At 41.1% G+C, this 62,886-nt stretch overlaps 10 protein-coding genes across 10 annotated transcripts; 7 read left to right on the top strand and 3 right to left on the bottom strand.

The window, feature by feature from the left end:
- Window positions 1–47: 47 nt before the first annotated feature.
- MELLADRAFT_94825 (uncharacterized protein) lies at window positions 48–1,313 on the top strand (the record flags this gene model as incomplete). Its single annotated transcript, XM_007417461.1, has 1 exon — window positions 48–1,313. The coding sequence occupies one exon, from the start codon at window positions 48–50 to the stop codon at window positions 1,311–1,313; it is 1,266 nt and encodes a 421-aa protein (XP_007417523.1).
- A 387-nt stretch (window positions 1,314–1,700) lies between these two features.
- Window positions 1,701–4,983, top strand: MELLADRAFT_112903 (uncharacterized protein; the record flags this gene model as incomplete). Its single annotated transcript, XM_007417480.1, has 7 exons — window positions 1,701–1,810; window positions 2,102–2,212; window positions 2,843–3,396; window positions 3,478–3,549; window positions 3,614–4,211; window positions 4,598–4,832; window positions 4,882–4,983. 7 exons carry the CDS (start codon window positions 1,701–1,703, stop codon window positions 4,981–4,983), a joined length of 1,782 nt encoding a protein of 593 aa, XP_007417542.1.
- Window positions 4,984–5,760: 777 nt separating this feature from the next.
- On the top strand, window positions 5,761–8,100 carry MELLADRAFT_94823 (uncharacterized protein; the record flags this gene model as incomplete). The annotated part of the gene is made up of 5 exons (XM_007417460.1): window positions 5,761–5,993; window positions 6,119–6,690; window positions 6,772–6,843; window positions 6,901–7,563; window positions 7,637–8,100. The coding sequence occupies 5 exons, from the start codon at window positions 5,761–5,763 to the stop codon at window positions 8,098–8,100; spliced, it is 2,004 nt and encodes a 667-aa protein (XP_007417522.1).
- Window positions 8,101–9,141: 1,041 nt separating this feature from the next.
- Window positions 9,142–11,318, bottom strand: MELLADRAFT_50748 (uncharacterized protein; the record flags this gene model as incomplete). Its single annotated transcript, XM_007417428.1, has 4 exons — window positions 9,142–9,964; window positions 10,044–10,769; window positions 10,908–10,956; window positions 11,033–11,318. The coding sequence occupies 4 exons, from the start codon at window positions 11,316–11,318 to the stop codon at window positions 9,277–9,279; spliced, it is 1,749 nt and encodes a 582-aa protein (XP_007417490.1).
- Window positions 11,319–11,569: 251 nt separating this feature from the next.
- On the top strand, window positions 11,570–14,140 carry MELLADRAFT_40368 (uncharacterized protein; the record flags this gene model as incomplete). Its single annotated transcript, XM_007417417.1, has 10 exons — window positions 11,570–11,668; window positions 11,748–11,824; window positions 11,936–12,178; window positions 12,269–12,511; window positions 12,624–12,804; window positions 12,903–13,092; window positions 13,159–13,536; window positions 13,611–13,683; window positions 13,790–13,868; window positions 13,949–14,140. The coding sequence occupies 10 exons, from the start codon at window positions 11,570–11,572 to the stop codon at window positions 14,138–14,140; spliced, it is 1,755 nt and encodes a 584-aa protein (XP_007417479.1).
- A 4,141-nt stretch (window positions 14,141–18,281) lies between these two features.
- Window positions 18,282–20,418, top strand: MELLADRAFT_112899 (uncharacterized protein; the record flags this gene model as incomplete). The annotated part of the gene is made up of 4 exons (XM_007417481.1): window positions 18,282–18,388; window positions 18,493–19,474; window positions 19,592–19,928; window positions 20,060–20,418. 4 exons carry the CDS (start codon window positions 18,282–18,284, stop codon window positions 20,416–20,418), a joined length of 1,785 nt encoding a protein of 594 aa, XP_007417543.1.
- A 3,460-nt stretch (window positions 20,419–23,878) lies between these two features.
- On the bottom strand, window positions 23,879–26,299 carry MELLADRAFT_112898 (uncharacterized protein; the record flags this gene model as incomplete). Its single annotated transcript, XM_007417472.1, has 4 exons — window positions 23,879–23,977; window positions 24,950–25,329; window positions 25,402–25,531; window positions 26,264–26,299. 4 exons carry the CDS (start codon window positions 26,297–26,299, stop codon window positions 23,879–23,881), a joined length of 645 nt encoding a protein of 214 aa, XP_007417534.1.
- Window positions 26,300–38,910: 12,611 nt separating this feature from the next.
- Window positions 38,911–42,092, top strand: MELLADRAFT_112896 (uncharacterized protein; the record flags this gene model as incomplete). The annotated part of the gene is made up of 3 exons (XM_007417482.1): window positions 38,911–39,202; window positions 39,281–39,740; window positions 40,241–42,092. The coding sequence occupies 3 exons, from the start codon at window positions 38,911–38,913 to the stop codon at window positions 42,090–42,092; spliced, it is 2,604 nt and encodes an 867-aa protein (XP_007417544.1).
- Window positions 42,093–44,063: 1,971 nt separating this feature from the next.
- Window positions 44,064–49,482, top strand: MELLADRAFT_68748 (uncharacterized protein; the record flags this gene model as incomplete). Its single annotated transcript, XM_007417441.1, has 8 exons — window positions 44,064–44,294; window positions 44,337–44,453; window positions 45,187–45,246; window positions 45,319–45,380; window positions 46,540–46,698; window positions 46,762–46,874; window positions 47,027–47,108; window positions 47,190–49,482. The coding sequence occupies 8 exons, from the start codon at window positions 44,064–44,066 to the stop codon at window positions 49,480–49,482; spliced, it is 3,117 nt and encodes a 1,038-aa protein (XP_007417503.1).
- A 3,782-nt stretch (window positions 49,483–53,264) lies between these two features.
- On the bottom strand, window positions 53,265–53,910 carry MELLADRAFT_68747 (uncharacterized protein; the record flags this gene model as incomplete). The annotated part of the gene is made up of 4 exons (XM_007417440.1): window positions 53,265–53,426; window positions 53,495–53,520; window positions 53,547–53,649; window positions 53,740–53,910. 4 exons carry the CDS (start codon window positions 53,908–53,910, stop codon window positions 53,265–53,267), a joined length of 462 nt encoding a protein of 153 aa, XP_007417502.1.
- Between the last annotated feature and the right edge of the window lie 8,976 nt (window positions 53,911–62,886).

Here is a 62,886-nt window from a genome sequence, read left to right as displayed (position 1 = left end):
CCAAGCCGGCGTATCTCCGCAGCACAAAGAATCCACAGGCTCCGGTGATGAATCCACCTCCGATCAGATCAGATGTTCACCCCAACCATGTCCCACCTCTGGGAAATCCGGCAAATCCACCACCTCCAATGTCTTTCCTTCCCAGAGCTTCCACGCACTCAGTACCGCCATCACTTCCGCTATCCAACCAGCCTGGTCTTCAAGTGCATAATACATATCCACATCAACCTCCTGGAATGATGCCCACACAAGGCCCATCACTACACTTGACTCAGGGAGTGGGTGGGCCGTCACTACCGTATCGAGATCAACCAAATCAATATGGACAGCAGATGAATACGAATATGCTACCCGTTAATGGATATAAGATGCCACATCAAAATCCTAGGTCTGGTAATATGGTACCACCCCCATCATCAGCGCATGATCATTACCATCAACCTCGGAATTCCCGGAATCAACCACCTTCACGACCACAGCCGTTTCATCAATTACCTGGACAGCCTAACCTAGCACTTCCACCTCGACCTATGTTGTCATATGTTGAAACAAGTGTAAATGAACCGATACCCCATAAAGCTTCAACATTTCATAACAATCTTCATCAACCCAATATGCCACCTAATGCGCTGTACGGACCTCATGGAGTCCTCAATGGTGCATCAGCCCCAGCACCGATGCTACCTCAATCTTCTATTGCTTCGATTAACCATAACCATCGAGAATTTGATCGACCGCCACGAGACACATATATTCCGGGAGGTGGTCAAGATGGATACTCGAACAACATGCGTAATGGGAATGGTAATGGTTCTCGAAATCAAAATGATCGAAGATATAATCGAAATAACAATAACAATAACAATAATTATAACAGCAATCACGGCCATAATAATAATAATAATAACAATAATGTTAATGGACGTGATCGATGGACGCCATCAACTTCAAATCAAGCTCCTTTAAACCGACAACGTGGCGGAGACCATCGAAACCGACAAAATGATGGACGACGTGGAGGAAGTGTTGGTGGAGGGAATCGACAATCATGGCCCATGAATTCTTTTAACAATGGTAATGGAGGGGGAAATGGAGATTATATGCAAGGAGGTTCACAAAGATCAGATGGAGATTGGAATAATTCATCAGGACCACCACCACCACCACCTCATCCTCATCCTCATCCACATCCTCATCATCAACCTTATCATCCATCTCATTCTCATTCAAGTAGTAATGGAATTGAACCTTCTGTTCCTTTGATTAGATATGCTGGAAGACCTCAGGATGATGGACCTCATTTAGAGTATTAATTTCTGGGTTGTTTTTTTGTCCTTCGTATATATATATATATTATATATGATATTTGTTGATCGAATGAATGGGGTAGATTGATGTTTTTTTTCTATGAGATTATGGAAAAGGAGATTTAAATATTTGAAATTGTGAAAAAAAAGAAATTTATAGTTGAATAAAAAAAATGAAAATCTAAATATAATATATATATATAGGGATATTTGAAAAAAGAAATTAATTGGTTTTGATTCATACGTAATGAAAAAGAAATCTTGATTTGATTCGAAATGATTTTGAGAATGATTAAAATGAAAGAAAATTGATTTAGATTCCAAAAGAAATGTGTAAAGAGGTTTTGGTAAAGTTTCATAGGTTTTACTTAGATATCATACTTATGAATGATGATGAGACTCAGTGAAATTGATGTGAAAGTCATTCTTTCAGCAGGAGGATTGAGGTATTGGATTTTATTTTTGAACTTTGGGTTCCTTGGAGATCGACATCCTCATTTTAAGTGAGCTAGCTAAGACTAACCAAGATATGTGTGTTGATAGTTTTATTCACCAGATGAAATGATCATCATGTAAAGAGTTTGATTGAAAAACTGTTTCTTCATCTGAGTTTATTGCCATCAGTTTCAGAGATAGTAAGTTCGTCGTAAGCCCCTCTTCGAGGTCGCGGACGCGGCCGCGGGAGGGGCTTTAGTTGGGAGCTTTACCACCGGTGAGCTCTATCCAACCATTCAACATATTCTACCTGACGAGGCAAAAGTCGAATACTGATGATGATTCATCAATCCCACGAGCTGGGGAAGGTCAAGTGTAGCAGACGGTTCTGGTAATCAAGATCTCAACACCAGCAACAGCGCATTTGGAGGTCATAAAGATGAGATGAAACATGAAATAAAGACGCGCGAGTAAGCAAGTAGTTCAAGTCATATCCATTCAATAATTGTAGCAGACACTTGTCAGATCGATACGGATCCCTGAAAAAGTGCTAACTTGACTAAGTGCAGGGGTTCTCTATGGCAAGCGGCTTAGAAAAGTGTTGCAGGTATCAGCATGTCTTCTCAATCGGAATGGTAGCCACAAATAGCACTAGCTTAACACCAGGCCGTTGGGCTCGGAGGGGCTCGGAGGGGCTCGGAGGAATTGTGTGTTCAAATCCAATCTACTCGGCCGTTCAAGATATTCCACACTTGAATCCATCCTCAACTGCCCGAAAACTATCAGCTTTGCTTTATATACTACATCTATTGAGCGGAGTTTCATCAACATTCACTGTTAGCTCGTGCCTAGCAAGATTGTCTTGAGCTTTAAGAAATATTGAGCGTCTGTCTCGTCTAGCTAACATACCTCTTTGTATCAGACCATGAAATACGAGAGTCTTAAGGCTCCAGACGCTGCAGTTTGTCCCCAAGTCGTATTCTGAATTAATCCACCTGACCGCAATCTTCCAGAACCCGTATAATGGCGCGCAATCATTTCCTCTCACTCTACCTGATTTTGATAATACTCCCTGCATTTGACACTCTTCCTTGGGTCAGACCGCTATATGAACCACTTTTGAATACGCCTTACAAGAGATTACCTCAGGCAGACCCTAACGATCCCGAAACTTTTCTTCTAGAAGAGTCTTTCACAGATTTCCAATTGGCAAAACAGAAGGCCAACACCCAAAATGGCAAATCTATCGTCAAGACCGGCTTCACTCCGATTTTTAGCACCCAAACTCAAACTCCTGACAGTAGACATGGGACCGGCTGGGAAGTATGGTATGAAATATCTCAAAAAGCTAAATCCTCCGCTTCCCCCGAAGTAAAAGAGATGGCCGAAGCTATCGCGGCATACGGCACTCAATTCGACATTCATGGAATCCTTCCTCAAGATCAAACAAAACATATAACGTCTACAATCAATCTTTTCTATATGTTCCTTCAGAGTGATTCTCTGAATACAGCAGAGAGGATTTGGTCTGTTGGGGTACTATCACACCTAAAATCTCAAATACCAGAGCTTAGAGAATTTGCGATTCCCCGCTCCTGGACGGCTAAAGATTTGGGTAGGCTTCGGGGTCAATATCTTGAATATTTTCTGCAAGGTCAGCTAAAATAACTTTCAATCGAATGGCCTATAAATAACTGAGATCGCGATTGTTTTGTATTTCGACGAAATTGATCAGACAAAGACTTAGAAACAGTAGCTCAGAAGATGTGGTCAGAATCCCCTCCCAAACTAGAGACAACCAATCCAGGTGAGTAGCAAGTCACAACTAGGCTGTTTATGTGTGAAATCTCATTATCTTCTATCGATCTTAGTCATTCAGGAGGCAATTCGAAGGGAATCGATAGTGCATCTTATCAAAGAACAGATGGCCAAGGCCCCCCTTAAACCATCACCAGAGTTTGGAGCACTTTATTTGGCGTTTATCAACTTGGAAACACCAATGGATTCTAAAAAAGCCTCATCATTGATGAAATTGCTTTTCGATCATCTGGAAAAAACAACAGGGCCATGGAATCTGTTTGATGAAGAGGACAACACGACTAGAATGATATTACATCTCGAGGAATATAACGTCGAGAGCTATCTACAGTTTAAAGAATTGGCTAGAACAAATCGTTTCCGCGAAAAGATACTTGAGGGTGACACAAGTTTTCAACTCGCAGAAGAAGGACTATCTCCAAGCTTCAGATTTCTTTTGGAAGATTTTCGAAAGACAAAGACTGCCAATGAACATCAAATCCCAAAGATCTTTGATATCTTGAAAGATGAACATATGTCGGTTTCTCGACTAGGAAGGTTCTTTAGAGTACTCAACTTAGTATTCATGGGCAACGGGGGAATGTATAACGCCTTTAAACTCCAATTGGAGAGGTACTCGAACCCTGAGGTGATTTCAGAAGTGTCCCGGACGTTAGTGAAGTATCGTTTCGGTCAGATGAACCAAAAGTCGTTTACATGGGAAATGTTAGAGACTTACGTCTTGGTTAGAAGTACGCCAATCTAGATATACTTCAATATGTGATACTAATCATTCATGACCTTCTCTTTTTGGATCGATTGAAGACGCACAACTGTCAGCAAAGAAGTATAGAAATGATCTTGCGAATGTTTTGATTGAAAAAGGCGTGATTTCAGAGAGCGAGACCGAAAGACACTATTCGCCTAAGCTTAACTAAGCCCCTCTCGCGCGGGGGCGCGGACGCAGCCGCGCGAGAGGGGCTTAGTTAAGCTTACTATTCGCCTGGAGAGCTCCAGGTGCGCGTGGTTAATCACATCTTGGACGGGATTTCCCGTAGGTTGAGCCTCCAAGCGGAATCACTCAAGCACAACCCGGACACAGATGGCATACTGGTAGATTATATCATTCATCTTTTATCTTCCAGGTACGACGATGGGAAAATGTTTCGCAAGCTTCATAATCTTCATGGCGCAAGAGGGTCTTTGGAAAGTGAAGAAGCTAGGCGACTAGTAAAGGCATTTGTTCACGGTGGGACTTGGGACAAACAAGGACACTGGATGAGCTCTGGACAGGTCTTGGAAAGCCTGAAGCATACCTATTTTTTGGGGAGATGATTATCAGTTGAGAAAACCACTACATCTACTATGTGGTCGAGAAGAAGTGACAACAGAGGGAAAGGGTGAAGTGAGGAAAAGACTTTGGAATCATCGGATGAGGATGTAAATCACGAAGATTACTAGTTTGTGCAAGACGTGACAGCTCTTCAAACATCTTCAACACTTCTCTTCCTCACTACCCGCTGCTCGGGTCACTAGTATTATCCAGTCAAATGAGTTCTTTATATCATCAAGCTTATAGTCTGACAATCCCCCTTGTCCGACATTTACAACCTTCTATCTTAACGAGTCGAGCTTTGTCTTCTTTCTTATTTTTCTCAGCTAAAATATCTGACTATCATCATATTACTTATCATTAATTCCTCTCAGGATTTCTTTCTAAATTTTTCTCATACATTTCAGATTCTGAAGAGGTGGCTGTACATGGATTGTTCCCAGTATTCTTGTCATTTGCGCTGCTCTGGCTTTAATTTTGATCTACTTGAGGTTACATTTTCATCTTCAACCACCTCCTGATCTCCAAATAGGACTTGACTTTTGCCACGTCTTATAGCAGACCTTGAATGATGACGTAGGATGAGTTTGAACAGATTGTTGTATTCCTGACTATTGAGATGATCTCCATCTGTACACGTTTTCACTTTGTTGCTGAAGATCCTTCATAAAAAATCATTCTCTTAAGGTGAGATCACCCTGTGATGTGTTTGGATGTGTTTGACAGCGAGATAGAAACTATTCAAATCAGAATATAGAGACTTCATGAGCAATTACTATTTCTTCTATTCTATGAAACGCGGAATACCAAGGGTCGCAGGAGGCGGTTCTCTAGTTCGGATCTCACCCACCAGCAACGACACATTTGAAGCTACTTGAAGGGGATAAAATGAAACAAAACATGAAATTAGGATACGCGAAAGAGGAAGTAGCTCAAGTCCAACTGCACTTCTCACATCCATTTGAGCAGCGTTTCATCAAAAGTCATCAGCAGCTCGTGTCTAGCGAGGTTATGCTGATGTTTGAGAAAGGTTTGACCTTACTGTTTGGTCTAGCTAACATACCTCTCAGATCAGACGATAAAATACAAGATTTTCAAGGCGCCAGGCACTGGTCGATCGAGTTTGTCTCTAGCCATATTCTTGATTACTTCACTTGACCTCAATATTCTGGAGTCTGATAATGGCGCGCAAGCATCTCCTCTCATTTTACCTGATTTTGATAATCCTCTCTGCGCTTCCTTCGAGCAAACCTCTCCTTGGATCACGTCTGGGTCGATCCTACGAAAAAATACCTGAAATAAACCATGGGGATCCCGAGACTCTTTTCTTAAAAGATCCTTCAACGAATCTCCAATTGGGAAAAAAGAAGACCAATGTTGGAAATGGCAAATCTTTCTTCAAGGTCGCAAAAGGAACCTACAAAAAGGTTTTCACCGGCAAAACTACACTTGAAAATAAAGTTTTGGCCAGATGGGAGATCTGTTATGATATTGCTCAAAAGGCTGATCAATCTTCCCGGTCCCCTGAAGTAAGAAAAATGGCCAAAGCTGTCCTGGCATATGGCCCTCTCTTCGATCTTCCTCCACAGATTACTCAATTTCATGGTGAAACAAAACATATAGAATCTACAATCAATCTATTTTATATGTCTCTTCAGAGCGATTCTCTGAATTCAGCGGAGAGGATTTGGTCTGTTGGGGTACTGTCATACCTCAAATCTCAAATTCCAGAGACGAGAGACTTTACAATTCCCCGCTCCTGGACAGCCAACGACTTGGGTAGGCCCCGGGGTCATTTTCTTGAATATTTTCTGCAAGGTGAGCTCTTTAATCTTTCAGTAGAATCATCTGTCGATAGCTGAGACCGTGATTGTTTTGAACATGGATGTCATTCCGCAGGTGAAGACTTAGGAAGGGTGGCTCAAAGGATGTGGTTGCACTCCCCTCCCACACTAGATCCATCCATACCAGGTGAGTCATGATTAGCAAGTGTATGTGTGGGATCTAATCATCTTCTATTCATGCCAGTTATTCATGAGGCGATTCGAAGGGAATCGGTAGTGCATATTATCAATGAACAGATTGCCAAGACATCGACAGAGTTTCGAACACTTTTTCTCGCGTTCATCAACTTGAAGGATCCTACGGATTCTGAAAAAACCTCATCATTGATGAAATTGCTTGTAGAACATCTGCAAGACCCAGAAACACTAACGTTGCGTCAACGGAATGAAGAGCACAACACCATTAGAATGATATTACATCTCGAGGAATATAATCACGAGAGTTATCTACAATTCAAGCAATTAACTGAAACAAAAGAAATACGCGAAGTAATACTTGAGGCTGACATGAGTTTTCAGCTTGCAGAAAACAAACTATCTCCTAAGTCCATCAGTCTTTTAGAAATTATTAAGAACACAAAAACCATCAATGAACGTCAAATCCTCGAGGTCTTGGATATCTTGAACCAAGAAGAACTGTCGATTCCTCAAGTAGGGAGGTTCTTTAGAGCACTTCACTTGTTATTCAAGAGCAACCGCGAGATGTATGGGCCCTTCGAGCTCCGACTGGATAGATACCCACAGATGATCTTGAAAATCTCTCCGATGTTGAAAAAGTATCGGCTTGATCAAATGAAACGGATTTGGGTTGAAGGAGAGGTTTTAGAGCCTATCTTCTTTCTTAAAAGTAAGTCCATCTAAATATGCTGCCGTATTTGATACCAATCACTCATGAGCTTGTCTTTTCAAATTGATTCAAGACGAAAAACTATTAGCAAAGAGACATAGAGAGTATCTTGCAAATATTTTGATCGAAAAAGGCGTGCTTTCAGAGATTGAGACTGAAAGACACTATTTCTCTGGAGAGTCTAAAGAACTTAGAGAAGTCGTAGTTCATCATATCTTATTCGATATTTTTAAGAAGGCATCAAAACTTCAAGCGGGACCTAGCCTTCACAGCTGGGCAACAGATGACACCCTGATAGAATATATCCTTCACCTGATCTCTTTCAAAAACGACGACATGACGCTATACCGTCTTCTTCGCCGTCATGGACCGAGCCCACGCGTGGATTCGGAAAGCGGTATCTGGAGTTTTCACACAATAGTTCACAAATTAGTTCACGACGGGTCTTGGAATGATAATAGCCAAATAGACGAGTTCAGAAAAGCTCTTAAGGAGCTTGAAGCCGCCGTCTATCTTAAGGCCACGCGTCTTATATGAGACAATCACATCCAGCATGGATTGAGAAAGAAGTCTTGACAGGGGCGAAAGGCGAAATGAGGACAAGACTTATCGGATGAGGATGCAACCGACTTTAGTGCCTCCTGTCACGTTCAACACCTTTTGTATCAACATTATTTTTCCATTTTAGAAGCTCATCACATGATCATCAAGCTCATAATGCAGCATTCTCCCTTGTCTTGAGCTTTATCTTTCTCTTTCAGCTATATCATCCGATTCATTAGTATTTCACCTGACACAATTTCTTCCTTTCTTTCCGTACTTCCATCCGTTGTTTCAACTTATTTTTCAAGAAGTGTCTGTGTGTGGATTGTTCTTAGTATTTTTATATGTTGCGCTGTTTTAGCTCTAATTTTAATTTACTTAAGGATTGTGTTAAAGTTATGCTTAGAATCACATCGTGATCTCCGATGTTTTCATGAGATTTCGATGTTTTTCAAGTGAAGAGTTTTATTACCATTTGTGTCATCAACATGACTGTACTCGGTGTAAGATATGCCAATCAAATAAGATATGATGTAAGTTATGATTGCGCAAGGAGCCCATTTTACCTTTACCTTTCAACATGAACCGGGGTGAGTTTCAGATTGCCCTCTTCATTCATCTAGTGTTGATGGATCACATCTTTTGAGGATTTCATAAAGTTTCAGTCATGTTGGTAGCTCCATAGGATCTTGAGTTATGGCAAGCGGAAGGCCACGCAGTCATTTGCCACTGACTTAAGTGGGGAATATTTGCAACACCTGTTAGTGATGTCGGTATAAGAGATAGTGACAACTCAACCCAATAGATACATGGTCATGTGACTGGGATGATACAAATGCATGTCAAATACAATCTGAGCCGCTCAAATATGGTCGAGGATCGAGTTGATTAACAAAAGGCTCAGGTACCCCTTCATTCTGATTCCTAAAATTTTCAAATCATAACCAATCAAAACTATCTTTCAGATCTTGATTGACTTTTTTCTCTCGAATATCAAGATTTATCATTCACTGAAATCTAAAATCCAATCATATACATCTGTAACAGTATATGCTTTTCATCAATTTGCACCTTCAGAAATCAATTACACAAAGAAAAAAAAACAAAATTCAAGAAATCCAAGAATAAAACCCAAACTGCAAACTAAAATAAGAAAAAAATCATAAATCATCATCTTTTTCCAGATGTCTTAGACACTTGTCTTTTCTTTACAGATTTAGGTATTTTTTCTTTTCTTTTGATCCTTTGTGCTTCTTTAACTAAAGCTTTTCTTTCTTTTTTCGTTTCTTTATCTTCAAATTTAAATCCTTTAGGTCCTTTACTTTCAAATCCATTCTCATCTTCATCATTTTCGTCGTCGTCTTCCTCATCTTCTTCTTCAATCACTTGTTCATTTAATTCAATTTCTTCTTCTTCTTCTTTTTCAATCTCTTTAATATTCAAACCAGTTAGATTCTTATAAATCAAATCTTCACTTTTCCCTTTCAAAATCAATTCTACATCTCTTTCAGCATCATAAACTTCATTAAGTGTACGAGGTATATAAGCTTGTCTAAAGATTTCTTCATGATTACTTTGATTAACTTCATCATGATGATCCTCTTGTTCTTCAATCTGATCATTTGAATCTATCAACTCTTTAATCAATTCGATTAATTCTTCTTCAGTTTCGACGGAATTGGATCTTTTCTCAGTTGTAAATTCAAATGATTTCTTTAGGCCAAGGGTTTTGACACCTAGTTTTGAAAAAAATTGATCTACGTTTGTTAAATCTGATCGTAGGAAATCAAAAGATGATGGATGATCGTGTTCGACTGATTGAGAGACATCAATGATATAAAGATGACCCCGATGATATCTGGGAAATGCAAATCAAAAAGTAAGTTTTCAATCCTAGGATTTGCTTACGAAAAAGATTAGATACGAAGATGACTCACAGAATGTTATATTCACTAAGATCGGCATGTACCAATTTACATTGTTGATACATGATCCTAACCATAGCCATCAACTCCCAATACAATTCTTCTAATCCTTGACCAAGGTTAGGTAATCGAGCATCCTTAAGTCTAGGACTAGGTTTCCAACTACCTTCCATACAGTCATCTTCTTCATCATTTTCTAAAGCCAAGAATTCCATCACTAAAACATTAGATCTAACTTCCAATACTCTAGGACACCTAATTTTCTTTTCAGCTAATCTTTTCAAATTCCGTAACTCTTTTTCGGCCCATAACCTGACCATCTTTCTTGGATTCTTTTTCGCATAACCTGATCTAAATCTAAATTCACCAGTCACATATCGATCTCGATCTTTAAAAACCAAAATCGAAGTTTTATAAATCTTTAATGCTAAACTGATGGGTTTTGATTGACCTGAGAAATGATCTATAAGAGAGATGGCATGATATACATTGGCTTCTTTTCCTGTTGAGATACAACCTTCGATTCGATCTAATAAAGCTCTACCTAACATTTTAAATAAGACTAAACGAGTACGAGGATCTAAGACTTGTTCGTTGGTAGCTCGATCTGATCGATCTGTATGATTTAATCTTTCGAATCCTCCTTTACGAGTCGAAGTCGAATTCAAATCACCTAAACTGATCTTACTAGAATACTTTGATGAAAGTGAAATCAATTGATCAGTAACTTTATCTGATCTAATAGTTTTAATGTTAGATGAAGTCGTATTGAGTTGAGTAGGTTTGCATTGATTGGTTGCTGGTAAGATTCTTGATCGATCTGTTGGATTGGGTTTAGGGTTTAATAAATTCGTTTGAGGTGTAGGTCGATGAGACTGAGTGGCTACAACAGTTTGGCGTAATCGATTGTATCGTTTGGTTAAATCTATGATCAAAACAAATTGGATGAGATTCAAGTTGAGAGTGTGTGTCTTTTTGAGAGAATGAAAGAGTTGGTTTACCTCCTGCTAAGGTTTCCCAATCTTGACCATCCACTGCATCGAAATCTTCTTCTATAAATCCTTCTTCTTCTTCTTCTTCTGCTTCATCTTCTTCTTCTTCGTCTTCGAATATCAATTCTTCATCAGATGTACTGATTTCTTCTTCTAGTTTTTCTTTGGTGATTAGATTTGAAATCGGTTGAATTGGATTTGGTTTGGTTAGAATTGATAATCTTGATAAATCGATATCTTGTTCTACTTCATCTTCCTCTAATGCATCCTCGAATTGATTTGGATGTTCGATCATAGTTCTCTTGAAATGTATGTTGTAGTAATTGTGAGGTATGGATTCGAATTCGATTGAAGAAACTGAATGAAAATTTCAAGTTCACACCAATTAGGTTTCAACTTTTTTTTAATTTTTTTTCACAAATTCTTCAGATTCCCATTGGAATTGTTGGCTCAGCAAAATTCATTCTCATTTCAAACACTCTCAATTCAAAACATTCATTCATCATGAGACCAACATTATCTTCAATCTCATCAAACACTCCAAGGATGTTCAATACAAGCTTTTCATCAACTTCTACTTCTAAATCAACTCTCAATAAGTATTCTAGGATGATCACTCAACCCAAAGATCAAGGTGCAAGTCAAGTAAGTTTTACAAACCATATTCTAAACAATCAAATCAAAAAACACTAACTTTTGTCTTTTGTCTTTTTTTCTTGGAAAGGCCATGTTGTATGCTACAGAAGGTGTAGATTCTCAAGCTGATTTACAAAAACCTATGATCGGTGTAGCAAGTGTTTGGTAGGTAAGTTTTAATTCTTTCTTTCTCGATTCTTTTCTAACCTTTCCTCATCAATCTAATCTCCATCGAATTTCTTCTACAATCACCATCACCATCACCATCATGCATAGGTATGAAGGTAATCCATGTAATGGTCATTTATTAGGATTAGGTCAAAGGATCAAACAATCTATTGCCAAAGCTGGTCTCATCGGTTATCAATACGGTACTGTGGGTGTTAGTGATGGGATCAGTATGGGAACAGATGGAATGAGATATAGTTTACCTAGTCGAGATTTGATTGCTGATAGTGTAGAAAGTGCTGCTGGTGGTCATTGGCATGATGGGATGGTAGTCGTACCAGGTTGTGATAAGTCAGTGATCTCACACCATCCCTCTCTCAAACACCCTCAAACTGATTTTTTTCCCTTCTCATGCTCTCTTTGTTTTGTGATTTTTTTTAGGAATATGCCAGGTACTCTCATGGCTCTTGGTAGACTTAATAGACCAGGCTTGATGGTTTATGGTGGGACTATCAAACCGGGTTATTGTGCTTCTGTCGGTCAATTAGATATCGTTAGCGCTTTTCAATCTTATGGAAAATTCGTTTCAGATGGTCAAACTTCTCAAGCCGAATCTATAAGATTAGATACCATTCGTAATGCTTGTCCTGGTCCTGGTGCTTGTGGTGGAATGTATACTGCAAAGTAAACCCATCTTCTTTTCCACCAAACCAAAACCTCACACCGAAATCAATCGTATTTAATTTTTAAACTGATGTCTTTCTTCTTTTATTTTTTTTCTTGCTTTTTCGATTAGTACAATGGCATCAGCTTCTGAAGCTTTAGGTATGACTTTACCAGGTTCATCAAGTTTTCCAGCAGAATATCCAGAGAAATTAGAAGAATGTGATTCGATTGGAGAAGTGATGAAAAACTTATTAGAATTAGATTTAAAACCACGTGATATAATGACACGAGCTGCATTTGAAAATGCAATGGTAAGTTAACTCTCTTCATACATCAATCCCTCAAAAGAAATTCGTCTTTTTTTTGGGGGTTAGTTGATTGATTGATTGATTCTATTTTTTTCAAATAGGTTTTGATCATGGTTTTGGGTGGTTCTACCAATGCTGTTTTACATCTTATTGCTATCGCTCATTCAGTTGGAATTAAATTAACGATTGATGATTTCCAATCAGTTTCTGATCGAACCCCATTCTTAGCTGATTTGAAACCATCAGGAAAATATGTGATGGAAGACGTTTATAAGATCGGTGGTATTCCAGGTAAGAACCAGACACTTGATCTTGCAATTCCTAAAGTTTCATAATCACTTACGATCTCTTTAATAGCTATTCTTAAATACCTTTTAGAAAACAAGATGATAGATGGTGATCAAATGACAGTAACAGGCAAAACTTTAGCTGAAAACCTATCTAAAGTGAAATCTTTAAAAGATGATCAAGATGTGATTCATCCTATCAATTCTCCTATCAAACCTACAGGTCATATTCGAATCTTAAAAGGTAATTTAGCACCTGGTGGTGCGGTGGCTAAGATTACGGGAAAAGAAGGTCTTAGGTTTAGAGGTCTAGCTAGAGTTTTCGAAACTGAAGCTGGTTTGATTGAAGCTATTGAAAATGGTACGATTGTTAAAGGTGTTAAGACGGTGGTCGTTTTGAGGGGTTTAGGACCAGTAGGTGGACCTGGAATGCCTGAGATGTTAAAACGTGCGTGAGGGTTTTGAGTTTTTTTCTGGAGTGAGATTGGTTGTATGGAACTCACTCACCTTCAACTGTTATAGCTACGAGTATGATCATGGGGGCTGGATTAGGTTATGACGTTGCATGTGTGACAGATGGTCGATTCAGTGGAGGGTGAGTTGATTTGCGTTGCTTCCCCTTGTCAGCTATCAGTCTCTTCGGTTTGATGTGTGTGATATTGATCAAATTAATCATCTATTTCAATCTATCTGATTATCAGAACTCACGGCTTCTGTATTGGACATGTCGTACCTGAAGCAGTCAAAGGTGGAGCGATTGGATTAGTGAAAGATGGAGATGTGAGTAGAAAAGCCAAAAGTGAAACATAACTATTGAACCAAACTGATGGAAGATGATCTGTGGTTTTTTTTCTGCATAGATGATTTGTATTGATGCTGAAGCCAATACGATTGAAGTGGAAGTAAGTGATGAAGAATTATCGAAACGTAGGATCGGATGGAAACCTACACCGCTGAAAGTGACGAGTGGTACATTATATAAATATCAACGTTTAGTGGCTGATGCATCTCATGGAGCAGTAACTGATTTAAGAGATATTGAAGACCTTTAAGTTTGAATGAAAGTTTTTTTTAGTGTTGTTTTCTTGAAGACATGCAAAAAATCAAAAGGTTCTGTCATATATCAGAATACTTGAAATATTAGCTTTACACTTTTTAGCTTGATGATCATATCATATGAAACTAATTTGAAAATCATCAAGAAAACCATATGTTCAATTCGAGATGAAAAGTTTGTGAAGTATTAAAATAAGGAAATCTATCAATGTTTGACCAACACAATGGTTGAAATCCTATTGAAAGAGTTTCAAGAGTGGGTTTTACATGGAAAGACAAAGGGTATCAATCCATCCCATCATGATGTATGTATACTCTTGATGAAAGTTAGGGGTTGAAGGATTGGAACTTGAAGAGAATATTTTAGATGGTGGAAAGGACTTGAAGTCTGAGGGTTTTATGTTTTCTACAAGCAAGTGTTTATGAGAAAGAAAGATGTATAGAATTTGCCTTATTGGTTTTAAGATCACCATCTAAATGTGATTCAAGACCAATCATGATAAGCCTGTGGAGTACTCTGCAACTGGCAGTGGTGATGAGCCCCAGTCAATCACAGTTCTATACTACCACATACAATACTTTTTTGAGGTCGACGCCTGCCCGGGAATCACACCTTCTCTGTTCTTTCACGGCAATTGGATTCCTTGTTCCGCTTCACATGTTGTTCTGATGTTAGCATCGCATGTCAAAGTTTGTCTTCCTTCTTCTCAAAGTTTCTTTCACGATACGGGTCGAATTTTCTCAAAATACATAAACCTTTTATCGACATACGTTGATCCTTACGCTCGTCACGCTTGGTTGATTTTCTGTTTAAACTAAAATTTCCATCTTTGCTCAAAAGGATAGCAAGAAGGTAGAAGTGTCCGTTTGATGAATTGTCTGGCTGGTTTTCTATTCCTCCAAACTCCCTTGACTAACAAAAGAGAGTCAGTAAAAGATGAAAGGAGTCAAATCGAAAGTTCTCTTTATCTTCAGTTCTAGATGAGGATCTTGATCGACCATTTACCCCAATGTATATATGATTAATTGATCTTCCATCTTGAGTTAAATAGCATATATTTTAGGAAATTCATGTTTAAATCGAAAGAATTCGGGAAACTAGAATTTTAAATTGGGAATTAGGAAATTCATCTTTTGATCTGATTGTGTAGCTCCAAAGCTTTCTTGTACTGACATTTTCGAAAAGAGGTAATCAAGTCATCTTTTGATAAGAATGTCGATATGCTTTAAAGGTTCTTGGGTACCCGAGTACTATTATCCGAAAGCCTTGAGTGGTCCTATTCCCGTATGTATGCGTACCGACAGCTGAGCGATGGTTGTGATATTTGATTTGTGAAGAAGATTATGAATTTACCGATTTACGAATTTACCAATTTAAAGAACCCCAACCGACGAAATCGATTACGAAGAACAAATCAAATCACTAACCCCAATCTCATCTGATCATTTCATTATAAAACCCAACCAATCCACCATGACTAACATCCAAGCTAACCAATCCACCACTTTCCATCAAAATTCAATCTTTTCACCATCTGAATCAAAATCAATTCAAGGGTTCTTAACTGAATTTGATGAAGATCCAATCATAAAGAATTTATCAGATCATACTTCAACTTTATCACCTCATTCTCATTCAAAAATGATCAATTTCAATAATCCTAATTCGAGCTTTCAACCTTCAAATATCAATTATCAATCAAATTGGAATTCACCTTTAAAATCTCATTCTCATCTTCAATTCAATCGATCAAATCCTTCAAATCCACTTCAAATCGAATTCGAACCTAATCAACTTTATTCAACTTTATCTCAATCTCAACCTAAATATCAATCTCAATCACATTCTCAAAATCAATCACATTCTCAGAATCAATCTCATCAATCTCAAAATCAAATCAATCCATCAAATCCCAATCAATTCTCAACTTTAGAACAATCATCATACAAGCCTTCACAAAAGTCTAATGAATCCTATCATCACCATCAATCTGATTTACCAGCTTTTTCTTTAATCTCAACCACAAACCAGAACCCTTCAAGTTCGTTTGATCAACTCAAAACCCATCAATCAGTTTCATCAACTCCATGGATCGATAAACCTATCAATTATCATCCCACCAAATTCAATCCGACCAGCTTCAATCCCAATGAAAAACTAAACTCACAACAACTATTACAAAAACATCGACACCATCAATCATTAGATTCATCAATCTATCCGACCCTTAAACCCAAACAAACCAGAACCAGTTCGAATCATTTGATTCATCAACCTAATCCATCAATCCTCTATCCAGATCGAATTCCTTCTTCTTCTTCTTCTTCATCTAATTCTTCTTCTAATCATTCGAATCATACTAATCAATCTTTTCAACAACCACAACATCCACCATCTAATCTGAATACTCATCATTCACATCATCATCAAGCTTTTAATCATCATCAATCTCTCGAACGGAATATGATCTTGGCAGTTCCAGCTTCTGTTTTAAAGAAAGATAAACCAGGTTTACTAAGTCAAGAACAAAAACGAGCGAATCATATAGCAAGTGAACAAAAAGTAAGAGATCTTCAACCCATCTTTCAACTGAAAAAATTGACTTTTTTGGTTTTCTCTTTTTTTATATAGAGGAGAGCAGCTATTAGACAAGGATATGATAAGTTATGTTCAGTTGTACCTAGTTTAAGTTATTCTAATACAGATTGGAAAGAAGAAGAAGAAAGATTAAGTGGAAAAAAGAAACGAAAGAAATCGAATGGATCTTTAAACTCTGGACCCACTCATCTGGCAAATTCACTTGAAGAAGATAATCCGAAATCTGGATCTAAATCAGAAGCCATCGTTTTAGCTAAAAGTTTGTCTTTTCATTCCAAAAACTTTCTATAACCCCCCGCCCCCAAAAAAAATGTTGCATGAAATTCTGATTGGGTTTTGGTTGAATTTAAAAGCTGTAGAGTATTTAAAAGAATTAGAAATCGAAAGAGAAAGTTTATTAAACCGATATAAAACATTGGAAAAAGTTATGAGTAGTAGTAGTCTTGATGGTCAAGAGATTTCAAATCATAAACTTTGGGAAGAGAAATGGAATGTAATTGTAGAATTAAAGTTAAATCATCAAATTTAATTAAGGTACTTTGAAAATCCAAAAAGAAATTATTTCATCATGGTTTTATTTCATCATGATTTTATTTTATCATGATTTTATTTCATCATGATTTTATTTCATCATGGTTTTATTTTATCATGATTTTATTTTATCATGATTTTATTTCATCATGATTTTTTGATTGTTTTCTTATATACTATGTAAATTAAAGAAGTTAAAGAAAGTGTTTTTTTACTTGATTGTAATGATGTTTTAATTTTTTTTTTTTGGGTAGAGATGGTTTCGGTCTCAAAGGGTGTTTTTTTGTTTTTTTTTTTCATTATCATCAAGAGAATTTTTTTATTTTGTTTTAGTATATAATCATCATCATACCAATGTTTTTTTTTTCATAATCATATTACTACTTATCTTTCTTATGTAAAATGTGTGTTTTGTGTTTTTTTTTGTTTGTTTGTATCTTTAAAATGAAGTTTTTGAAAATTTGCATGAGGTAATCAAAAAATGTATAAAGTTTTAATATTCTTAGATCTTGATTTACGATTCTGAATTGTTGGGTGATGTTATATAATACCATGGCAGAAGATTTTATGAAGTTTGGAATGAATATAGTTGGATGGAGTGTGGTATGTAGGATGAATGAATGAAATGGTATATAGACATTGAGCTAGCAGTTAGCCGCTGTGGTGAAATTGAGTGTGATTTTGTTTTGAAGTTGGCTGTGGCTAATGAAGATTGACATGATTTCACGAAGAGGTTCACACTTTGAGACCTATGACGTCATCGATCGTACACTACACGTGAAATGAGCGGAGTTGACCATTTTGTAAATCACTAATTCATCATTTACGTATCATTTAACCATTCTCATTTCATCGAATCATCATCTCAAGTTGTCCTTTCTCATAGAAGAAATCTAAAGTGCTTGGGTGAATCCGATTAAAGAACTCTCAAGATATCTTATCGAATCTAATCAAACAAAGAAAGACATCAAGAAACCTTTTTCATCTCATCGAAACAACTCATCTTCATGCATCGATTACGTCCCATCAACACTTCCAATCAAACGGTTAGAGCTCAACTCTTTTCAGAAGAACAAATCATTGAACATCAAGCTGGAGTTGGTCTTTATGATGGGTGAGAGATCGAGAGTTCGTTGATCCAAGTGGTGTATCACAAAACCCCAGAGCATGTGACTAAATCTTAAACTCATCTTGATCTTTAAACTGAAATTTCAACAGGAAGGAAAAGTGTGATCATCGAACAGATGGTGATTTGTATCTTACTTCACATCGATTGATTTATATCGATACTATCGATCCTCAACACCAATCTTGTTTTCTCGATCTTAATTTCATTCGTCAAACCGAATATTGGATTGGGTTTTTGAAAAGTTCACCCAAGATTACACTCTTGTTAGGTGAACCGACTGTTCAATCATCCACTTTACTTGATCCGACTTTTCATTCTGTCCAATCCAATGAAATCGTTCATCATCTAGCTTCTGAAAATTGGACTTGCTCAGTTTGTGGGTTTTCAAATTTATCGACTCATCAATGTGGATTATGTGGGATCCCTAGACCTTCGTCTCATCATCTTCCATCAAGATCTACTTCATCCTCTTCTAAGCCTCGATCCGTTTCGGCTTACCAATCGTCTCCCAACGTTCTTCAACACACTCCTCGGGCCACTAGTCTGTATGATTCGAATCAGCAAGTCGTCATTCCGAGCTCTCTGGATGAACCTACTACTCAACAAACTTGTCCTACTTGTACCTTTATCAATCATTCATCTATGACACGGTGTGAGATCTGTGACTCGATTCTGAAACCACCAAGGAGCTCTGATCCTCACTTTCTGACGAAGAAACCTTCGACTAGTTCAATGATGAATGAAAATGAGAACCGTTTACAACATTCACGTGCCAGCACACCAGCCCCACCGGCTTCGTATCCATCCAATTCATATATCCGTCTCTCATTTCGTAAAGGAGGTGATAAAGGATTTTATAATGCGTTGAAAAGTACATTACAAACTAAAGCTTGGTTATCAGCTCGGAGGAGATCATGTTCGAATCGAATGAAGTCGATCGAAGGAAATGGAAAGGCGATTGGGATTGATGGGATCATGAGATCGATGGATTCGAAACTTCAAGCTGAACAAGCTGAAATGAATGAAGGATTAAAGGATTTAGAAGCTTTGATGGCCAAAGCTAAAGAGATGGTAAATCTGAAACCGAAAGCCTTCCCTTTGATTTGATTTGATTTGATTTGATTGGAGTGATTGATTTTTGGAGATTAGAAAACTGATGAAGATGATTGCTACGAAATCAAAACATAGGTTCAAATGGCACAAGTCTTAAATTCAAAACTCACTGCACTCGAATCATCCACTAATTCAGATGAAGATAATGATCAATCCAAACTAACGATTATCAGATCATCATTACTTAAACTTGGTTTACCTACACCTGCGATCACATCAGATATGATGGAAAATGATGAAAGGTATGAGATTGAATTGTCGAAAGAATTGGCTGGTTTGTTGAGTCGATCATTGGATGGAGGAGGAGGAGCTCATCCGATATTGGGTTTGAAAGATGGGAAACTTGGAGCTAGGGGTATCGTTTCACTTGATGAAGTTTGGTGTCTTTGGAATCGTGCTCGTGGTGTAGGAGGTAAGGGTTTTTTTCGAATTCATTCTCAAGATTTTTTTTTGTTCATTTGATCAATCTTTTTTTTCAAAAGGAAGAAAAAAGTGAATTGATTGAACGGTTGATTTTTTTTTCTGTTTGGCCTTTGAATATAGCATTACTTTCACCTCGAGACTTTTTATTAGCTTGTGAACGTTTACCGATTTATACGGAACCTAAAATCAGATTATTAACTTTGAAATCCGGTTTAAAAGTTTTAAATACATCGTATTATGAAAGTGAAGTGTTTGGGAAAAGGTTAATTAGATTACTTGAAGATAATCCAATGGGAAGGATTCAAACGATTGAAATGGCACAGAGTGAAGGTCTTTCGATTAGTTTGACATTCGAATTGATTAGATTGATTGAAATTGATTATGGTTGGGTGATTAGAGATTCGGATGATCGGAATCAGGTTTATTGGTATTTGAACCTTATTAATGATTATCATTGGAATGATGTGAATTTTGTTTGAAGGATCTTGAAAGAGGTGGTTTTGTTTTTTGGTTTTTGAACTATATACTTATTGTAAATGGTTTATTCTTTATAAGTTACAATAGATTTTCTTTTGTCTCTTTTTCAATACATTGGATCTTTTATTGTTAGCAAATGGAACCGTACCCACACAACATTTTTAGGTTATAAGAGATCACTGATCAAGGTTACAGGTTTGTTTTGTTGTGTAAGAGATCAGTGGAGATGGATTGTACTATGGATATGGTACAAATTCAATGCTTGCCAGCCTATAGGGGGTGAAGTATCACACAAAAAGTTAAATGTATGGTTTTTGGCCTGGACCTAGCTCATGTGGGCAAAGGATTATTTTAATTTCATGATGGATAATCCATAGGGTGATATGTAGCAGAAAAAAGTAGATGTTGGTGGTACTACTGCATAATGTAGAAACTCTGTATTCTAGTGTTGATACAACAAAAAAATAAAATAAAAGTGATTTTGAATTTCCACTGAGGTGATTGCCATGCATGAGTGCATATGATTTTCTAAATTCCATATGTATGAAGTTTGACTGAATGATTCATACTACCATGATAATGATTGACCTGAAACTTAAAGTGTGGTAAGATTGTCAATTATTAGATTTCATTTGTCTATAAGTTTAAAGGCTTCAACAAACAAAAAAGAATTTTTTGAAATTAAAGGATTTTTTTATTTGGTTTGGGTTATGAGAAATGGATTGAGGGGTTTGGGTCTGAAGCGTTTTGTGGGTTTGGATGTGTTGGGGTTGGGTTAGTGAATGTATTGATGATGTATTGATACAGTCAATTTCATAAAGGTTGAAATCGAGTCGTTTTGAAAATCAAGAGGTGGTCCGTGCGCCACCTGTGACAGGTAGCAAAATTACCTGCGAGATCGAACAACATACAGCATCGAAACCTTTGAAAACTTTTCAGCTCTCAGTCTCTTGTGGCACAGCGGTGTGGAGCCACGGTATGTTGGAGCGATGTGGATATTAAATACCATGTTCGACTCGCTGTCCCCCCCTTTTTTGCCACTGTTTTGGTCTATAATCAATAATGGCAGCAAATGCGCACAAACAAAAATAGCGTAGTTTGTTCCATTTTTTTTAGTTCATGACACCGAGCAAATAAAAAAGGGAAAAACTTGTCAAAAAATGTGAAGTTGAAAGAAAGCCATTGGGGCTTGAACCCAAAAATATGTGACAATACCAAGAGATTCCAACCCGAGGAAAGGGCGTCAATCCGACTGTGCCAGAAGGCTTTTGAGAGTTGGGTGGCTATGCTGTGCAGATTAGCATGTTTGTATGCATATCCGACACCTGTCACAGGTGGCGCACGGACCACGTCTCGATTTTCAAAACGACTCGATTTCAACCTTTATGAAATTGACTGTACAAGATTGTTTATATGCATGTTATATTAGGGCGGTTCAAGTTCAGCCACGCGATCCACCTGGACACCCCGTCGCGATCAGTGTTTTTAGGGTTGTGCGGTCCTTAAAAACCCTGATTGCTAAGTGACAAGCACCCTAAATTTACGGTTTTAAGTTTTGTAAATCCAGGTACACCTTCTCCCAACATCTTTTTTTTTCGATTGTTTTTTTTTTCGATCACCTTCGTTTGCCAAAAGACCTGATCGACCACCAAGTTTGATGATCTCGCATCATGAGCGGTCCACAATACCTGAAGAGAAATTACCCACACAAATTACCACCTTCTTCCTCGAGCTTAATCCCAAAGGAACTCATCTCCAGGTCTTCATCGATTTTCTTGCAATCTTTACCCTTATTTCATCAAAGTTCATTCCAGTTTTGTCTTTCCAACATGCCCCGTGTATCTGAAAGAGTGTTAGTGATACGCGACCTCACTAACCTATGTGTGGTTGCACACCTGGACTCTGACATTTGACTAGAAGAAGATATCAACAACCCGACCGAAGGCGAGCTCCTATTCAACGACGATCCGGAAATGGCTCAAATTTATGATGCTGTCTTTGATCTCGAAGAACAGTGGGGCGCTCTTCTGGGACATGTCCTTGCGCGACGCTACCTTAATGAACGTCTACGCATGCTTCCGCCGACCTCTTTTGACCTGCGAGATATGCTACGAAGCCGAAGGACTGATTTCAGACAGGCGATGCGTACGACGCCGGAGGGATTCAACGCCCTGCTGTGTATTATCAGTAATCACCCAATCTTTGTCTCATCCAGTAACAACCCTCAGCCTCCGGTCGAAAAGCAGCTCGCCATCACCCTGGAAAGACTCGGTAGCAACGGAAACGGTGCCTCCGTGGGCAGGTTTGCGCGTAACTACAAAGTAGGACAAGGTTCAGTGATTAATTGTACTCGGCGTGTGATTTCGGCGATTCTGGATGTCGGCGCCCACTACCTCGCTTGGGCACACGAACATAGACGCCAGGCAATATCTCAAGTGTTGGAAAGAGACGGCTTCCCAGGTTGCGTTGGCTTTGTAGACGGGACAACTATCCCAGTTTTTCAGCGACCTGGAAGAGATGGCAAGGTTTTCTTTGATCGAAAACATCGCTACTCAATCAACGTACAGATAATATGTGACTGCGATCGGCGTATCATATACGCTTACGGAGGATGGCCGGGATCATGTTGCGACAGCACGGTATACTCAAAAGCTGAGATTGCCAATGATCCTAAGAAATATTTCAACCAAGGTACGTCTATATCTTCATATCATTCGTGGTGACGTAGCTTATTTGGTTCTTTCACAGGAGAATATATACTGGCCGACTCTGCTTACATCCCATCCGAAAACGTGGTTCCTTCCTACAAGGGCCAGGCTGCTGAGGTGGACAGAAACAAGGAGTTCAATTGGTGTGTGGCCAAAGCTCAAGTACGAAACGAACATTGCATTGGCATCCTCAAGTCGCGTTGGGCCTCACTGCAAGGGCTACGATTGGGATTGAACAGTCGCGAGGACATGTTCCACATCCTCAGGTGGTTTCGTGTCTGCATGATATTACATAACATGCTCGCCGACCTTGGGAACAGTTGGAACGAGGAAGAATTCGATCGCTTATTGATTGAACCGGGCGAGGCGGGGCGATTACAAGCAGTTCAGGTCGCAGACTTCGAGGTGATTGAAAGAGGCCGAGCGACGCGGGAAATGGTACGTGACCTCGTGGTTGCCTACAACTGGGAGAGCGGGGTCCTTCCAATTGTTCATTGTTGATTCTTGAAATCTTCTTATTTTACTTTCATTTGGCCACTTTGTTTTGTGTCTCCTTAAGTTGAACCTGAGCGTGTCAAGTTTTTATTTCAAGTTTGATTATCTTCTTCGGTAGTTTTATTATCTCATTTATATAGTCTTATTATCTGTTTATCGAATTTTTGTATTCCTTATTTGGTTGTCTGATCGGTTTCTTACTATGGTTGTCATGTTTTGTTTTTCCAAGCTCTGGTCTGTGGATGGCGCAATCCAAAGTCTATTTTTTCGCTGTCCAAATGCTTGAATGTGGGTTACCCATTTGAAAACTCTTAAGTCTAAATATCATTCCAAGGACAAAGTCTAGAGAATTTGCAAACTACAGAAGTCTAGAGAATTGCAAAACTACAGTGGCAACTCTAAGGAGCAGAGGTCATGTTGAAAGAATGACGCATGATTCTAAGGACAAATAGGGAGCAGTGGTCATCTTGAAAGAATGGCGCTTTCGTTCTTTCTTATCTTCTCTTTTGGCATGTAAGGATTTATGACAAGAAACATTTTGTCAAATTGCAACTGAAGACATTGAACCAAACACATGAGGAAACAAACAAAAACTTAAACAAAAACTTGAAACTTCTTTTGTTCGACACCGACAGAAAGCGAGACGAAGAAACATGAAACCAAGAAAAAATACAAAACAAAGAAACATGAAACCAAGGAAAAATACAAATTGGTTTGGTTAGAAACCAAGACAAATTACAAACTTGTTTGGTTTGACACTGAGAGGAGGCAATCGAGACAAAGGAAAAACAATTGTAAAGAACAACATCGATTTCCTATCGATTACCTAACAATATACAATGATGAATGATCAGATTCAAATACAAATCAAGCGCAACCATACAATGAATCACACTTACTTATCGACTGACATAGGATCCTCAGATGGATATACGACCCTGAGGAAAGCTTCAAGTTCCTGAGGGCTCTTGCCTTCCAAGACCAATCTTTCGCAGAAAGCCTTGCGCTCCTTTTGTGACTCAAGTGCCAACCAACGTAATTCAACATTTCGTTGTTCCTCACAATCCATAAAATACTTCTCCTTTGCCCAGCTGAGGTCAGAATTGCAAGAGTCCAATTCTGCTTGAAGGCGGTTCGACTCAACCTGTTGTCGCATTGTGTTAGCTTGGGTTATCATCAACAGCTTCGCCTCGTTGCCTTGTTGAATGACATTTGCAAGCGCGTGTTTGTTGTCCTTACTGTGAACTTGGGAGGGGTCAATCGAGGGCAATGATTCCAAGCCTCGGCGAGCAAGTGCCGGTCGTGTTCCTCCCCTTTTGATCTCAGTCACCGTCGTTGCCAGAGTCGTCGCAGTGGTGGTAGTAACATCGGCCTCGTCTTCAGAAGAATCTAGGGCGCGTTCTTCAGGAGTTAGAGTGTGCGATTTCGAGCGGCGTTTCTTTGGAGGCTTGCGCTGCTTGCCAAGCGCGAGCGTATTCAAAATGGAACGGCTCGACTTGGCAACGCAGGGTCCAGAGGCAGAGGTTTTCACGGATGATGGCCGTGGGTCATCGTCAAGGATGGGTGGTTTCGAATGAGGTATGGGTGTTGCCTTGGCAGCTTCGGCGGACGTAGATGCTTGGGCGTCCAAATGGGCCTCGCGAAAAATCGGCTCCTGATCCGATTCGAAGATATCATCGTATATTTGAGCTGGACTTTGCAAAAAGGGGGCTCCAGCCGCAAATAGAAACAATATCAGCAATAAGTTACGTTAATCCGTACAATCCTTTGTACCTTGCTCACCTTGCTGATTTTCAGCACTGTGATCATGACCGTCACTAGTGTCATCGTCTGTATCGACAGAGTCCTGAACCTTCGCAGCCATGCCACCAGATTCCTGGACCTTCGCAGCGATGCCATCAGCGTCCTGAACCTTCAGAGGGATGCCATCGTTATCGGTAATGCCATCATCATTGGTGTCCTCCTCAATATCATCCTCAGGCCCCGCACCGGTATCGAAGATACCAAAAGGCGTGACGTTGCCTTTGTCGCGAAAAAGGACATCCATTTCTTTGAAAAGGGGACACATCGAGTCGAGGAGGTCGCTCATTGAGGTAATACCATCGGCACAATTCTTGGCCGAAAGGCCACTGCCGGTCTTGAGGCTGAAAGCTTTTGCAGCGTGGTATTTAGAGCGGTAGCGTTTGATACGCAAGTGAAGAATCCGGCCGGTCAAACGCATGTGGGTCGTATTGTGTCGCATGTTGTAGTCGTGGTTGATTTCCATCGCCAAAGGATTCAACAAAGACCTTGGGTTCATTGGCATGCCAGATACCTTGGTTTGACTGCCACCGCCAAAGAGAGCATTGCGGATCGTTGGTTTCAAAAGGTATGTGATGATAATTTGGTAATCGATGCGATCCAAAGTCGGGCTATCCCTAGAGTTTTTCGAAGAAGGCGCCAAGGAAACACTTCGAGCACGTGCAACTGCTGCTAATCTTGAACGCTTGACGGCAGCAGCAGTAGGTTTCAAGGCCACCGGCAGGCCAGACGCGATCAGGTCAGCTTCGATTTGGGCCCTCGTTCGACGAGCCCTAGGTGCCTACAACAAATAATCAGCATAGTCAGTGGATGAAAATTGCAGAGTACTCGATCCTGGACTCACCTTGCCAATTGGCTGAGATTGAACAGGAGCAGGCATTTCGAGACAAACTTCAAGATAGAGCCGGGTAAAAGGCGAGGCAAGAACCAGCGAGATGAAGCGAAAGGACTAAGTAAAATGAAATGAAGGTCCCAAGAATCGCGTAGGAAAATTTGATCACTATAAGAAAAGATTCGCGCGGGAAAGAAATGATCAAGCAGCAATTTGGATCGCTTGTCAATCAGAAAAAGAAAGGAATATAGATGAGAAAACGAGGGAAAGGTTTGGAGTATGAAAGACCGTCTTTTGAACCAAAGGAATCTCGATGTCATGTAGTCCTTATCCTGATATGAAGCGGTCGGCTTGAAGCTTGTGTCGCGTCAATTTGATAGTCCTGATCGATCCAAGTTGCGTTGCGTAAGCGATTATATGATATCCATGTGCGTGCGAGTCCTGAATCTAGTCCTGATCAAAGTGCGGTAGGCGATGGGGTGAAAACCAGCGTGCGAGTCCTGAAAGGATAGGATAAGAGATCCAAATGAAAAAGTGAAAGGGGAGGATGGGGAACCGAGGTACGCGGGCAGAGGCCGGGAAAAATCGATTTTGGCCAAATGATGTACAAATCATTATGTTAATGAAAGAGAAACTAAGGAAAAAAAACGGTGAGAAAAAAAAACTTCAGGAACATCTTCAAAAAAGAAGACCGTGGAAGCAATTCCTTTTTTTTCCTTTTTGTACCTGGTACTTTAAAACTTTTAAGGACGCTGAGGTGATCGCAAAACAGTGGACCACCTTTAGAGGTGGTCCACGAACGTAAAATTTTACTTATAATTTACAGGTCCCGATCCAAACTTAAATTTTAAAAAAAGGCTGTAAAAGCCCTTCTTGAACCACCCTATTGGAGTGTGTTTTTAGTAAGAGAGTGTAGGATCATAAGTATAACAACCTATCTAAATACATTCATTTCATGAAATAGTGTGAAATGGATTCTGTTATATTTCACTTCACAGATCAAGTATTTTTTACTATGTAGATGAAAAGTGATTTTATTCAATACCAAACAAAACAATGAAAAAAATGTAACGATTATACATTTTCAATCTGGTTTTTCAATGTCTTTTGCTTTGAGAGTATACTTGGTTTGTAAGGTAGTTTTATATTGTTTAGCTAGCCCAGAAGTTGAAGTTGAACTCGGGATATGTGCTTTTCATTTAAACTCATCAAATGATCTCATTGATTGTTGTACAAGACAATTCACAGTAAGATGAAAATAACAGAAAACTGAAGAGATAGTGAAATGTGTAAAACATGATGAATGAGAGATTTATGATCAGATGAAATGTAAAAGTTTTCTCTTGGGACCATTAAGTCTCAGGACCAGAACTCTGATTTGCTTGGTACAACCAAGAAACTCTCAACATCACATGAGTTACAGGGACAGGTAAGTCCCCTCCTGTTTTATTTGATAAGACTGGCTTAAGAGACAAATCTGACTTGGTTAATTTGGAGAACTTGTACTGATCAATAACATTTAATTGGGTATGATCAGTTTATGTGGGTGGGAATAAACAATTTTTTCATTTTTTCAACAGAACCTCAATATGTGTGTCCAGGTACGTCAGGCGCCCAATATTAAGTACCTAAGTACTTAAATTAGGTAGCTAAGGTACTTAATTTGGGTACAACCAAACCCACCATTCTTATCACTGGGAACCTCTCAACTTGGGGCTCCGGGTCAGGCTGTACAGTTACTGTATCCAAGACTGTAGACTGGTTCAACTTTAGTTTTATTGGACAGAACAGATGATATTAGGGGTTGGGCAAAATTTTGACCAACCAGTTTCGCGCCTCTGAGAAGCCCGGCAAAAGGTGTTGAAGATCGAGGAAACAAGTTTCCTGGGTTTACATGTAGTGATCTGGCTTATGGTTTAAGAACTCAAGACTCCTAAGTATTGAATCCGTATAACCCTTGTTGGGTTATAAGTTCTACAGCGTTTGTATTTATTTCTTTGCCCAAAGAATATAGAATGAAGATCGTAAAGTAACAAGAAAACTCGATAGAGAAAGAGAAAAGATAATAGAAGCGAAATGACAACTCTATATAAATACTAAAGAAATTAAGATAATGTAATCACTAAAGATGAAATAATTGAAAACATGATGTCATCACATAACCGAAATGCTGAGCTAAACACAAGTCCATGACTACTTTGTCGCGTCCTGTAAAAGATCATCTAGAAAAGCGCATGACAACTCTAACCGTTTTCGTCGAAATCTTTATTCATCACAAAAGTAATCAGCCATATACCATAACGTTCTTACTAAACGTCAGCCAAATAACCCAAATTCGGGCGCGAAGCGTCCTCAAAAACTTCCCAAGAGGGTTGCACTTCTTGCGGATGCAACTCATGATACCCTTGAATAAAGACATCTAGCCCTCTCGAAATGTGTTGCAGATGGACCCACGCGTCATTCACACCTGAGGGTTCCGTCCTGAGCAAATATTCGTGACCTTGATTTGTCCACCTATGATTCAAAATTAGCTCCACTGACAACCACCTAGCCACGCCCCTTGCGCTCAAAACGTCCTGCAATGGATCTTCCTGCGGTTGGAGTAAAGTTGATCCATTAGTAGCATCATACACTGGCATCACAAGGGAGACATTGAACACTGGATGCAACCTGGCATATTCTGGCGGCAATGCAAGTTCCACCGCGTTCTTCCTTGTCTTGATGAACTTCCTGGACAACCAAACCAAATCCCCTGGCGAATATGTCACATCCACGCGCTTACCGTTATTATAAAACTCTGCTTGCCTATCTTTGGCATTTGACAAGTGTTCTTCCAGTTTTGTTTGGATGTCTTGCATATGTCGCACGAAGTCGTCGGCACGAGGCACACTCGAAGCGTTTGTTAAGGAATTGAATCGCGGGTGGAATCCTGCACAAGCAAAAAAAGGGGAAAAACCCGTGGATGCGGAAACTGAGTTATTATGAGCAAACTCCGCCAGTGGCAACCACCGAGTCCAATCGCTTTGCTTTTCGCTAACAAAATGGCGAAGGTAGTCTTCCAAAACTGCGTTCAAGCGCTCCACCTGACCATCCGTCTGCGGATGAAATGCCGTGGATGGAGCTGGCAAAACGCACAAAAGCTTGCAAACCGACGTCCAAAAGGCACTCATAAAGACCGAACCTCTGTCGGAAACTATCTTGTCCGGCAACCCATGCAACCGAAAAATGTGATCTACGAAAGCGTTAGCAAGATCCGTAGCCGACCATTTCTCGCGCGCCTTAATGAAGTGAGCAGATTTTGAATAGTGGTCCACGACAACCATGACAGAATCGAAACCATCAGACAAAGGTAGCTTAACATCAAAGTCCACCCCAATTGTGGACCACGGACGTTCCGGAATCGCCAATGCCATCATTGAACCTTGCCGCGGCCTCAAGTCCCTGTTAACCTGCTGGCAACTACGACAAACTCACACGAAATTCAAAACATCAAGTCGCATTCCTCTCCATGAGAAGGATCGTGAAAGCAAATCAACAGTCTTCTGAGAAAGTCTTAGAACACGGTCTAAGTTGGGGGAAACAAACAGGTTCAGAGCCTAATCTTGGGTCTAACAAAGATAATGACTGGGAAGTCTTCTTTTCATAGATGAGGAAAGTAAGTACCTAAGTTGGGGGAAACAAACAGGTTCAGAGCCTAATCTTGGGTCTAACAAAGATAATGACTGGGACTAGAATAAGATAACATAAATCAGAAGAGGTCACAAAGATCAAGAAAAAGAATAAAGAAATGAGTTCACTTACAGTCTTCTTTTCATAGATGAGGAAAAGAAGACTGATGAAGGTTGTTGTATATATATGTAAGAAGATTGGGGTGATTCTGCTATAAGCATAATCTAGACTTGTATGCTTGTGTTGATTGAACCTCAACACCCTCCCTCAATCAACACAATTGAACAATTGGAACACAGTCCAAAAAAAAATCACTGATTTTAAAAAAATTAAAAAAATTAAAAAATTAACCTAAATTTAAATCTAAATTTAAATAGAATAATAATGATTTAATGTCTGCAAAGTAATGTAAAGACTCTAGCTGGGTTCTGGGTTCTGGGTTCTGGGTTCTGGGTTCTGGGTTCTGGGTTCTGGGTTCTGGGTTCTGGGTTCTGTTCTGAGGTCTGATGTCTGATGTCTGAGGTTTGAGTTCTGAGTTCTGAGTTCTGAATTCTGAGTTCTGAATTCTGAATTCTGTGAGTTCTAAGTTTTGAGTTCTGAGTTTGGATTCTGGTCTTGAGGTCTGAGTTGTGTGATTTGAGTTATTTGATGATTATGCGTTCATTCTGTTGAATGAAGCTTCGAGTTTGGCGATGGTAGGCTCAGAAGCGAAAAATGCAGTCGATGCGGTTGGTCGATCTTCCCATTTTCCCGATCTCTTCTTTTGCTCGACCCATTCATTGTATTTAGCTTCATTACCGGGTCTTTTGAAACACTCTTCAGCGGTATGTTTCTTAGCTCTAGTGTAACCATAACAATTTGTAGAAGTACATTGTGAGAACGATGCTGCACTTGCTTCGGGGGAGTATGTGATTGTTGGTGATGGTTTATGCTCGGTGATGCCGAGCAGGGCTTCGTCATTTAAGTATCGTCCTAATTCTGCAACAACCTCGTCGTATTTTACAATCTTTGCTCTTAAAATATCACGTGCATCTTTGAGTCTATTTTGATTTAAAGATCCGAGTAACTTCCTTCCTAATTCAGCCTCTTCTATCTTTCCACCTGAATGTTTGTAACGTACAACTAACAAATGGTAAGAATTCAAGTAATCGCTCAAATTTTCTTCGTTTCCTTGCTTTTTGATATCAAGTGTATTCTTTAATAACAATTGAACTTCTGCTGATCGATCTACATAATATTCATCAATACTGTTCCATAGTTTACTTGGTAGGTCTTCAACAGTTGATCCTGTGGGAGTGTAGACTGTGATTTTGTCTCGGAATCGAATCTCATTTTCTTCATCCATATTTGATAACATCCATGAAACGAGACAGCTTCGAATGATTCCATTTGATATTTTGGTTGCTGAGTCTGTAACTTTTGAGTCTTTATCTGATTCTAAAAGTTCAATTATCTGAAGTGATTTGATTGAAGTTTGTACTTTGCTAAGCCATAATAAAGCATTTTCTTTAGTTAGTGGTTTGGCAGGAGAAACTCGGCTGAGGGTCAAACTCCATGCTGCAGCTTGATCCCTTGGCGATATGCTTGGTGGTAAAGGTTTAGTGGTTTCTGTTGATGATGAAGACATGACTGTGATCTGTAATTATCTCTAATATGACTGATATTAAGATTTTTAGATACGATGATAAACTGTTGGCTGAGTGGAACTAGAGCTGAGATCAATCGAGGATCATATAAGATGTTGGTTTGCTAGGTAGGTTGACTGATCGTTACACTACTCTCGCTACCATGAGAAAGTCTTAGAACACGGTCTAAGTTGGGGGAAACAAACAGGTTCAGAGCCTAATCTTGGGTCTAACAAAGATAATGACTGGGAAGTCTTCTTTTCATAGATGAGGAAAGTAAGTACCTAAGTTGGGGGAAACAAACAGGTTCAGAGCCTAATCTTGGGTCTAACAAAGATAATGACTGGGACTAGAATAAGATAACATAAATCAGAAGAGGTCACAAAGATCAAGAAAAAGAATAAAGAAATGAGTTCACTTACAGTCTTCTTTTCATAGATGAGGAAAAGAAGACTGATGAAGGTTGTTGTATATATATGTAAGAAGATTGGGGTGATTCTGCTATAAGCATAATCTAGACTTGTATGCTTGTGTTGATTGAACCTCAACATCTTCGCTACACCCCAATGACCCAATAGAGGCTTAGCATGATAAGCTGCCAATACTTCGGACCGAACACGCGTCGGTACGAACACTCGACCCCTGTGCCACCAAATGTCATCAGCAAACTGCAACCCGGGACTTCTGCCGGCCCCAACCTCAGCATTGTCGTAGGAGGCCTTGATCTTAGACAAGCATTCGTCCGACGGCCGCGCAAAAGCTAGGTCGAATTGGACTCCGTCTTCCGAGATTTGGATTGCATCGATAGGACTCCCTTCCAAGGATTTGAACAAAACCAGAGGCGCTGGTGGTGAACCGTTGAAAAAGTCCGGACGCCTCGATGCTGGATCCGCAGGGTTTTGTTTCCCTGGAGTATGCATAATCACAAAATTGAAAGAAGAAAGAAAAGCTGCCCATCGTGACTGCCGAGGGGTAAGCGATCTGCCGTCCATAAAGTAACGCAAGTTAGCGTGATCAGAAAAAACCACCACTTGATCATTAGACCCCATCAGCCAAGAGTGCCATTCCTTGAAGGCGGCAACAATCGCCCCCAATTCTTGGTCATGCGTTTGCCAGCGAGCCTCAGCGGGAGTCAGCTTCTTGGAATAGTAGCAAACCGGAACTAGTTTTCCTGCTTCATCCGGCTGCGAGAGGATCGCAGAAAAAGCATACGCGCTAGCGTCAACCTGCAAGACACGCTTAGCTTCGAAGTCAAAATGCTTCAGAAAAGGGGCTGAGGTAAATGCCGCTATCAGCGAGGCAAAAGCTCCTTGCGTTGAAGTATCCGCGAGACCTGCCGCAACGTTGGCGTCCTTCTTTGTAAGATCTGTCAAACGAGAAACCTCGGCAGAAAAACGGGGAATAAATCGCCTATAGAAGTTAGTGAAGCCTAAAAATCAGCGAAGTTCCGCAACGTTAGTGGGGTAAGGCCACTCCTTTATTGTGGATAATTTAGCTGGGTCCATACGTAACCCCGTCGTTGATACCACAAAACCCAGAAATACTACCTGTTCTTTGAAGAATTCGCACTTCGAAGGAGAAGCCTGCAGCTTATGGTCGCGCAATTTTTGCAGAATCTTCTCGATGTGCTCGGCGTGCGATTCGTCATCCTTGGAGAAGATGAGGATATCATCTAAGTAAACAAAACAAAACACATCAAGGTACTCATGCAACACATCCTGTATGAAACGCTGAAAAACCGCTGGTCCGTTGGCGAGTCCAAAAGGTAATACCAAACTCTCATACAAACCCCCCGGCGCTTGGAAGGCAGTCTTCCATTCGTGTCCTGCAGCAATGCGCAACAAATTAAACGCGGCTTTGAGGTCAATTTTTGCATATCTCTTACAACCTCGCACTCGGCTTAGCAAGGTCTTGACCAAAGGAATCGGATAGCTATCACGAATAGTGATTTTGTTAAGGCCGCGATAATCTATACATGGGCGGTTTTTCCTACCAGGACTCTTAGCCAAAAACGCGGGAGCAGAAGCCGGGGATGACGACGGGCGAATAAAACCTTTCGCGAGTTGATCATCAACCCAGACCTTCAATTCAGCCTCGTCACTAGCAGAAAGATCATAAGCTCTACTCGTGGGAGGGTCGCAACCTGGCTTCAGGTTGATCTCAACGTCATGCTTACGATGGGGAGGCAGCAAATCTTTCTGTGGCAAAAAGACCAGAAAACTGGTGAAAGCGGCGCGGAATGAACTTGTTGATTTCCTCGGACTCCTCAACTGAAGAAACATGTAACTGATCGCCTGTGGTACAAAGAGAATTTGAAAAAGAATCTGAAGGAGAGCCTTCTCTATCACAAAACACTACCAAAGACCCAACTTCCACCCCTCTACCTGATTCGCCACAGTGAATGACCGCTCTGTGCGAGTTCAACCAAGGCAGACCTAATATGACATCATAGCTGCCGATGTCGTTAACCTTTAAATCAAAATCAAGATCCTTCGAATCCTCAACACCATTAGTCAATCGCCCGACGCCTATCCACGAATGGGTGACTAACTCTCCTCCTGGAGTGCTGTCAAATCCCGAACAAGTCAGAGGAGAGGATAAGGGATTAGTGATCAATTTAAAACATTGCGCAACCTTCTTATGCACAAACGATTCCATAGCTCCGGTATCCACCAATGCTCGGACTAGCACGGATGAATTTCCCAGAACCAAACGGAGGCCAACACAAAACCTTGTGGGAAAAGCAGGTAAGGGGCTGATTCGTAAGGTGCTTACACTGGGTCCGCTATCCATCGCATCAAGGTCACGTTCCCACGCTAAATGCTCCGCAGTCATGCGATCCATTTCTTCCGCGTTCTCACGACCCATGGAACTTAACCATTGAGCTTTGACAGCGACAGCGGCAGACGGTGCGGTTGAAGGAGACGCCATAGGCGTAGCAGAAGTGGCGATAGGAGCAACAGCGATTGGCGCCGCAGGCACTGGCGGTTCTCGAGCATGAACGTTGCTCGGGTTGTGTAGGCGAAGAAAGGCGAGTTGTTCTTGAGCTGAAGCAGGGGGATTTGGGCAAAACGGCTGATTCGGTTGGTTGTGGCGGGAGCATTTCGGACCAAGGCAATTGAAGCATAGATGTTTCCCCCAACACACACGGCGAACAGCAGACCGTAAAGCCGGCGCTGCGTCTCCGTTTGCAGTAATCGCGTCGATCTGCATGGCGTTTGGATCGACCGGGACGCGAATTGGAGTCGGATGATGATGGGCGGCAGCTTGAGCAGGCGGAACGTTGTATCTGGAACGGCGGGTGCTGAATGGGTGATCGGCAGGTAAGGTTGCGTAACGCGAAGCCATGGCGGCCGCTTCGACAGCTAAAGCCATGCGTTCGTCCAAAGATGACGATTGGGCCCACTCACGGAAACCGATGGCAGCTCCAAAAATGGCAGGAGACAAATTGGCTTCGTAGATTTCCAACTGTGAGTCAATGCTGAGGCTAGTGTGAGCAGCCATGGTGCGGAAGGTGGCATTATACTCAATCAAGTCCATAGTACCCTGTTTAAACCTTTTCAAGGCATCGTTAGCGACCCTGGCGGAATTGACATCTCTAAAGTTGTTGACCATAGCATTGAGGAACCCTTGCATAGAGGAAAGTTCCGGGATTACATACTCAAAACTCTTCAAATCAGCGTATTCGCTCCATTGTCCCAAAGCGTGAGCGTTGGTCGCCAATAAACCGTTGAACCAACTGTGAGCGGCTGAATCGAAGGTAACACCCCTATTGTCACGAGAACGGAAATGACGCGCTATCCAATTGATACGGCGTGTGTCGTTAGCAAAACGGTCACCAAAGTTTCTCACAGCATCACAAATGTCTTGCAAAAAGTCTCTCAGATCTGAAGGTCGACCCGAAAAGAAGATATCGCGCGCAACTGGGGGCTCAGCATATACATACGTAGGTTCGAAACTTTGCGGTACCGGTGAGATGTGAGGTTGACGCTGAGGAGTTGGCGAAACGCGATGCACCGAAGGCGCATGTCCTGGAGCAGCGGCGGGAACGGGAGTCGATGCCGACGATGGCTGAGCAGTCGGTTGTGACGTCGCCATGGGGTAGTGCATAGGCAGCGGATTAGTTTGTTGGAAACGGGGAGCACTAGCCTGGTGTGGAGGCGTCGCCGGCTGAAAACGCGCAGTGGGAGGAGTCACCGAAGTGGCAATGGGAACTTCCTGGGGCGCTGAAACTGGTCGAGTAGGATGATTCGGAACCTGAAGATGGGAAAAAGGCTCGACAAAACGTTGTTGAAATCCTGCCGGCATTGGAAAACCTAAATTTGGCGGAGGTCTCGTATACATAGCAGGACCCATGCAAGCACGATAAGAACCGTTTACGGGATGAGTGGGCGAAATAACGGAAATTTGATCCAATCTGTTAGTGATCTCATCAATTTGCGACGGAGCAACTAAATTTTGAGTCAGTCTATCAATCGAAGTCTCAAAACGCTCCTCAATCCGACGCAAACAGGCTTCCAAGTCATGTTGAGTTACTACGCTGGAAGAGGCGCTAGACTCTGACAAGACGGAAGTGGTTGAAAACGAAGGACGCGGATCATGCAAATTTCCGGCAGGCAAGTTTCGAGGGGTAGCATCCGACATGACATTTTCGGAAGCAGGAGGTGTATCAGACATTCTGTCGGAGTCGGACGGCGGGTTGGTGCTATTGCCGCCACTCATCGCAAATATTGGAAGTCTGAAATCTACAAAAGGGAAAGAAAATAGGAAAAGAGAAAAGATAAAAGGAAAAAGTTTTCACAATCGCAGGTGAGTTTCTCTGCAATGTTTGCCCCTGTGGCTGGGATTTGTAATAGAAAAAATTTCAAATGAAAAATGTATAGATATGAATTGTTTACTGCTTGGATAGCGATCCTGTCCAATCTAGTTCCACTTCTTTGGATCGTAGAATGAGGACAAACCCCTTGGTTTTAAATTTTTCGATTCCGAAAAGCTCTTGAATACGGAGTTTTTACGAAAAGAAATGGTGAAAGATCGATTTTTAATGTAGTGATCTGGCTTATGGTTTAAGAACTCAAGACTCCTAAGTATTGAATCCGGAACCTCTCCTAAGATGATTCCTGTAAGCGTTTGTATTTATTTCTTTGCCAAAAGAATAAAGAATGAAGATCGTAAAGTAACAAGAAAACTCGATAGAGAAAGAGAAAAGATAATAGAAGTGAAATGACAACTCTATATAAATACTAAAGAAATTAAGATAATGTAATCACTAAAGATGAAATAATTGAAAACATGATGTCATCACATAACCGAAATGCTGAGCTAAACACAAGTCCATGACTACTTTGTCGCGTCCTGTAAAAGATCATCTAGAAAAGCGCATGACAACTCTAACCGTTTTCGTCGAAATCTTTATTCATCACATTACACGTCTGTTACACGGGTCTGACTTCAGCACCAAGAGATTTGGGTGGGTACCTGGGTTAGCTTTTGCAAGAAGAGAAGGGTCTGGGGATTGGTGAAAGGTGCAAGAGGGCGTTTGTGTGGTTCGTAGCGGCGCAAATTGCTTTTTGCTGTAAGAGTTTTGAATAGGTACAGCTTTGGCATGATCAAGAAGCATCTCATACCGGTCAACTTTTTTGGAAAGCAAAAAGATTGATAAAAATTTTGGTCGGTTAAGAGTGGCTTTGATATTGCTTTCTAGCCATCTCGAAAGCATTCCCAATTTTTTGAACTGCGACTGAATTGGGTTTAGAAACCGGTTGGTCGCTTTTTTGCCCAACCCCTATTTGTTATACTTGAACAATTGGTTTCAAGTATCATCCACCTCATTAAATCTACATGCATTTTTGATGTATCTGTAAGTTGAAGAGTAGAACACTGTGCAGACCAAGTGAAGGGCTGGTGAAATTGGGCCAAAGCGTAAGCTTAACATAAGCCCAATGACCAATCTTGATGAAAAAGTAGGAATCCCATCTGATTGAAGGGGTCTACAATTATTTGGGATCCTGCTATCTGTGGCCTGTGTTTCAAACTTGCAGGTGTGAGTTATACAGTGCCTATAAGTGCAGGTGCCTCAACCCAGCGCCTCATGCTTCATGGGCACCAGTTGATCCTTTTTGACTTGTAAAGTTCTTGGTGTGAACCAGTTGATCCCTTTTTACACTGATATGTGCTCTTATCCAGGACCCACATACATGTAAAGGAATGTAGGCGCTGGATAAGAGTGCTTGTGGCCTGGGGTCTGGTAAATTATTGTAATATGGGCGCTGTTGAGACCCTTTCTTGTGGCGCTCGCCTGTGAAAATAATGTGCAGGCGTCAGATTCCACAGCAGCTCACAGCACCTGCAAGTTTGGATTGCAGGCTGCAAATATCAAGATCCCAACTTGTAGACCCCTTCCATCAGATGGGATTTTTACTTTTTCCATTTAAATTGGTCATTGCATGTCATTGTTTGGACAGTGGCCCCGAGGGAAGGGGCACCTCAGGCTGTTACCCGGGCCATTTCTCAGCACATACGACAATTTACCACAACAAATGATGCGAGGAGCTCAAGCGGTGAAGCAGATGAGTTTGAAAAGACGATATGGTGTGTCCGACACTGCACCGCGTTTCCCACTGCATTCTCATGCATCCCAAATTCCAATGCTCTTCAACGGAATTTTAGTTGCATCTATCTCAATGGGCTACAAATTGCTTCTTTCATTTCCTCTGTCAGTAGGCTCAGACCATCCAACCAGAAATCTGGTCAAGTGGACATATAAGTCTTATCTATATCCTGCGCTCAAGTTTGCAGTCGGCTGCACAAGAGGGAATGCCATCAGTCAATGGGTGCTTTGACATGAGCCTTGAAACACTTTTACTTTTAGGTTGAAAATATCTCCTTTGGAAAATTGTACTTTTGTTCGATTACCTTCAATGTGTCCATGTGCGTGACGGTACTGGGATGATGGGTATGTCAAACTTCACCTCGACTTTCGACTTATCATCAAGTTTCCAATTGTTAGAGCAAGTTTTGAAACTGACTTGCAGTTTCAAGCCATCCCTCTTCTCGACACCTTGCGACATTGCCGTGATTCCTGATCACTCAACGGAGTTCCGCTTCATACGTTGCAAACCAACTTGCATGCGTCCGAAAATGAACCCGACTTGAAGCTGTAGGAGGCATGGTGAAGCCGCCCCACTACATAGTCTTCAGCCATAGTTTTCACCATACCCACGACCTTTCCCAACTTGGAGATCGACTCTGCCATTCACTGTTTTTTTCTCTATTCAAGTCTTTCACGCTTTGTCGTCATCATCATTCAAGTCACTCCTTTCGCCCTGTGTTCCCTAAGCTTGATTATCCTCAAGTATCACGGACATGTATCTCGTCCAAGTTGGCCTCTGCCTCTGGCTCATCTCCCAAAGATGTTACGCCGGGTTAACCAAAGATATTGAACAGACCAAAATTCTCGACGATGGTCTTGAGCTCAGTAACCGCGAGCTGACTCAAGGCGAACGAGATTTTGCAATGTTTCCCGAACTTTCTTCAAAAGATTCATTCCCTGATCATGGCGATACAGGAAGATCGAAAGAAGAAAGCACTGACGTCAGCCCTGCGAGTTCAGCTGAAGGAAACGTGCCGACTGGATCTCAAGCACGCCTTTCATCAGGTAAGTTGTCCAACAACGCTGTGAAGCCTACGAAGAAAAAGCTAGGCCTAGAGCTAGACTTTTGATTTCTGGTCAAAGCTATTGATAGTGACAGATCTTCAGAAGATGGACCGATCTCTGCGATATCAAAGGGAAAGCAGCATGCTCATTCGGTGCCGCTATACGAACAATACATCTCATCCTACGGTGGATCCGCCCGTCGGGATTTTCAAGGCCAGCTCAGCCATTATCAAGGAAATCCTAGATTTGACCCTCATGCTACAGCTATGCATCCCTTTCCGATCACTAATCAGTATTGGGCTTTGGCTCCAAATGACTTGCCGGGTCCAGACGTGTTGATCCCGGCGTTTTCAAACGCAGAAGTCGCGGCGATGCATTCACCTTTTGGACAAGCTATGGCGGTGATGCCCTCGCCCTTGACCCCCGGACTTCTATCAGATCACATCCAGGCGCCTTTGCCATATTACAATACTCATCTTATACATGAAGGGAACCCACAAGAATTTGTCCCATCGCATATCTCTGATCCACAAAGCATGTAAGACCAACTCCAACAGTCACCATACTGAAAAAACAATTCTGGCAACTGGATTTTTTGACGAACTTTACGTGTTTCTATCACAGTAGACCACCTCGGGATTCAAACTTCTTCGGCTCCAGAAAGTCCTCCAACAGACCTCCGTATAAAACCCGAGGTCAAGGACTACCCAGAACTGGAGGTCGGTACGCGTATTGACACACGGGAATGGGTCAGAAAGGTTCGCGGGTAGTGAAGCACGCGGGGTCCTAACCTTGACGTCCACTCCTCGCAGTGTGATCTCTTCGTATCTCACAACCAAAGATGGATGGACGTTAAGGTGAGGAAAAAAGATTCCTATAAAAACATCCCTTGTTCCCATCATAGAATCTTTGTCCCATCGGAAAAATTTCCATTATCTAAATAAGAAATCATTCCGTACTCCGCCAGTCTTTATCGCAAACCTTTCAAATTTTTATTACCTATTCGAAGAAGCTCTCTATTTTCGTTTTTTCGTTTAGTTATCTATATAAACTACACAGAAGAAAACTCGTCAAAAAAGCCTTCTCTCAGATTATGATCGCAGAAGCAAATTCCCACAATGACCGTTATAAAGCCATTGACGCGATCCTTGAGGATTATAAATACCGCGGCGGTAGCTCCCATGTCTCCATGGTTGAGCTCCGCGATCAAGTCGCAGAAATTTACAATCCCCAAGCGCCGGATTTCCTCTACCACTGGTCTGCAGTGGCAAGAGTGGCCATCGCCCTCGATCATAGGGATCGCCGTATCCAGTACGGCACTGTCGACGAGATGCCCAAAAACGCTGATCCCATGGGCAACCCGCCCATCGTACTCAGCAGGAAAGTCAAGTCACCCTTCCCTGCCGAATACTACCGTCCTCCACGAGGATTCGTTGGGGAACGAAAACCAGCTGGGGTCAAAACGCCAAAAGGGTTTCCCGATGAAATCGAGCATCCCGATGAAATCGACGATGCTTCAATGTTCCCTGCAGGCGGCTCCCATCACGTTAGCCAGCCAGCACCACCATCCCCTCCACCACCACCATTCAATCCCAGACTGCCGTCACCGAACCCCCCTCCCTCCTCTGGAAAGGGAAAAAACCGTCGCCGCCACCGAAAAAGGCGGTCTTCAAACCATAGCCAAGGTGGACCAAAAGCACCTCAGGTCCCCCTATCTCTACGAGTGGCTCCAACTACTCAACCTACGGCCAGTGCATCAAGAACTCAACTACCACCTACCCGACCAAACAATAGTCTGTTTGATAGGATGGCCCATACCGCACGGCAACCGGGAAAGCAACCGACTCCGTCGGTCGCAAAAAATTCGAAAAGAAGAAGATACTCTTCTCCTCCTTCCTCATCGTCAAGTTCTTCTTCGAGTGACGGGTTTACACCTCCTCCACCAGCACCAGCTGTCTCTGGGGCACCAGCCACCTCTGGGTCCGAAGGGGATGATGATGACGGCATGGCGCCGTTCTTGGCTCATAACGAGCATCTCTCCCCCGAGGCATTCACCCCTCTGTCACGGGAGATCCAACAAATTGCACTCCTATACAAATCCAACATCAAAAAATACGTTTCACTTTTCAACTCGTGTGGGAACCGTCCAGCAAACTGGCACAACAGTCTCACTCGAGACCTATTGGAATACAACTTTGTGGACCTCCGGAAACTCTACGGCGAAGTCTCGTCAGGCAAACCGTCAGAGTCTTTTCTCAAAGTCAATGACTCCGGTAAGCTTAAGAGCATCGACGGAGCGACTCCAAAAGAAATCACCGACAACAACCATTGGAAAGATCTCATGGCCGTCCTCCGTCACGCTTACATCGCAGCTTATCCTCCAGCTGCCACGGCAATCAAAAAGTACTTCGATTACATTTTTGGCCTACCAGGACTTTTTCAAGCAAAAGTCAACTGGGAAGACGTCCGAGACTTTGACGTCGAACTTCGAAAGGAATTCTCCTCTCGTCCTTGGCTGGTATGGGGAGATTACGCCCACGACAGCCTACGCGGTATTGACAACCGAGTACTCTACAGCGCAGCTAGTAGATTCTCTCAAACTCATCGTGCGGCCACGTCATCTTCCAACGCCGCTCGAGTCGCCTCCACTCCCATGCCATACCAATCTTCGTCAGCCACCAAAACTTCTCAACCGAAACCCAGAGGCAAACGCAACAAGCCGAAATATGCCGTCAAACCGGGAAAAAACGTTCCTTTGGGTGATCAAGTTTGTAATAATTGGAATCTTGGTGTCTGTCCCTACACAGACGCTCAGTGCGACCGAATCCACAACTTGTGCAACAAAGTTGGATGCGATGGCACTCATCAAGGAGGCCGAGAACACAAATGAACCTAGTGGCCGGCGATACTTACGGGGTTTGGAAATCGATGAATTATCAGAAAGCTTTTCAGCATCAGTCGAATCTTCCCTGAAGGCCGATCCTTTACCTTCAGCACCCCCCCTCTCAGCAGACCCCCTGGCGGCGTATGCTATCAACCGCAGGCCGGATCTTTTTTCTATAAACTGTCCTATAAATATAAAAAATTTCTCTTCTCTTCTCGTCAATCACCCAAACCGACCTTTTGTCGACTCTGTACTATTAGGCCTATCAGAAGGCTTCTGGCCCATCTCTTCAAAACCTTCAGACGAGACCGTCTCACACGAGAACCACGCATCCGGAAAAGAAGCCGAGCAAATCCTCGAAAAATCAAGAGACAAGGAAATCAGCCTGGGTAGATACTCACCCCCCTTTTACACTCTACTACCGGGAATGAAGGTCTCCCCGCTTTGTCTTGCGAAGAACCCAAACTCCGGGAAAATCAGAACTTGCACCAACATGTCCTTTGGACACCCCTCGCCGAACGACTTGATTGACAAAAACAAGATAAAAATCGACCTCGACTCGATATCATCATTTCTACCTTGCCTCATCCTCTGTCACAGATCAAAACAAGTCATGATACTGTGGAAATCAGACGTCGACGGAGCCTTTCGCATCTTACCAGGTTCAAAACAATGGCAATTCCGCCAAATCGTAAAAATAGGTAGAGCTTTCCATGTAGACAGGAATGTGAATTTTGGATGCTCCAGTTCTCCGAAACTGTGGTGCTCATTCTTTTCCTTAGTACTCTGGATAGCAGTCTACGAACTCAAGATAAAAACCCTCAACTCCTACATGGACGACTCTTGGGGAGCAAGCCTCGCATCGGAAGTGGTTCTTTTCAAAGGTCACGAGATTCCCGTGAACCAAGCTAAGTTCTTATCCTTATTCGACTTCCTCGGCATTCCATGGGCCTGGGAAAAGCAACTCTCCGGACCCGTCCTCGAGATCATCGGCCACACGATCAGCTGCGACGACCTCTCAATCTCACTCTCCGAAAAAAAGCGCTCCGAGCTAATAAGCGCTCTTCGAGCATTCACATCAAAAATCTCACACCCTCTGGTAGAGTGGCAGCGCCTCACAGGATGGGCAAACTGGGCACTCAACATCTTTCCCCTGGGAAGATGGGCCCTCCAGTCCTCTTGGGACAAAACATCGGGAAAAACCATCAAACGAGCTCACATTCCACTCAACCGTACCAACAAAGAAGATCTAAACTGGCTAGCCAACGCCCTTGAAGCATGGCAAGGACGACTCGTCCTGAAAACCCTCCACTGGCCTCTCTACGCTGCCGACTGCGTCTTCTTCTGCGACGCTTGCATGACAGGCATCGGCATCTGGAGGCCGGCAACAGCTCTGGGTTGGAGTCACACCCTACCACCCCCAGCCCGTGACATATACTGGGCCGAGCTCCTAGCGGTTACAATGGCAATAAAGCTGGCTGTGGGAATTAAGGCGAAGAAAGCGCTGATTTTCACCGACAACGAATCAGTTTCTTACTTATTCTCCTCACATAAGCCAATCCCGTCGATCCGGATCATCTTCAGATACGCAGTCAATCTCATGCTCGACAACTCATTGGATGTCAAAGTCAGGCACGTCTCGGCAGACGACAACCGAGTAGCCGACGCAATCTCCAGAAGAAACTCCGATCGAACAAAAATTCTCGCTCCCAACATCTCCGTAACCAACATCAAACCAGAACCCTTCCTTCTTGTGGGGGGATCCAGCAGTCGATCGTACCTTTCACTAATCCAATAAGGACAAAAAACCTAAAAAACCGTTTTCTTTTCTTTTTTGTTCTTCGTTATCTATCTGTACATCACCTCTTGACCCTTTGAAAGAATCTCAGCCAAGGATTTCACTCAAATTCGAGCTCTTGACCGTTCAAAAACTTCAACCTATATCACCTCTCTTCATAAACCTTTCGGATCGTCATTATGAAGAAATCAAAACCTCGTCAAAAACCGAAACTCACCTTTGAAGAGCGGGAAGAGATGAACCAAGAAGACATCGAAAACCACCTCGAACCCTCTACAAAATCAAAATACCAATCAGGCTACCGACGCTTCGAAAAATTCTGTATCGAAGAAAACTACGCTTTAGTTCCCGACGAACAAACCCTAGCCCACTTTGTGACGTCGATCTCACGCGAGCTGAGACCCGAGACGGTAAGCAAGTACCTCACAGGCATCGCTCATATCATGCGACAGCAATATCCCTTTGTCGACGCCGCCCGAAACTCGCCTAGAGTTAAAAAATCCATAAGAGGATGCCGCAAAGGTTTCTCTATTCCATCCGAACAGGCGAACGCCATGACCATGAACGACGTAAGAGCGTGCGCTAACCACTTCAACTATACGTTCGACGACGCCCTCTTCAACACAATCATCGCCATGGGTTTCTCAGCGCTGCACCGACTAGGCGAACTGACGGTATCGGACTCAATCGGCCTCCGAAACACTCGAAAGTCTATACGCCGATCCACGCTGGTCTTCTCAATATGCGGGAAAGTCGCCTGCTATAAGCTTCCATACCAAAAATCTGACTCCACATACAATGGCTCGCCAGTATCGATTGCAAATCGACCAGGGGATCCAACTTGCCCCGTCGCCACCCTCCTATACTATACGGTATGGCGCGACCGATGTTTTCCTTGCGAACCAATCCTGCTAGTCAAAGAAGACGGTAGCCAGCCAACCCGCTCATGGTTCATATCCCGTCTAGAAACTCTATTTAAGAACACACGGTCGGGCCACTCTCTCAGAGCCGGAGGAGCAACCGCATACGCACAAAGCGGAATGAAGTCCTACACCATTCAGCGTATAGGACGGTGGACTTCGGATGCTTTCGAGACATACATCAGAACCCACCCGATCCTCAATCTGAGTGAAACACAACGATGTGCGCAATCACACGGCATATCCACAGGAGAGCAAGTCGAGTTTCCTGGAGCTGCTCTCGTAAGCACCCACCAAATCTCCTTGCCTCTTTCTTCATAGCTCCGGCTAACAGACTGTCACCCTCGCTGACTATCTCTTCCATATTGTCTTACCTCCACAGCCGTGGACTAGCAAAAAGACAATAACCCAAGACAAACAAAACAGTCAAGGGCGGCGTAAAGTGAGTTACCTCGTGTAACTGTTCCACACCCACACGCTGATTCAAAGTACCCGTGCTAGGTATCTTTCATAGGTCCGGATCATCAATCCTCCTAACGGAAAGCGATTGATTCACCAATCACCTTCCCAGGTACGGTTAGTTTCATCAAACTGCCACGCACTCACGCGAGTACCTCTGACATAAATCCTATGGATAACATCCTGATTACAAACACAGCGTAGCCGTTCAAAGAGTTCAACCACAAATCAACCAACAAAAGATGGTCTCATCCATCACCACTCTCTTACTTACCATCACCAACTCTTCAAACTACGAGGGTGGTTGAACTCAATGGCGCTCACGTTCCGTGTCGGTCTCAGTACCAGTTTTTCTCACGCTTTCTTCTTTTCTTTTTCAGTCTTATTCGCGCTATCTCCATTTCTTTTCTATGCACGCTAATAAGATCTTTGCCGCATGGCAGTCAAGCGTAAAAACACCAAGTTGCATAAGCAACCCAAGAGCCAGACCCATTCCTGGAGGTCGGTACGCGTATTGACACACGGGAATGGGTCAGAAAGGTTCGCGGGTAGTGAAGCACGCGGGGTCCTAACCTTGACGTCCACTCCTCGCAGTGTGATCTCTTCGTATCTCACAACCAAAGATGGATGGACGTTAAGGTGAGGAAAAAAGATTCCTATAAAAACATCCCTTGTTCCCATCATAGAATCTTTGTCCCATCGGAAAAATTTCCATTATCTAAATAAGAAATCATTCCGTACTCCGCCAGTCTTTATCGCAAACCTTTCAAATTTTTATTACCTATTCGAAGAAGCTCTCTATTTTCGTTACCTCCCGCCCACCCATGCTGGTAGCTATCGTACGATTAACAATGTTCTCATTCATAGTATTAATTTTTTTTTAGTTGTTATCTTTCTATCTATGTCCTCTCTAGAAAATCTGTAAAAACCCAAAAAATATCAGCGTTGTAAAAAACCGCGCAAATGTTGAGCCGCCCGCAGAACTCAATGGCGCTCACGTTCCGTGTCGGTCTCAGTACCAGTTTTTCTCACGCTTTCTTCTTTTCTTTTTCAGTCTTATTCGCGCTATCTCCATTTCTTTTCTATGCACGCTAATAAGATCTTTGCCGCATGGCAGTCAAGCGTAAAAACACCAAGTTGCATAAGCAACCCAAGAGCCAGACCCATTCCTGCCCTGGATGCCACGAAATCTCCAGAACAGTGAGTAATTTCTCACAGGGGAAGATGTGAAGATCGACTTGATGCGACGAGGAAGATGACCATGAACTTGTTTTAGACAAATCATTCCTGAGGGCTCCTCCGAACAAAAGAGCGAAGAATTGAATAAAGCTTCAGGTTCCAGGAAACAGGTTTGGAAGGAAACTGATCGGACGAAGCTAGATCAAACAAAATCCCCCATCCCGAGGCCTGAACCTTCGAAAAGCTCAGAAGAAATGTATTTGCCTTTTTCTAGCTGTCCAAGAAGTCCGAGATATGTCAACTGATTGCCTGCTCACAGTCTCTCCACAGTCTCCTCGCAATCTAGTAAGATCGATGGCTCTAAGTCGTCCGTGGAAAGTATACCTACAAATCCCAATGACTTGGAATCAAATCCGGCACCTATAGAGCGGAGTAAGATGTCAGTCTTCTTTTCCCCATCTTGTTGGCTGGGCCAAGCTTTTGAATCCAAGACTGAAATCAGCCATCGAGAAGCCTTGATAATTCGAAAGGACCGTCCACTTCCACTCCTGTGGAAACAAGTAGGTCTCTGGGCCAACACGTAGAAAGTGTTGATAAGCAAGTGGCAGAAGTTAAACCTACCACGTCGCGCCTGTGGGCTGATATCGTCTCAGAGCCAGAAAAAGAGTGAGTACATAGTTCATTTGGCTTTCACTTATCCCCCTTGACTCAAGGGCTTCTGCTGTTCTAATCTCTCGCTCTTACCAGGAAAAAAGTAGCCCAATCATTTCCAGAAAAAGGAAAAAAAATCGTCTCACACCGTAAAGGCAAGCCTTTTGAAAAACAGAATGTCGAAGTCAAGAATACTGTTTCCCCACTTGGCTCTGGAATAAACTCCCGACTCCGCTCTGGGTCAAACACCAAGACTCGCGCATCCGAAAGTGGTTCGCTTCTCGATCCCATCCCCGCACAGCAAGATTCAGAATGGACAGAATACCGACAAAAGAAGGGCCGAAAAGGGAGATTTCTTGCTCAAAAGCCAGCGTCAAGGGCAGGTGTACACAGTGAAGTAGATAGGCCAACTCCTTTTGACGTGCCGGACGGGGCAAGTATTTCGAACGAAGCAGGGCCTCGTTCTCATACGCCGGACTCTATCCACAATGCCTTAGTAGCAGAAGCTCATCCCAGTCAAGATACTGTAGTAGATCTGACAGAATCTCATTCCCAAGAGGCGACCGAATCTCCATCGAATAATATTAATACACCATATAATGCAAATCCCGAACCAAATGATGAGTCCAGCGGATCCGGCCTGGGCGCTTCGAAGATCAAGGCAATCATCGCTGACAAGATTCACAAGCCCCCAACGAAACACAAAGGTAAATCGCGAAGGCCAAAAACAAAAGCTCAGATTGGTAAAACCGAAGGCGAGGGTAAACTTGATGTGCCAAACTCAGAGACCACCGAGCCCCAGATCACATCCTTACCCGAAAGCGAAACTGAACTACAACAAAAGATGGATACTATTCGACGCAAGTGGGACCAAGCAGATGCTGTACACAACGACTTAGATATACATAATGCATTCGTTGTACCGGATGAGGCAAGTATATCGAGTGAAGCAAAGACTCATACTAATACCCTGGACGAGGGCTCAGTGCCGGAAACTCATTCTCAAGAGACCTCGGAAACTCGATCGGAAGCTATGTCACATATTTCAACTCATGTTCCCGATGAGTTGATCAACTCGGTCTCGGACGCTTCAGAATTCGAACCCGCTATCACTGGAAAGATTAAGAAGTCACGAAAGAAGCAAAAACCGAAATCGCGCAAGACGAGACCAAACGCTCAGATCCATAGCTATGATCCAGTCAATACGCCTGCAAAAGGCCTAGCCTCAGAGTCCGTTAAGCCAGAGAGCCTATCCCCAGCTTCAAATGATAAAGATCCAGCGGCACAGCTGGATGAGATACTTTCCAAAGCCTTGCAAAAAGATAACAAAAGGGAACGGATAAGAATTGACTTCGACGAATCATCATATGAGAAACTTTCCAAAATCAGCCCCCTATCTGACGAGGCTTGGTCTCAATATCGCAACGAATTTCATTCTGATTTCGATAATCCTTATGAAGCTCACCGAAGATGGAATGCGCTTGCAAATCAGATTGATCAAAGGATGGCTACGGGGAATTGGAAAGATCTCGCTCCTATGCTAGCTGAACCAATCAAGGAAGTCGCACTCCGATTCAAGATTGATAAAGAATGGCCCACATTTGATGAAATTGATATGGCGTATGGAGAAGAGACAATGAGAATGTTGCAAAAGTTGAATCCAGATGATAAAGGCACTTTGGCTACGTTGTTTGGTGATAAGCTTTTCAGAGTTCGACTGGCTACAGTCTATGTCACATCACGTAGATCTCACAACGCAAAGCAATTTCAAAGATCACAACTTGTAGACTTTATGAAACGAGGCGGAATAGTACCAAGTTTATACGAGATTCATGATTGTTTAGAATTGAAATCAGCTGGAGTGAATTGGGACAACTTGAGTAAAGAAGAATTGGCGTCTAGATTCGATAGGATCATAAAAGCAATGACTGGGAGAATTTCAATTGGTGATAAGAATTTAGAGCTCACAAAACAAGATTGGACTTTGAGTTATAATAGAGAATACCTATCAAGACAGGGAGCTGCAACAAATTCTGTAGATTTTGCAATTCGGTTCAAAAAGTTTGCTGACAAAGTAAATTCAGAATTAAAACCTCAAAGTATCTCAAGTTGGTGGGGAATTCCGGAATCTGAAAGGGCAGATTACCCAGCCTGGGCCACCGAGATTATCACACCCGCTCAGGTATTGGCGGCTGCAAATTTCGATTTGACACTCAGATGGGTCGGAATGATGATACATGCGTCTAAACAAGTTGCGACACGGCAGGAAGATCTCGACCGAAAGATAATTTATTGGCCTGTTAATGTACCACACGAATTGATTTCGAAATTCGGACGATTTGAACATTATTATAGATTTTTCGGTTTTGATTTGAGATACCCCATTTAACAAAACCCTTGATAGGTTCTCAACCATCAATAAATACATTCTTTAGGGGAAAGCTCTTTTTTCTCAACCATAGTTGAAGATACCATCCAAAGTACACAATTCTAAGTAAAATGACTTAACTTCTTTATGGCCATAAATTAGATGTGTATATAGATTATTTTGGATGGCTTTTGCAAAATATAATAACTGTGAAAAAGACACTTGCCAAATCAAAAGGCAAAAAGATCAGTAAGTGATCAATTCTATTTGCATCCCTCAGCTACTCTTATCCAAGCCATATCTACAGCACAGGAGGGGCCTTCAACATTTATGGCTGTGCTGGAAGAAGCCCCTTTTGTTAGTTGCAAGACCTTACTACATGCCCTTGATAAGTGATGTGTTATATTTACTACACTGTCTAAAGACTGTCTCTTAAAACAAGACAATCAGAAAGGGGAACTCTGTTGAATTGAGTACTGATAAGTGTCAAAAGAGAAACATATCTTGATTTAACTTTCAAAGGAACAAAGGCACAGTTTTTCAATGAAATAGAAAAGTTTTAATTTACTCTCAACACTTATCACCATGTCCGGGTAGTGTTTGCTTGACAAAGTGATGACTCATGAGCGTTGCACTTGAGTTATTCGGCCATTTTGGATAGCTCATGTGACAGTGCATCCTCATTCAATTGTTGATGTATGCTGACGCAATACGAGTTTGTCAAAAATCAAAAATTGATGAGGACTTAAGCTGCAGAATAAGGGAAGCAGGGGCATGTTGTTGTTGGCAGTTGAGTATGTGCAAAAGGTGAGGAACAATTTGCACAAAACAAGACTTGCCAGCATAATGTGAAAGGTCTGACACATCAATGGCCCAAGGTGTATCATTAAGGTTTTGGACATACACCCTTCCTGTTTAAGCGTACATAGGCAACATGTAAGTATGCTTAAGCCAAGAGGGTGTATTATCAGATTCTCAGAAAATTGTCAGTCTCACATCCTCAGAATTATTCCCCCAATTCTTTGGTGCTCCCAAGTAAATGGGTGTTTGCAGAAAAGGCAAATTCAGATGGAAATGTGGTTAAAAGAAAGTCAAGATTTATTGTCAGAGATTTTACACAGCGCAAGGGTATTGATTTCTCCAAACCTTTTGCTCCAACTGCACACTTCACATCACTAATGATCATTTTTACAATCAAAGTAAATGATGGTTGGCACATTAGGGGTTTTGACATTGTGGCAGCTTATCCACACCGTGTAAAATACCTTGTAGCACATCAATGTGCACACACGACAAGATTTGAAAAAAAAGAATAATGTTTTGTTGAAGTAAGTGTGCGGAAAGCAGCTCAGACCTGCATATTTGTCTCACAAAGGGCTTGCTTTCTGAGCACCTGGACAAAGGGATAGTTCTAAAGATCTGTTCAAAGGGAAAGTCTTCGGATCCAAAGACCTGTTTAAAACTTCTATCACTCTACTATAATTTTCTTTTTGTGTGTGCAAGTCGACGTGCTACCAAGAAGTTTACATGGTGCCACATTCTCCATTTGATGAAGTCATTTATGTGCAACCTGCCAAAGGTGTGATGGCGTCTCAACCCAACATGGTGCCTCTTTTGAAGAAGGCACTCTATGGCACTAAGCAGGCGGCTAGGTGCTGGTGGAAGCACTTTTCCAGTGTGCTGGCTGGAATGGGATGTAAGTACTGTATAAATGATCAAATTCTCTATGTTCTTCATCACAAATTGGATATTGCTTTACTTTGGATTCACGTCAATGACAGGGTTATATGCAGATCTTCAATTGAAGTCATTACATTTATCAGAGACTGCTTATTGAAAACTTTCCAAGTGGCTTGGAACAACAATCTCAAACAGATTGTTGGCATCAAGATTGATTATACACCAGGCAGTGTCTTCCTATCCCAACCAACACTCACGTCAAACATTCTTGAATCCACCGGTTTCATTACTTCTAAAACATCCACTCCAATGATTGCAAATCTCCACCTCAACAAATCCAACAAGGACACTGTCAGTATCAACCCTTCTTCATACCTATCAATTCTTGGATCACTCTTGTACTTATCAATTGGTACAAGATTGGATATGGTGTTTGCAGTTAACTATCTGGCCAGTTTTTCATCTAAACATAATGAAGGACATTGGTTGGCATTGAGACACTTGCTTAGATATCTTAGTGGAACAAAGAATGATGGTATATGGTTTAAAAAGATGGTTGAAGGTGATGAGTTAGTTACTTATTGTGATGCAAATTGGGGGGGGGTTTCAAGGTCAACACACAGTTTTGCAGTATTTTTGTATGGTTATATCATTTTGTGGGCTTCAATATGTTAAAGCTGTGTGGCAACATCTACTTGTCATGCCAAATATATGGCTTTAGGTGTGGCGGCTAGAGAATCTATTTGGGTACAAAATTTATTGGAGGACATATTCAAGAAGATTTTCATTACTACTCTTAAGGCAATAACACTGCAGCCATCAAGATTGCTCAAGATTTACATCTCACAAAAAGATCACACCATGTACAACGGGAATGTCACTACATTAATGAACAGGTATTTGATGGAAATCTGAGAATTGATTGGATCAGTGGTCCCAATCAGAAAGCTGACATTTTGACAAAATCCTTAACTACTGTAATTTTTCAAATTCACAAGAAAAACATCTGCATGTAAACCTCTAAAAGGTTAAGGGGGGGTGTTATGGCTAGTGCTGACAAGGCGCCAAGCCTTTTACTCACCTTCTTTTGGTTTTGACCAAAAGGGATTGTTTACAAACATTTATGGTATACAAATATTGTTATGGAAATTTCCAGAAGATTTTTCCCAGATCATCAGAAAGAAAAATTGGTATCTGGCATTCTGGTGTTCTGGAAGTTTGAACGCCCCAGCAGTCCAGAATACCAGAATCCTGAGTACATGACTGCGACACAAAGTGAAACCTTGTTCACAGAGATATAGTTTTCCAGAACACCAGAAGGGTTCTGGCATTCTGGGAAAAACATTCTGGAAATCTCCAGAACAATATTTACATACCATAATTGTTGTCTAGTCTGGGTTCTGTTATTCTGACTGCGTCATACTCATAGTTGTAACACCACATGAGACATGTTTCATATAAAAGTTGTCTATTACCTGATAGTTGTTAGCTTTTCTTTTGTCACAATTGTTGTTTGTTTTGCTAGACCAAAACTAACACTAGCCCTTCTAGTCCTTTTGTCACTTATCAGGTTTGTCATGGGCAATACTAGGTAAAATACAACCCTAGCAGCCCTCAACTGCCCAAAAAAATTATTTTAAAAAGCAACCTTTTCGGGAACGGCTGTACAATTGTGCTAAATTAATTTTCTCCCCGATATATCTTGGCATAGGTCACTGGTGCAGCGTCGAGTCGAAGTCTACATAGAGTTATGTAGAAGAGTCATTTCGTCATGTGAATATGATTGATAGAGGCGGCGCGCAAAGGTATTTCTGATTTGACAAAGTCACTCGATTGAGTTTGTTCTTTGCTTTGCTTAGCTTTTAGTGTGACATTGATTGGGCTTGGATGTGGGAGGAATCAGGATATCATAACAAGTTCACACACGACTTCAAGATCACGCTGAATGAATTTATTCAAAATAGAAAGATGTGGTAATCAAGAGGTTCTTGAAAATTATGACCGAGAAGCTTTACTCTCACTAGTATTCATGATGAACATTAATCTTTTATGTTTACATAAAGTCTTGCATCATTTCTCGTGAATCGACTAGTACATGATAAGACATGATATCACTCCAAGATCTAGACCAATTCGTGTGAGAAAGAAATATTCATATTCACAATGTAAATATATTTTCTACCATCAACCTTTTGAAAATTCGAATCTAAACGCGCAATCGTATCACAGAGAGTAATCAGGGTCCAACAATACGCGTCTGGAATTCCAATCAGAATTCGAGGTGTCTAAGATTTGAAGAGTGAAATATGTCAATATTAAGATCTAATACGATCATGTTTTTAAGAACACTTACAGATTTCAAATGACATTTCCCACAATCTTAACCCAGTCGAAGCAGATCTTACAATCAGCTTCGGTATGGTCACAGCAAGGAATATCATCATCTGGATCCCAAGGGTCACCCAAAGGAAAAAGAGCGTATGCGAAAAGATCAATCGATGGTCTATCCTATAAAAAATCAAAAAAAGAATTAGTTTTTTTGTGTATCGATTTGATCTTCAATTCGATAGATTTCTAGTTTTAATTTTTTTAGCTTACATCTGCATCAATATCTGGGTCATCACCTCTAGATTCCAAAAGCGCCGCTAGTTCCTTCTCGATCGAGACAGTATTACATAATCTGTGATCGACGCAACAACGATGACAGAGCTCTTGACCGTGTCTGGCACAGAACATGAAACCGTTTGCCATGATATCTCCATGAGTCATTGTTGTGAAGATGAGTTTAGTGAACTGGTTGGATGAAAGATGATGATGAGATGGATTTGGTAAAGAGTCTGATTTATTGATGATCGAGATGAGACCCGGACCCGGGTTCTGGCCGGATATCCGACGGATGCTCTGTCGGATCCGAATGCCGGAAAGGCCTTCAAGATTGTCCGGTGGCCGGGTAATCCGGCTGGTTTGGTATTTGGAATGAGGGGAGGGGAAAATAACGCCAGATATACACCGGATACTCCGGCTATCCGGCGGAAATCCGGTGTAACCGGTGTACCGGTTTGAGTGTCGGATGAGGAGTTTTTGGAAAAAAACCGATCGGATTTTATCCAATCGGTGCAGATAAAACAAAATATCCGTCGGTTCGGTCGTCGGAATGGCCTGAAGCCGCCGGATACCGGCCGGAGCACATCTTGAATTGATGAGGCTAAGAAGAGAAGAGAAGAGAAGAATCAAACAAAGTGGTCAAGAACAATTTTGAGACTTAAAACTTAAATCATGATGTCATCAAGTCTCAGACTCAAGACCAAAGGGATCATCATTTCATCATCATCATTCATCATCATCATTGATGTTAAAGGGAAACCGCTTTCCGCGGCAAAACCCAATTAAACTTCCAATCAGTACTCCAAAATTGGAGGCTTACAGGCTCCCCGGTTTTATCTTGAATTTCACGTGTCTCACCCCATATTTGTAGTTCTTTCGGCATCCCAATTCTTCATACCATCCACCACTCTGATACCCGCTCAAGGTGTGCTCTGTCTGGTATCCGGCGTGTTCAAGCCATTCTGACAACCAAACCGCCGGATTATCCGGCCACCGGATGATGTCAAAGGCCTTTCCGGCATCCGGATCCGTCAGATGATCCGATGGATATCTGGCCAAAAAACCCAGTCCGGGTCCCTGACAACACGTGTAAGCTGCGGTATCCGGCGTGTTCAGGCCATTCCGACAACCAAACCGCCAGATTATGCGGCCACCGGATGGTTTCAAAACCCTTTCCAACATCCGGATCCGACAGATGCTCCAACGGATATCCATTGAATCTTCGGTTCCGGAGCACACCTTGAATACCTGCCAGACCATTTGATCTGTCAGCCTGAGTCTAAAGAATTGGTAACTTATAGACTTTAAACTGAATGAACTTACTAGATAATGATCTTATCTGGGTCGGCTTTGTTACAGTAACAAGTATCTTTACAAAGTACTGAAATAAATTCGAGCCAAAGAGATATTGTTAGTTCTTCTTCGGTGAGAATATCTTTAACAATAGGCACTTACTGAATAAAATGTGATCCTTTGTTCAATAGTCTTCTACAGATGGGTGAGTTTAAGCACGCCTATCTCAGGGTGATCTAAATTCTACTATACTTTTGAAAAGCAGAAGTCTAGCTTTGTTATTTCTTAAGTATGGATCTGAGAATTATGTTGGACTGGTCGGTTATGAGCTTTGATGGATCTATCGAGTTTTATCTTTAACACAAGCTAGCGAGTTTCAAGAAAAGTAGAGCAAAGAAGAGAGTTTTAAACAAAAACCACAGTGGTCAGAAAGATAGGAAGTATACAGCAGAGAGCTTGATATGTCCAATTCTAAAAGTAATTTGGCTGGTGGTTTCTAAGAGTAAAATTTGTATTCGAAGCTTTTAGTTTCTACAAAAGTTTGTTATAGTTGTGTTGGGTAAAAAAATGAGATAATCTTCGTTCTTGGTGCGAGTTTAGGCCAGTTTATATATCCTTGGATTTAGATATTATTCTGCTGGTTGATATCGCTAAACTTCAGATTTGTACCCTGTCTTGGCTGGTCAGGGTCTTTTAACTAGCCGTAACTAGGTCTACGTTGTACCTTGTTTAATTTAATTTTATGTCATCATAACAGGGTTCTATTCCTGGGCCGGTTATGTTTCTAAGCGTCTGGTTCAGGAATGTAGGTTCCTTTTTGTTTCTAGTTGTTTTAGCAGTTTTGTTGTTCCTAAGGGTTTTTAATTGTGTTTCACTCTTGATACTCGAGTGTGAGTTGTGTTGAGTATGAAACATGTTTCTCATAACTTTGTTTCATACTTGTTTTAATTTTTTGGTTTTTTTTATTTGTTAATGTAAAAATGTGGTTATGTTAATCTAAGCGGTAGTCTTGATTACCTGCTAGGTTGACATGATCTGAGTTGTTATCTATGCATTTCACAATGGATTAGATGTCCTCTCAAGACTTTGGTCTCACCTGGATTTACAACTTCCCTTGTATTGATCTGTACTATCTTTCTTGGACTTCCATTTTATGTTCATTGAGGTTGTTGATTCAGACAGGTATCATTTGAACAAGAAGCATTGGGAAAACAGCTCAAGATGATTGCCAACAAGATCATGAATACAAGTGAATCAGATCACCAAAAGAGTCGACTCAAGGAGAGAATGTACAATTGTTTGGCCCATCTTGGTGAGTCTCTTAAAACTCAGCCTGAGCCCCAAAACCAACGCCCCAAGGGTTCCCCGAACCCCAAACCGTCGGGGTTCAGGTTTGGTCAGTCTTTTTTGGACTCCAATACATCAGGGGGCCCTTAGGGTTTGGGGGCGGGGGGCATATTCTTCAATCCCTCAATGTTATACGCGGGGATCCCCGGCGACCCGTGGGGTTTAGGCCTTCGGAATAGGGGTTGGGGGGGCTTCTGAGAGTCAGGTTTTGATTGGTTTGGGGTAGGGTTTGGGTGCAGGGGGGCTTATTGAATATTGGTTTGGGGTGCGGGTAGGCCATTACCCGTGTTTTTTGGGTCGGGGCTCAGGCTGACTTAAAACCCGATTCAGTGTACAGTGCCCTCCAAGTGGTTTACGTAATCATTCAAGTTCTGCAGTGGTGGGGCCAGGGCCTGTCGCGAACCCAATGATTACGGATCCTAGGTGTGGGGACGTGTACATATCCATGATCTTACAATTTAATCGCTCATTTTTGTGGCTAATGCACTTGGAGAAGAAAGCTTTTCATCTGATTCAACCCACTGGACCCAAAGATTAATTGCTGCTACAAGTAAGTTTCAACCTAACTCTGAGACTCTCTCATGTTGCTTATAAAGCTTTTGATTTGATAAACCTTAGACCAAAGAACAGAAAAGCTTCCTGTGACCTTGTGTTACATATCAAAATCTATTAAATCTACCATGATCCAACAATATCTAGATTGGTTGATTGAGAATTTGATGGATTATGTGACCCAGAAACTGGAATTTTCAATGATTGAACTGGACAATGATCATCATCATCATCATCACAATCAAGAATGGCAACTAAGTCCTATTTCAATCTTACTCCGATATTGATGGAACATTTCATTGATCTGATGTCTTTCAAGCTTCATTTCTACCTGGTACCACACCATCCAAACTGAAATCAGATCCAACTGAATCAGTTATGGAGTAGACCTGTACTCGTACTTGTGGATGTTAGATCATTTTTAGATCAACTCAATCCATGGACCATCATGTTACTCTCAATCAGATCAAATCAATTTGACAGATTCAAGTAAATGATCTCTCCAAAACCTAAAAACAAAAAACAAAATAACCCATGAAAGTTATCCTAAACAAGAATACAATTTCATAGATCAACCCCAAAACTCTACATCAAAGACATTAACCAACACATCAGCCACCCGGATTAAATGGTTAAACCACCTCCAAAACTTAAGATATGGCATCATTTATCATTAAATATCCAAACCCAGGAAGAAACAATTCTAAGAATCACAAAACCTGATGATGAAAATATTGAAAATGTTATAAATCATCTGCTTGAGCTTTTTAAACAATTATGGGATACAAAGTAGAAACTGGGTTTTTTTCGCAGTTTCCCTGTTTTTGTTTTTGGCTGTGTTTGGGACTTTCCCACGTTCTCCCAGTTTTCCAGTTTTTGTTTTTGGCTGTATTTGAGAAACTGGGAAACCGGGAAAAAACTCCCAGTTTTTACTTTGTATCCCACAAATATAGAGCTTTCAAATTTATTGAATTTGAATATAGTTTAACTGAAATATCAATGATATATTAGATTTGCTCCAAAAATTTGTAATGAATTCAATCCAAATCACAATATAAATTGCTTCAAGATAATAATCCAAAAAAACCTTTCTTACTTTTCTTTTGTGTAGCCAATTGAAAATATACTTATTTTGATTTTTTTGTCAAGTGATTCAATCTTAGCATTTGAAGAAGAAGTTCAATGGGGATTATCAGTAGAAGTTTCATAAACCCAACTCATCCAAAATCAACTTGAATGTTCAAATCATTTTAAACAATTTGTCAATTCCAAACCAAGTCATTCAATTTCTCTTCCTTCTTCTCAAACTCACTCAATTACAGACATATGTTTTGTTTTTGTTTGTGTATGTGTAGATTGGAAAATCTTCAAGAAGTGATTAATTTATCATCTTGTATACCAATCAACTTGGATTAGAGAATGATTTTTTCCCCTTATCTAATTGAATTACAATCAAAGCTATGGTAGACGGTGACCCTATTGAACTTATATTGAGGTATCATTTTGATAGTCAAGGATCTGCAAATCAACTAGACAAGGTAAATGTCAACCTCTTGAATTGGTTTGATGTCTTATTCATTTAACTCGTTTGTTGTTTTTGAATAGCCTCAATGGTATTTTGATCATTATATATTTCATTGACTAGAGAAACATTAAAGTTCTGTAAGCAGGGATATACAAAATTGAATGAATATGAAGGGATATAAGCAGTTAGATTCAATGGTAAATTCAATACCAAACCCTCAACAAGAAAAAAACTAAAGGAAGAATCTAAAGTCTTCTCTCATAGGCTGAATTTTCAACTTTGTTAATTGAAATGATTGAAAAGAAATTAAAATGAAGAATAACACAAGTATCAGATATTAAACTGATTTTAGCACTTATGATTTTTAAATCTATTGAATTTGATATATCTATCAAAGAAAAAGGATTGCAACCTATTGTTCAATTTACATCTGATCCATGTGAAAATGGCAACTGGTTTGGGAATCTTGAAGTGATTTTAGGAAGTGAAAACTGGTTTGAGACTTGCTTTGAAAGAGAAAAAAATGTAATGTTTTTTGAACCAATCTTTTCCTTTTTTCCTTGGTTTTTTCTAGCTAATTTTTTGGCTCTCATACTGGTTAGTTTTTGAAGAAACTGGAATGGAAATTATCAATACACCAGAAACATTGAAAATCAAATCCAAAGATCCAAGAATTCAAGAAAAAAGTCAAAAACATATGATTTCATCATTGAAAATTCAAGACCAAAGCAAAAGACAAAATTGTGAATAGAAAGATTACCAAAACCATCATATCAATTAAGATTTTGATTAGATTACAACTGAAATCAATTCATGTTTATTATTTTCAGACTTTGAATGCCATTTGAATAACAGTATGTTTAAATTGGATTAATTATATATCCAGTATCAGTACAATTTGGAAGTCATGAAAGTAATATAGGGATTAGTAGAGTTTTGAAATTGGTTAAGGTTTGTGTTAGTTGTGAATGGATGGTAAGTGTTTTTGATCAATAGAATGATGATCTTGTAAGTCATCTTTTCTTGTCAAGAACCACCATATCACAGGTGGTTCTCTAGTCCACAATTGACTTGCGGGATTTGTGACAGGGATCTTGTGAAACCCGCACAAGAAGAATGTTAGGACATTCTGAGAAACTCATGCGAGGATTTTCACTTGCCCTGATCACATCAGTCTCCGAACTGAAGATTACCGCAAGCACTCTCAGATCACACAACACGGTTGTGTGAAAGATTCTTCTTTTTTGCCCTACGTATATCATACAACAAGAAGCATATTCAAGTAGAATTTATCAATCTCATAACAAAAAATGGAAGATGCGGTGAGAGCAGCGGCAGAACAAGCAGACAACATAACTTTAACAAGATCAAAGGCGGTAGCACTAGGCCAACCTCCTGGACCACCTCTAGAGCAAACACGGAGGGCGTCAACAAGACCGCCAACAAACAAACCAGGGCAAGACGATCTTGATGGCAAACCTCTAGTCAAAGACAAGGGAGACTCAACTGTTGGAAACGCAGCAATGTTATTACAAGGCCAAATAATCAGTTCCGACGACGACGACCAGAATTCCTGGAAACCCCCTTCTGGGAAGGGGAAAGGCCGAGTGGGAAGCAGAACCAGTTCTATCCCTTCAGAGACAAAGTCCCGTAGCAATGATTTCAACTCAGGTAGGCATTCCTTTAACTCACTTCATTCCCCCTGATTTCCGCTCTTGCCACCCAAACCACACGGTCAATCCTCACCACCACATCCTTGCTTCATACCAAACCTTGTGAAACCAAACCCGAGCTGCAGGGAGATGAAGGCTCATGATCCTGGAGAGGGAGCAAAGGGAGAGATGTGCGCCCATGATCCCAGATTGGGGGGCCTGACCGTGACAAGTCCAATGATCCCAAGTTGTGGGTGGAAAGCAAATAAGAGAGATACACATCCAATGACCCCTGCTGAAGGGTGGATGGCACAAACACGACAAAAGAGGAGGAAAATCAGTGTTCTGACAAGAAATGCATTTATACACCACAGATACTCACAGCAAGATTAACACCAACAAAAGAGTTGCATTATTCTACGACACTGGAAGAGTCTGCAACCTAAACGATTGAGTCGAGTTGCTATACACAGCGGGGAGGTATCAAGAAGGTGAAGCCCTTCTAAGTCACCTCGAATTGTACAAGAGGAGAGACCACCACCCGCTGGCAAGTGGTAGGGGACTGCCAAATGCCCGCCCATACAACCTCCTACAAGAAGATCTGTTGTCCAGGTCAGACAGCGTCTGCGAGATTCCACTGATCAGACAAGGAAACCTCAAAACCAGGCACACCTTGGCCCACAAGCAGCCCGAGAGGCGCCTTACGCGCCAAGCAACATAAACTCAGGAGTCCTATTGGCAACCTAGACAACAAACTAGAGGTCAGGCAGCCACAACGCCAAGGATGTACCCACCGTTCTGTGCGCCAAACACTGGGCAACATACCTCTCCCTCCGCACACGTTGTGGAAAGCAATTCCTATGATCACGTCTTAATCTCATATCATTTTTTTTATTATTACATTAGATCAACTCACAACAGAAAAAAGAAAAGATCCATAAATCACACTCTTCAATTTTTATCAAGGCATGTGGACTCAAGACAAATAATCAAAATCATCATTTCAATTCAAATTATCACTATATGGATCTTGTTATTCTCAATGAACATCAATCTTACATTCAAAATGGTATATTTTATACAGACATAGAAGTTCAAATAAAAACAATACATACAAAAAAGATAAATAAATGAGATACATACATACCTTGGAAAAAAAAAGAGGGTCAAAAATTGAAAATGTCAACATTGATGTTACACAAATAAGATTAGAATTGATGAATCAAGAATGAAAACTCACCTAGTAGATTAATCAATCCCCAAACAGTTGATCTACAAGAAAGAAGTCAAGAATTGAAATTGGAATCTATGCAGCTATGAACTAACATTAAAGCAAGTCAGGAGAAAGTGGAGAAGTCAGTTTAAATGATGCAACAGAATAGAAGGAACAAAAAACTTACCTAAATGATCAAGAAGTCGAAATTAAAATTGAAGTCAAGAGAGTTGAAAATTGATTAAGAAGGCCTACAATCAAATTTAAATGAATTAATCTTAAACAATTGATGCAAAGTTCAAAATCGAATGACAGACAAATAAAGAAACAATATAACTTGTCATTATTGTGTAAGAGAGTGGAGAAAAATGTTAAGAACAGACCTCAAAATCAAAATCTAGATAGACAAAGATGAAAGAGAAAGTAACAAAAGACTTACAAGATAGATCAGAGCTCAAGATCGAAATTGAATTGAATGTTTATGAAGATTGTAGTTGAAACAGGCTGAGATCGAAATGGAGTTGGTGTAGTTAGAGACTGAATTGATTGATATTGAAGTGAAGGTGGTTAGAGTTGAGTAGTGATCGAGATAGAGGGGTCCTATGGAAGCTTTTGTTTCAACTTATCAAATAGATACCTAGAAGCGAAATGAAAAGGGAATCAAAATTTTAAACAAAGAAGATAAAGTTAGTAAACAAGAACAAACAAAGATAAAGAAATGAAAGAACTTACTTAAATGAAGATCAAGATCAAAGGTCAGAATCGAAACTGAATCCATCAATCTATTCATCAGATACAATAAGAATAGAAAAAAAAAGGAAACAGAATAGACATTCGATTTTGAGGTCTGAAGTTAAAACTAATGAAAAACTTAATAGAAGGATCGATTTTGAGGGTTTAAATTGAGATAGAGAAAGAGGGTGGTGTCAGTGTTGTGCAAGATGAATAGTAGAAAGAAAGTTAAGAGAGAAAAGACTTACATATTTATCAAGATCTAAATCAAAGATCAGAATCGAAATTGAAACTAAATAGGAATTCGATTTTGAGGTCCAAAGTTAAAACTAATGAAAACAAAGAAAGGAGGTAAAGGAGTCAGTATGAGAACAAACAAAGAAGTGAATGGGAAAAGAAACTTACTTAAATGATGTCAAAATCAAAATCTAAATACATAAAGTCAAGGATGGGATAGTGTAGAAGGAGAGAAAAGAAATTGAACTTACATTGTAAATCGATGGTGTGAAGATCGAGCTGGAGCTTGAGGATGAAGTGCGATCGAGAGGTCCTGAAAATCGAAATCTAAACAACTAGAGAGAAGAGATGAGTGAAAGAAAGAAAAAAAAAGGGAGTCAACACAGATCATGAACAAGTTAATAAAAGGATGAGCAGTAAAAAACAGGGTACTTAGCTGTTTTGAAATAAAACTAAATCGAAAATCAAAGTGAATCTGGTGATGTCGTGATTTGAACATAGAGGCCCGATCGGAGATGAAGTCGAAATTGGAAAGGGAGGAGGGAGTGATCAGGAGGTTTTTTCTTAAATGTATCGGTCTCGTTTTTTTG

Source organism: Melampsora larici-populina (assembly GCF_000204055.1).
Source record: "Melampsora larici-populina 98AG31 unplaced genomic scaffold MELLAscaffold_73, whole genome shotgun sequence".
Classification (NCBI taxonomy): domain Eukaryota; kingdom Fungi; phylum Basidiomycota; class Pucciniomycetes; order Pucciniales; family Melampsoraceae; genus Melampsora; species Melampsora laricis-populina.
The sequence above is the reverse complement of the archived record's forward strand: the minus strand, read 5'-3'. Positions and strand labels throughout refer to the sequence as shown.